Consider the following 72,089-nt stretch of genomic DNA (forward strand, 5'->3'; position numbering starts at 1 on the left):
GTAATGGGTATATTCATCTATCTTTATATGAATTCTTGAGTTACAAACCTGGGCTACAGCATAGACTTACACTCACAAAAATGTTTATAGCTTAAAAGTTGATACTCCTGGAGAAATAAAACCTAAGAATGTAAAGGAGTCTGCATAGTTCAGTTTGCATCCAGCTAGGGTAGAGCAGACTTTGCAACAGTACCTATAATTGAGGAGCCAAAAGCTGGATTGGAAGAATGGCTCAGGTGATGGAATACCAGTCATGAGCAAGATTGATGAATAAGAGATTGAGGCTTTTGCATACATACATACAAACATACACATACACACTGAGGCACTTATATGTGCACACACAAAACACAAATGAAATGATTCATAATATGTAGAAAAGCTTGAAAACAATAGAAAATATGTCCTGAGTAAGACTAAAATCATGTGATAATTTTTAATTTTAGAAAGTCCTCAAGTTACTTTTTTCAAAAATGTTTGAGAATATTACATAGGTAGGGACCAGAGATAGTAAGAGAGTCAAGTAATCATTATTAAAGGTATCGGACACATTGAGGAATGAATCAGAGACCCCGCAGGTGCATCTGAAAATGTTCATATCCTGTGTCAAATGTTAGAAAATGTTTGAAAATAGTACAGGAACAGTCTGAGCAGTGTAGTGGGTAATATCACTGGAGAAATTCAGAATTTCTAATCTGTATCTAGATTAAATAAAACAAGAAACTATGGCAGGGCAATGTAATATAAGCCTAGAATTCTAGCACTCAGACTAAAACAGAAGATTAGAGAGTGGAATTACATAGTGATACCTTCCCTGGACTAGTTAGTATAATTTTGTCTAAATAAAACAAACCAAACAAGAAAGGAATACACTGTTGGAAGGTTGGGATAATTTTGTCATTTTTTGAGAAGTCAGGTTACCTATTGAAATGCAACTCATATATAATCCTCACTTGTGTTTTAAATTCTCTCTCCATTACAGAATACTCTTAGATGCAAAATGACTCATGAATACCTTCCAAAATTTGACAAAGTAAGTAATCATCATTCTGTTGGATTCCAAAGAAATTATGAAGGATTATAAAAGCTTAAGCCGGAGAAATAGCAAAGTTTGTCTAATGTAGGACTTTGTAAATGTTGCTAAATTAGAATTGAGATTTAAAATAAATATTTTGGTTTTGTTTGTAATTTCATATTCTATTGGATACTACAAAATTCTTTTCTTTTTTTGTCATTCGTGTGGCCTGAACTCTGGGGCTGCACACTGTCCCTCAGCTATTCAGCTCAAGGCTAGTGCTCTACCACTTGAGCCACAGCACCACTTGCGGGTTTTTTTCTTATGTGGTGCCGAGGAATCAAACCCAGGGCCTCATGCATGTAAGGCAAGCAGTCTACCACTGAGCCACCTTCCCAGCGCCAAAATTATTTTTAAGTAGAGGGTTTAATTGACAAATTCACAAATGATTCTTGCAGTCTACTTGCCTAGAATATTCTTTCAAGAGAGATAAAATTAGAAATTAGTTAATAGATAATTCCAACAATTCATGTATAAAATGATAATGTGAATAATGTAGACAGAGTTGCCAAGAAATGGATGATATTAATTTATAAATTTAGAAAAAGCAATTTTTGAGGCTTTGGTATAACATAGTATGAGGAGAATAATTGTGTGACATCTTCTTTCTTCCACCTATGTAACACAGGAAGCAATTTCCTTAATTATGTGCCTCTGTATACAATGAGAAAAATGCTAGGTTTGGGGTTTGTTTTCATTTTTGTTTTTGTTTTATTGGTTTGTCCTAGTGCTTGAACTCTGGGCCTGAACACTGTCTCTGAGCCTGTTTATGCTCAAGGCTTGTGCCCTATCACTTCAATCTCAGTGCCACTTCGGTCTGGCTTTTGCTGAGAAGTTTATTGGAGATAAACATCTAAGGAACCTTCCTGCCTGGGTGGGCTTTGAACTGTAACATTGCGCTTTTAGCATCCTGAATATCTATGATAGTTAAAAAAGTATAAATATGAATAATATTTGCAAATGTTCTCATCTCAAGAATACCAGTGGGGGAAAATGATGCAACCCAGTTTATTGTGGTATTCTTTCAAGAACATGGAAGGCATCACATTAGCAGAAGTGTAGTATTTTTTCACAATAGAGATAAGCTATTCGTGATGTAAGTTAAGGGAAATTTGAGGTGCACTCTACACCTTGGAAACTGTTGGGCTAGGATGACTTTATGGCATGAATCTTCGGATTAATGGTCATAGAAATAATAGCTTACTCTGATAAACAATTGTTTACTCTTGAAGAATGAATTATTACAGATGCCTCATAGTTTTATCCTTTACCAGAATATGGCTATTTTTCTGTTTACTTCTCAATCTGTAGCAACCCATTGGAATATGAATCTATTGCAGAATTACATAACATGCAAACAGGTACTGTTTTGAAGCTCTCAGCTAGGAATGCTCAGAATTTGAAAATGAGTAGTTATTAGTCATAGGAATTTTGAAGAACACATATATTCTGTCTTATTAACAACTTATTTACTTTTAAAAGTTATGGGTTTCCATAGACTGAAACTGTTTTCTGTTTTAGTATGAGAAAGTTTAAATTTATTCTTTTTTCAAAATATTGGCAAGTATATTGTGAAAATATTGTCTAGTTAGATAACATTCAAGTTGATGGCCCTCTGATAAAAAAGGGTAATTAATTCATATTTAATGCCAAATAGTATTGATTTTTAAAAGTTACTAAAATAATAATATCTACTATACCAATACAGTGAAATTTTATTTCATGTAGCTTATTTATTTAATTTAATTTTCTTGTCAAAGTTATTTACAGTGGAGTTACAAAAATTGTAAGGTAGTGAATACATAATGTTTCAAACTTGTTATCCCCTTTCTCATTTTTCTCACAGTTTTCCTTCACCACAATACCCCTTACAAGTTGTAATGTACATTTCCATCATATTGTCTTGTGAGCATTTCTATTGCATTGGTTTGCCCTTTGTCCTGTTTCTTGCCATTTTGTTGTTCCTATTCCCTTCCCTAATTAAGGTAAATGTATACCAATACACAGGGTATCAAAATCAAATACAGCAGGGAATAAACCATAGGGAAAAATGCCAAAAGAAAATAGAAATCACATAGTACATTAAAAACAACAACCACAAATAAAAATCTCTGTTTCCATATCTTGGATTTCATTTTGCTTAGCATCAGCATATATGCTCATATATATAGCATAACAAAGGCCCTGGAAAATAATAGTTGCATGGACACGATATCATGAAAACAACATATTAACTGTTTTTGATGGTAAAGGTGGAATTAGGATTCTGTTAAAGGAATTTCAAAAGAGTTTTAAAGTTATGACAGGTAAATTTTAATTGTTCAAACTTTTTAACAAGTTAGCCTATTAAAATTTTTTTTTAAATTGCCTGGGAGAATAGGCTTTCATGCAAAGAAATCCATGGAGACTTAGCTCAGAGGGAGCAATGTGGGTGAAGATGGCTCTTTTTCACACTAAACAAACAAACCTCACAAACCTTGCTGTAAATCCTGTAGGTAACCTTGAGAATTGTCCTTACCCAAGAAATATACTCTTACTGTGTGAAACAAGGTTGTAGTGGAATTTAAATTCAAAGTACTTTAAAAAAAGACATTAAAATTGTGATTTGACCTTTACTTACCAAACAGTAATTCTCTGAAAAAGATAATTGGGGTCAAAGTATTTAGGGAGAAAGTTCCCTCCACAATGAAAGAAGGTATTGGGTTTACACATTTCTGTTTATAATACTTTCTACAATGTCTTTGCACATAAAACACTGAAACAGAAAAAAATCTGGATACTTCAAACCAATGATTTCACATTTCTAAGTGGCTCAAAAATATAATATCATTATTAACATGAGACAGTGAAGACTTCTCTTATTACATAAGCCAAAAAGTTTTGGGATCAGAAAAGAAGAGCAAATGGAAAAAGTAAGAAAACAGTGTTCTTAGAAGCCCTAGCTAAGCGTATTGGCTTCAGCAGTGGAGGGAGGCCAAAACTTTTTTAAATAGATTGTCTTAATATTTTTGCTACCTAAAGTGGTTTTACAGAGCCTATTTGGCTCACTTCAATGCACACTAGATCGAATGAAGACATAAAAATAAATTCCACATCCAAATAAAACAGTTTTAAAAGAGAAACCATGAAGACGTAGCAGTGGGGGAGGCCTTATAATCCTTCCACTTCACTAGACTTTAAGCCAAGAAGCTGTGATTAATTGGAAATCAGGTAAGAGCTAAGAGGAGGACATAGAAATAGGACATAGAAGTATTGTCCTTTGTAACAGACACTGTCATCCATGGTATGGGTGATTTAACTCTATTCTTCTCCATACACCTTGTTTTGTTGTTTTTTGTTTTTTGGGGGGTCTGGTCGTGGGCCTGAACTCTGGGCCTGGGCGCTGCCCCTCAGCTCTTCAGCTCAAGGCTAGCACTCTACCACTTGAGCCACAGCGCCACTTCCGGCTTTTTTTCTTATGTGGTGCTGAGGAATAGAACCCAGGGCCTAGAGCATGCAAGGCAAGTACTCTACCACTGAGCTAACTTCCCAGCCCCTCCATACATCTTGTTAAGCAAATGCAAGACCAAGAGAAAAATAATCTATTGAAGTAATTTTGCAAAGAATAACTTCACTGTTCTTGATATGGTATCTAAGAGAGTCTTAAGTGAGAATATAAAAGTGGAGTATTCTTCGGTTTCCTCTAAGCATCTTGTTAGCAAACTATCTTTAAGGTTAGAAGTAATTGAACCAAAAAGTGGTGGAGTACTTATTTTTGCGGGCACTTTAGACACAAGAAGACTTTCAAGGTAAAAGAACAAAAAAGTATAGCTAAATATTTGTGATCACAGCTTCTTGGATTGGTTTTTTGGAGACAATGTTTTACATGAGAGTTGTTTTCATTATCATAGATGTTGGGTTTTCGTGGCAACCAAATGCAAGAGGGAAGTTTAATGGACTTGCTTGGACAAGTAAACAGCATAATAGAAAAAATGGCAAATAATCTTTAGTGAATTACATTGACCGATTACTTTGCCAGAACAAAGAAGGAAAGACATAATTCAAAATCACTTGACTGAAAAGTACGAAAAATAGTAGTAAAGAGAGATGAGAGAAAACATAGAGGACTGTTTTCTCTCCAATGGAGTAATGGGTTTTGATCTTGTTTCTTCCATTCTATATTCACCAGCTATCAAGTGTATCTCAGGACTGGAATATCCAGTTCAGACAAAGCGATCTCCCATTAGAAAATATTTGCTGCAGATGTAGGTGATTTATAACCTTAGACAATCTATTTAAATCTGTTCAAAATTCTCCCCTACCCCAAACTGCCCTCTTTGAACAGTTGGTTTGCTTTTCCCATACTGCCTTTGATTAAATATTTAAAATTTTGAGAGGTCATATTCATACTCTCTAGAGATTGCTGTTTGGTTGTGACATTTGTGTGTTTGGTTTTTGTTGTGTTTTTAACTGAATTTCAAAAGGTTGTGGTAGTGTGTTACAATTAAATATGTCCATGTAATTGTCCAGTGCTCCTGGATCAGAGTCACTCCTATCATTCTCAACCAACTCCTTCTCCAAGATTTATTTCAGATTTACCACTTCCTTTATCACATGTGTACATTGAGTATTCTAGTTGTACTTGCCACTTTTTAATTTTTCATTCATTCTATGTTTTTACTAATATTCTTCTCTGGTTTCAACTTCTTGATAGTCATTCTGTTAAACTGTCTGTTCATACTTTGACAGGTTTATATACATTCCATGGCATTTCAAACCTGCATATACTTGAACTGATATCAGCTTATATTTCCATAATTAATTTATCTGCATTAACAATTTGAAAGACTGGAGACATGAAGGACCTAGACATGATTTTATTCTTATCCATTTGGAAGATTAATCTTTAGTCAACAAGAAAGTTTAAAAATGGCTTAGAATGTTTTGCTAACTAGCAGTTTTTATAAATGGCTTTGTACAAAGGTTTGTGATTATTTTATTTTACATGGGATAATATTTTCTACTACCTATAACTTTTGGGAAAAGAAGAAAACTAAAATTTATTACTGTGGAGGAATATGATAGAAATAGAAGACAGATTTTATGTTTGTCACATCTCTGATGAGTACCCATATTCAAGACTTGAAGTCATATTTCTTAAGGAAAACATCAAACAACATGATAAGGCAAATATTCTTGATCTTTTAAAATCAAAAAGAAAAAAACAAAAAGAAAAAAAATCTGGAAGTTGTGCTGTGGCTCAAGTGGTAGAGTGCTAGCCTTAAGCTGAAGAGCTGAGGGACAGCGCCTAGGCCAAGAGATCAGGCCCCACGCCCGGACGCCCTAAAAACATTATTTTAAAAGGAATATATTTTCAGAAGATTAAATATAGTTTACCATTGATTTGAGAATGACAACCTTTTTATACTACATAACCAAGTTTTACTGAAGTACCAGTGTTTTGAAGCACTAAGGATCTTCTCAATTAATGTTTTTCTGAATTCTATTTGACTTCTAATTCAAGTTTTCCGAGCCTTGGTAGACAAATTATGGATCTTATCCTTCCAGGAACTATTTTTTGGCCTACTTATACTGGACTAAAATCTTTCATTAATCATTAGGAGAGGGGTATTAAAGATATTCTTGTGACATTTGTGATCTTGTTCACTCGTATGGGCTGGTCATCTGTAAATTGAAAGTGTGAATTACAGTAGTTTCTCTCAGATTTTGTGATCTCATCTTTCATTTTAAGTTGCCTTGCATTTCACAATTGCTTACTGCTAAACCCTGTGTAATTGGGGCCCTAAATTATTATAAGAAATGAGAAGTTAAGATGAGTCTTCAATTACTTTCTGTTGGCATGTTGCATGGGCCTAGGTGAGAAGACTTGCCCTTGTTATCTGATGATGCAGATAACTGGGACCTGGGATCCTAGGACGCGTGGGTCCTGTAGAATAATAATACCTTTTGGATATCATATCAGCAAAATTTGGGTATGATCAGAAATATGGAGAAATCCATTCTGGGTCCAGGGAGTTAAAACAATATACAGAGCAGCAGAGTAAAATTCCTTGCAGATTATAGGAAAACAACATTTTTTTTTACCATGTGAATTCAGTAGACTAAGAACACTTAGAAGGTATCACAAGTTTATACCGAAGACATTGCATTGATACTTCTTATATTCTAATATATATTCTAAACCTAATTATTTATATTCCAATCTATTTATTGCAATAAATATCAATTTATTTGTCAAATTATCGATTAATTCTAGTAAGTTTCATTGTGTGAAACATAAAATTAGCACATATAAATACAAAATATATAACTATATGTAATATAAGGAAATGTTTTTCATTGTTCTGTTGTGGTTAGGGTATCAAAGGCAACTCTGTTTTACAGTATTATTCCATTATCTCTACCTCAGAGTTTGGTAGAGTTAGACCTAAAGCTTTACCATTTGTAGATTTACAGCCTAGAGGCAAGAGGAAACACTGTGATTAAAACATTACCAATTTAAGGCCTAATATCAAGGAGAAAAATATGGACTTCTTCTGGATCTATGGAAATATTTGGTGATATAAATTCAGTAGTTTATGTTCCTGCCTGGTTGGATGGTAGACAGGTCAGGACATTAGGTAATCATGCATAAGAACAATTTTTTTCACCTTCTTGGCTTTAGCTATTTTTGAAATGGTAGGTATAATAAACAATTACATTTTGATAAAATACTTTCTAGTCAGAACTGTTTATTTCTCTATGATCCCTTGTAACTAAGATAGTTTTGTTCCAGTAAGATAATCTTTGCTGTCAGGGTAAGATATTCTGTTTGGTCTGTTACTACATGGAAGAAGGGTAAAGGGTCATTAGACATTTGTGCCAGTAAGACCTCATTTGGGAAATTTTAAGCTGCAAAAGTTTAGAAGTAGCTCTTCAGCAAGGCTTACTTTGAATCCATTAGCTCCACAAAGCTAACTCAGTTGATAAATAAGTACTTGAAAAGCCATCTCTTTGAGCCTAGCTATAAAGGCTTCAAAGTATGATCAAATTTAAAATGAAAAAGACTTAAAATAGTCATTGGCAAAAAAATGCAAGTGTGAGCAATCTACCGAACAATATGTTTTTTCCACTATACACAGAACTTCAGAGAAATAAGATCAGTAGCATTGTTAGTAACAATAAGGTTTCCTTGTTACAAATAGACAACCAAGGATATATGCCTGTATAGAGATTGCATCATTAACTACTTAAATATACAGGATACTACATGCTTCGGCAGCACGTATACATAAATTACAATAATATGGAGATTAACATGCCACTTGGACAAGGATGATATGAAAATATGAGAATTTTTCCATATTTTTCATTCTTCAGTTGCTAGAAATTACAAACAGTTATTAAAAAGTTGATTACAAAAATACAAGTGTAACAACATATGTGATTCATATAATTAAAAGTTAGTTTGATATCAGTGTATTAAATCTTCACCTTAGAAAGGTCTTTACATAGCATAACCTTTACAAAACTTTTACATTAGATTACATTTTAATTTTATCCCAAAGAAATAAAATAGTATAAGGACCTTGGAGAAAAAAGAATCTTAAACTGTTTTTATATGGAATGCAATCTGTAAGGACACATTTATTAATGAATTTATACAATATATAACAATGTAGTATTCAAAGTATTATATCTAGGAGAGAATGAAATAGATTATGGACATTTTACAAACAGAATACAGAATATGTTAAAATATACTTTCTTCAGACAAGCACTGGAAATATATTCAGGTTCTGTACTACTCATTTCAACAAATATGGTAAAATTATTTCTGATTTAAAAAATCACAAGCTCTACAGAAATCATTATAGATGTATACAAACAACTCTTGAACATATTTTGACATCAAAGTCAGGCAATTCATTTGGAAGAATACCATGGAATCCATGAATTTTTAAAGTAAGATATTGCTGTTGCTTTGTATTGTGAAAATATTTTGTACAGAGACAAAGGATGGACTCGCATTTTTGAAATTTAAGTAACTTAACCAAATCATTAAGACATAGGAGAACAATTTGTACAGCCTTTCACAACTTCAAAGAGGTAGTCATACATAGTTATCTTTTGGCAGTATCAAATGCAGTTTCTTCCAAGTTGTTCTTCAGACCTGGTTTAAAATAATGGTTCAAAAGAAGGAGATCAAACAAATCTTTGCTGTTTCTATTCCCAGCAGCAAGATGCAAGGAGGTCAAGAGGCCTTTCGTTTAGACATTGGTATCTGCATCATGATGAAGTAAGAAAGAAGCCACACTGGTATTATTCCACGTATAAGCACTGTGCAGGTGTGTCCAGCCATTCACAGTTATTGCATGAATATCTGCCTCGAGCCACCAACTCATGGACAATGTCTCAGTGTCAACTGTAGGTTTCTTGATGAAGAGCAGTATACTCATCGTCATCCCTAGTATTCACACGAGTGGCCTTTTTGGAAAGTTTTCGCCACACTGTAGAAAGTCGATTAATTTCAGCAGGCCAAAGAAGAAATTTGCTTGGATCCTTCTCCATTTTTTTCTTACAAATGATACCATTCCTCACTTTTTCATCTTCTTCCTTGTCTTCATCAGAATTCCCTAACCAGAGACTTTGAGTACCAGTCGGAATGAGGTGTCCACGTATTTCCCCAGTAGTTGACGTTGGTTTAATAATTAAACTTCAGTAGAGAAGCAAAAAGTTTAAAAACTGTTACAAAGTAAAGTAATTAATCAGAATATGTTACTATTCATAATAATCATAAGCTGAATTTATAGTGATAGTCAAATATGTAAGAAATGAGACAATTTGCCATACATTTGCACTTAATAAGTGAGAAAGAATTTTCTAGGTCTTTTAAAATATATCTTAAGTTTAATAAAGAACCTATTCTGTGACATCATATGATAATCAGATAAAGCTGATATTAGAGCAAAGAACAGATTCTACTAAGTTTTTGTATGTTAATGTATATACTTATTTTGGTTGTGGGAAACTGTGGGGATTTCGCTTGAGTTATTGCTCTTGCTAGGCAGGCGTCATATCCGTGGTTAATTTTAGGATAGGGGTTCCCTTTCCACAAGAACATGCACCTGATCTGTCATTTTAGCCTTCCTATCATCAATGGCATCAGAGTTGCAGACCAACTTGTCTAGCTTCCTACCTTGGCTGGCCTGGATTCCGCAGTCCTTCCAATCTTAGCCTGTAGATAGTGCAGTGTGGTAGAAATGATCCAATGCACCCAGCTATAGATTGAGAAGGAGGTCCACTAAGCTTTCAGTCTGGTTCTATTCTTAAGCCTCCTCAGTAGTTACGAGTAGAGGTGGGAGCCCCTGGTGCCAAGTAGTAAGAGTATTTTTTAAAGTAACTAGACATATATATGACTTGTGATTACCTCAGGAAAAAAATTCAAAGAATAATTTTTAAATATTCACATTATAAATATTTTAAAAACAAAATATATGTGTCTGAATAATTTACATGTGTAAAAATCATGCAAAATTATATTAACTAGTCCTACAACTCTGAAAAAAGAATTACCCTAAAGAAACAGAAGAAAATATTTAAGTTCAAAATTTGAAATTTAGAAAATTAAATGAAGTGTACTCTAGATGACTTAAGTAACTGTAAACCCTCTGCATATAAATTTTCTTATAAAAATGCATGAACAAAGAAAACAAAAGTACCCATTGATCAATAGCAACAGCAAAAGCATCAGTAGTTCTTTTTTTGAGCATACAAAAAAAATTGATGGAAGAGATAACAATGTTCCTTCCATAAGAAATGTACTTATTTATGTAACTGTAACCCCTCTGTACATTACCTTTACAATAAAATTAAATTGAAATTAAAAATAAACCAAACAAGGGATCTTCAATCATATTATGACAAATTTCTAATCAGACACTAGATTAAATATTAGACAGCAAGGGCAACACATTTAAGGTGTTAAAAGGACATATCTAATACCAACCTTTCTAACAAATGTATATACTTCCCCCAAATGTGAGAGATGAGCTAAGTATCTAATGATGGCTCAGGCATATAACCTTAACTACTCAGGAAGGTGAATTGTGAGGATTGTGGCTCAAAGACAGCCTTGGCCTTGTCCCCTCAGAAGCAGATTGTAGGAGAGCTGTCCTTGAGAAGGACGGAGGTCTTCTTGCTATGTCATTGCTGGAACAAATATAGGATAAGGTGGCCATCAAGCATGGAGGCTATTGGCCAGTGTCTCCACAGAAGCAATTTATGAGATTCAGGAGTCCTCTACAAGATCAGAGGACTTTGACCACTGTCCTAGTAGTTTCAGGAATGGCATAACAATGACCAGAGCAACCTCAAGCCCACATGGAGTCCTTAGCAACAGTCTTTGAAGCTTATGGGCTAGAGTATCAATGCTGGCAAGCTATTATTGGTCCACTTTTTCTCTGACTTCACTGGCCCAGACTCTGATTGGTCCATTTCTTCTATGATGTCACTATGATGGGCTGTGATAGCTCCGTTTTGAGAGGTCATGCAGTCTATATAGGAAGCCACTGTGCTCCAACCTATGTCAGTTAACACCTCTAGGAACTCTTGATTGGTGACACACTGGACTGACTCAAAGCAAAATTCATGATTTTTCTGATTTTTTTGGGGGGCGTATGAGTTGTCGTTGGGTTTTGGTATTTCTTTTTATTTTTTCTGTGTTTCCATTATTTTATTTAGTTAATTTTAGGTAGACTTGCTACCTGCCATCATAGCAGAAGGATGGAAGAATACAAAGAATCATCCTCCATATCCTTGAATGAAGAGATCATCAATCAATACCAGATGAAAGAGCTCATTGACCATGGTACCAATGGACAAGTGAAGCTGGCTATCCACACCTCACCCACATGGAAGTGGCAATTAAAATACTCCTGAAGGGATGAAAGGATAAGGTTTGAGGCAGTGACCACTTGTTGCTAGACCACTTCTGTCTAGCAAAGCAACACGTGGTGGTAATCCAAACACCTGGTGGATTGTGTGCCTTTATAAGACCTGCAAATCCTTAGCTCAGGGCTCTCCTTCTAGGCTCCGCTGTACCGAAGTGTAGGAAGAGGCCCAAGCTGTAGCACGTTTAAATAAAACAACTGTAGAGTCTGACTTTCGGTGGTCTTTTTGCGGGGGGGGGGGTTCCTGCAACCATGGCATAACATATTAGTAGGGGCTGGTCTGGGATATCTCCCAAAGACCCCGGAGACCTCTGACTCCAAAGGTAAAACAGCACTGTCATTCTTCATTTGTCTTGTCCTCTCGTTTGTCTGTTTCACTTTCATTTTCCCTTGTGAGGATGGCCCCTCCAATTTGTAAAGGATTGTCAAAGTGGACCCACTTGCACGACAACACTGGAGGAACTGGGAGACGTCCCATATCCTCTTGTGGGGAGGGGATAACCCTGCTGTGTGGAGCTGGGGTTCTTGGAACCCCACCATGTGGAGGGGGGGTCCTTGGAACCCTGCCATCTGGGGCGGGGGTACTTGGAATCCTGCTGTTTGGGGCAGGAGTCCTTGGAACCCTGCTGTGTGAGGCGGGGGGGGGGGTCCTTGGAACCCCCCCCGTGTGAATTGTGGGGTGAGGGTTGGTTTGGTATTGGGCCGGAACTGACTAAGAGAGCCTTCTAACTGAGGCCCAACTCGCCCACTTCCTTCTGCTGTGGGGCATGGGTATGGAAGCCACCATGACAGGAGTCAGTGGACCAATTTGGGAGATCTCCACTTTGTAAGCATTTTTTTTTGTAACTGTCAGGCCTGCATGTGTTTTGTTTGTACTGTTTATTGTTTTTTGGACTGTATGACTGACAGGACTGTAAACCATGGGCAACACTCCATCTAGCCCCCTAGACTTACAAAAAGAAACTAAGAAAGAGGAAAAGAAAGTGTACCCCTGGTTTTTCAGGGAGATAACTTGGAAGAAGAAATGTTTCCTTCCCCATACTCCCCTTCCCAGGTTCCTTTTGCAGAACCTGAGAATGATCAAGAGGAGGAGGGAGCTATAGAACACTTGGCACCTGCCCTTCAAGTTTCTGAGGGGCCAGTCACTCAACCCCGCAGTGGGATCAACCCCTCATCTAATGCAGCTGTTTTTATCCCTACATGCCATAGGTACTGTGGATGTGGATGGTCAACAGCAACCCAATAGTGCCCATTTTCTACCAGTGCTCTATACAATTGGGGCATACAAAACGCCCCCTTTTCTGAGAAACCCCAGGATTTAATTCATTTGCTTGAAACTATTCTCTTTACTCATCAGCCCACTTGGGATGATTGCAGTCAGCTTTTACAAGTTCTTTTTACCACTGAAGAGAGAGACCATAACTGAGAGGCGGCCCACAAACATATCCGTGGCCCCACAGGAGTGCCCATCATGGATCCTGCCCTGATCGCTGCCTATTTTCCTGAGATCCAACCAACATGGGACTACAAGACAGTTGAAGGTAGGGAGCGTCTCCTCATGTACCGCCAGGCTTTGTTGGCAGGTCTCAAGGCGATGGCTTGCCGACCTACTAATATGGCCAAGGTTTATGATGTAAGACAGGGAGTAAGTGAAAGTCCAGCAACGTATCTTGAGCGGCTCTTGGAAGCTTTTAGTCAATATACTCCATATGATCTTGAGACCCAGAAGTCGGCTCAGATGATTATGTTTGCCTATATAAATCAAGCTGCACCAGACATAAAGTTACAGGCTCTAGACAGCCTTGGTGAAAAGTCTATAATTAGGGATCTAGTAGCCACGGCAGGAAAGGTTTACAATAAGAGAGACAGAGGAGCAAAGACAGGAAAGGAAGGAAAGAGAACGTAAAATGGTGCATGAAAAGAAAAACCAGACCAAGGAAAAGAGGCCAGATTTGTTGGACTCACCACTATCTCATGCTGAGCATACCTGGTTCACAGATGGCAGCAGTTTCATTCGAGATGGAAAAAGGTACACGGGCCCAGCAGTCACCATGGACACTGTGATAGTGTGGGTAGAAGCACTCCACCAGAGAACATCTGCACAAAGAGCAGAGCTAGTGGCACTAACAAAAGCCCTACATATGGGAAAAGGGAAGAGACTAAACATTTACATAGACAGTCGGTATGCTTTTGCCACCGTGCATGTCCATGGAGCCATTTACCAAGAGAGGGGGATGCTGACAGCTGAGGGAAAGACTATTAAAAACAAACAAGAAATTTTAAGCCTCATCCAGGCCTTATGGGAAACAGCAAATATTGCCATTATGCACTGCCCTGGCTATCAAAAGGGAACTGATTCAATAACCAAAGGAAATAACTTGGCTGATCAGGCAGCTAAGGAGGCCGCCCTCCAGCCCAGAGCATAAGTACTGACTCTAGTAGACCCAGGGCCACGAGCTTTGCCTCCTGAGCCTCAGTACTCCCAAGAAGTCTTGGAGTGGATAAAGAAAATTCCCAAGGCCTATAAACCCCCTGGCAGAGACGGAAACAAAGACTGGTGGAAAACTGGTGAGGGAAAACTTACTTTGCCACAAAGATTGGGCAAGGGGATTCTTAAGAGAATCCATCGGGTCTCTCACATGGGAACCTGAAGAATGCAGGACTTGCTCTGACACTCAGAAGTAAAAATTAGGCAAGGGAATCAACTCTTGAGGACATTGTTAAAAATTGTAAAGCCTGTCAGCTCACCAATGCCCCCAATCAGCCGGTTACAAAAGGAGCTCACTTCTATGGAGATAGGCCAGGTGTGTATTGGGAAATAGACTTCACAGAAATTAAAACTGGAAAATTTGGATATAAAAATTTGCTAGTTTTTGTAGAAACCTTTTCAGTATGGCTTGAAGCCTACCCAACAAAGCATGAGACCACAAATGTCGTGGCTATGAAGATCCTGGAAGAAATTCTACCCAGGTATGGCTTCCCATCCCCCAATGGGTCAGAAAATGGACTGGCCTTTGTCTCAAAAGTAAGTCAGCGAATAGCTCTGGCATTGGGGATGGATTGGAAATTGCACTGTGCTTATAGACCCCAGAGTTCAGGGCAGGTATGAATCAGAATCTATAAGAGACCTTAACTAAATTGGCCTTGGAGACTGGTGTAGACTGGGTATCGCTCCTTCCTTTTGCCTTGTTTAGAATAAGAAATTCACCCTATCGGCTTGTCCTTAATTGCTTGCTGATTTGGATGATACTGAATTTCTGTGTAAGCTTGACTATTTACAGCTGGTGCATAAGAGTATGTGGCTCCAACTTAGAGCATTATATGATTCTGCTTCTATTCCTATCCCACATTTGTTTAAACCAGGGGACTGGGTGTTTGTTCGAAGGCACAATTTGCGATCTCAGGAAACACGATTGAAGGGACCTTACATGGTGCTACTGGCTATACCCACTGCCCTTAAGGTGAACGGCATTGCTGCTTGGATCCACTGCTCCCATGCCAGACCAGCTGACCCCTTTGCCCTGGATGACCATCAGGAAACATGGGAAGTCTCCAAGCATCCTACCCAACCACTCCGCATACGCCTCAAGAAAAGATAAATGGACTGATTGTTATTGGTATACTCGTTCAAGATCAAGAGCTGTTGAAGTTTAGTTTTGGGCCAGAGCCACAAGATTGTGGCTCAGGACCATAAATCAAGTGCGGGGGGGGAGGAGGGGGGCTGAAAGGCTAAAGTTTGAGACAGTGACCACTTGTTGCTAGTTTCTGTCTAGCAAAGCAACACGTGGTGCTAATCCAAACACTTGGTTGATTGTGTGCCTTTATAAGACCTGCAAATCCTTAGCTCAGGGCTCTCCTCCTAGGCTCCGCTGTGTCAGAGTGTAGGATGAGGCCCAAGCTGCAGCCCATTTAAATAAAAAAGCTGTAGAGTCTGAATCTCGGTGGTCTTCTTGGGGGGCGGGTGGGAGGTCCTGCAACCATGGCATTACAGCGAGAGTCCTCCAGTCATCAGTTAAAGAATGAAGTGGACATTTTTAAGAAGGTATGACACAAACACACCATCAGGTTGTACCAGGTGATGGAGAAGGAAGAGTATATGTATCTCATCAATGGAACTGGCCAGTAGGGGATACCTTCTGGGGTGGATCTCAAAATCCTGCCGCCTATAAAAGGATGAAACCAAGAGGCTCTTCACACAAATTGTAAGTGCTGTTCACTACCCACACCAGAACAGAAACACACTGAGACCTTAATTCCGACAATATCCTGTTGGATACCAAAGGCAATATCAAAGTCTGTGGTTTTATCTGAGCATCTGGTTCACCCTGGGGCAGTTGCTATCAAATGTATGTGCTGCTGTGCTATTCCACCCTCCTAAATTTTCCTGGAAGAAAGAAATGATGGCCGGGTGCCAGTCGCTCACTCCTGTGATCCTAGCTATTCAAGAGGCTGAGGTCTGAGGATCATGGTTCAAAGCCAGCCCAGAATGGCTCTATCCTCTGACCAGACTCATACTGATACCAAAGACTAATTTGAGGTGGAGATGGCAATGGATAGAGATGGCTAGCATATAGTTACAACTCTTCTCAGAATAAGCTGCTGAATGTGGATCCAGGAACAGAGCAGTTCCAGACAAAGTGGAGGAGAACCCTAAGAGATATCAAAGATAACTTCACTTGAAAGCCAGAAGGCCCTGTTATTGAGATGGGAGAGATTTGTAGGTGGTGTACTAAAAAAAAGAGTTGTAAGTGGGATCCACGAATTGAGATCAAAACACTGTTTGCCTAGCAAAACCCTCAGTCCAGCCAAGAATACAAGTGCATCAACTGCCATAGATTTCTTCAGGAGGGATTCCAGCCACTGAGCACCTTGTACTGCAGTGTAAACTGAAAGTTGTAGTTATCAAAGCATGTAATTTTTGTGCATACAAAACTACTTTAATTACACTTAAACTACACCCTAGTCATTAAAATTTTTGTTTGATTTATTTTATTCTGTGTTATTTAAGATGCAGTCTCATTATGTAGCCAAGTCTGATCTTAATTTCATAATTCTACTGCTTAGTCTCCCAAGTGTTGTGATTACAGGTGTGTCCCTCTTTGTTGTCCATCATATTTTATCTGCATGTTTCCTTAACTTTATTTTATCCCTTGGCAATACTGCGGTTTTGATTCAGAGGCTGGTGCTGGGCAACCTAGTGCTCTACCACTTGACCTCTGCGCCTGGCCTTACTCTTCATTTTACTTTAGATGAGCTCTTATTGTATTATTTTTTGTATTGTATTTTATGTGCTTGGGTCAGAATCAGACTGTGATTGTAATGTAATTTCCTGCTGAGAAGCTTTTTTGTCCTTTATAAATATAAATATAAAATATATATATATATATAAATATAATTTTTCTTCTTAATAAAAAGAAGGTACACAGAGGCGTTACATTTATGTAAGTCATTTTAAAATTCAAAACCTTATTTTAGAAGAGTAAAAATGCATATAATCACTAAATTTTATCTCTAGAGAAAATGGCTACTAGATTAAATGTTTTTGGAGGCTAGGTCAGTGTCATTTGGAATTGTTCTCACTTCAGCTCTGGACAAGGCTACATAGCTCCAGGCCTGCATGGCCTAAATAAAAGCAAGTAAAAAGCAAAAAAAAAAAAAAAAAGATTTTTTAGGGCACATCTGTGGAAGGTTTGAAATACATTTGAAATACATTTTTATTGACCTTTTGTACATTTCTGTGCTCATGAAAAGTGATATAGCAATTATTGTACAATATGACACATTCTTCTAACATAACATAGCATTACCACATTACCCAGCAATTCCATTGCTCATTGCGTAACCAAAAGAACTGAAAAGAAAAAACTAATAGCTCATATGCCAATAATAACAGCAAAGTTCACAATAGTCAGAAGCTGGAATTACCTGGATTGTCTATCAGATATACAGGTTTACAAAATATGAGGTAAGCATTAATGGATTATGACATCCACAAAAATGCTGCAATTAATATATATCTGTCACGGATGGACATAAAAAATAATCTACTATTTATGTGAAACATTGACTAAACCATTTTATAAGAGAAAATGGAAGATTAAAATTTCTGGGGCAGGTCATTGGGGTGATTATTACTCAATGATTGTGTGGATTCCATCAGTATCAACAAGATAGTTCACAAATAGAGGTAATGGTGTGGATATAATTAATGTCACTGAATTTTATACGTGCCTAGCAAGCATGAGGCCCTGCGTTCATCCCCAGCACATCCAAAAAATGCTAAATCTTCTTTCTGTTACCTACCTTGAGTGGTAGGTGCTTTTCTAATGTTTTGATTGTATCCCTCAGAGGATCTCTGGTGGATCTCTCATGTTTAGTCATGCTTTACAGACAATCCATTATTTTAATATTAATTTTAAATTTTAAAGGAAACCTCATATATTAAAATGAGGGCAATGCCTGCAGATCTAATTCAAGAGGCTAAAACAGGAAGACCCTTACACAGTATAGGCTGCATAGAGAGATTATGTCTAAATTTCCATGGTTGCTGCTGAAACTGGAGGGACAATTATTTGTAAGTAATTGCAAGTGATAGATAACTGAGAGATAAGTTTCTGATCACATTATATTTTGGTCATGTCAGCTTGTATTTAATATTTACATGAATTTTTAAATTTTTCCTTTTTCCCTTACTCTCAGCATGTCATTTTGAAACTTTATGCTTTATATATGTTCTCATTTGCTACATTTAAAAAGAAACATAGTTTTCCTTTGTATCATATTAAACATGGTTTTTGATTTTTTTCTATATTATACAACTACTATTATTTACTTTTGAAAATGTTAGGGAAATGAACACGAAGATATGTATTCAAATGTTTTTTTCATGCGATTGTTTCTAACACATTTATAAGATTATTTCTTTGTTGCTTTGTATGTCCCTCCCCCCCTCAGTATAACTCCTGCTTTCACTGTATTTGATGTCGGTATAATTTGTGGAGGGGCAGGGGAAAAACAAATCGTTTAAATAGGGATATAGGTGGACCCATTGCAACAATGAGATGTACAAGTCGTTATATCGAAAAATGAACTTTACAACTTTGGTGCGGGGCAGGGGGGGTAGCGGGGAGGATTAGGTAGGGGAGTGGGAGAGGATGGGAAGGGATAGGAAGGGGAAACAAAGGAGGAGACTACAATGTTTGATAAGAAATGTACTCATTATCTTGCCCATGTAATTGTAACCACTCTGTACAGTATGTTCACAATAAAAAATAAAAATTAAAAAAAAGAAAAATTTTATATGTAAGGACTGGCCACTGTCTCAGAGATTTTTCTCAGTTCTGCCAATTGAGCCACAGATAAACTTCCAGCTTCATTCTTTTGAAAAGTCTCATGCAAAGCCCAGCACATCTAAGGAGGCTGAAATCTGATCTTGATTTGAAGCCAGTCTGAGCAGTAAAATCTGAGATTCTTATCTCCAATTAATCACCAAAAAGCTGCGGGTAGTAGAACGGTATCTAGCCTTGTGTAAAACAGGGCAAGTTCAAGCCCTAGTATTGTAATTACATTAACAAGTCTCATGGATTTTCTTGCTTGGGTTGGATTTGAACTACAACCCTTAGATTTCAGCCTACTGGGTAGTTAGGATTTAAAGGCATGAGAAATCAACAGCAGACATTTTAATTTTTGTTTTTTTTTGGTAATTTGTGGGGCTTAAATTCTGGGTTAGTTGCTGTCTCTGTGCTCTTCAGCTCAAGGCAAACAGTCTACCACTTGAGCCATAGAACCACTTCCAGTTTTCTGGTGCTTTATTAAAGATAAGAGTTTCACAGAATTTGCTGCCTGGGCTGGCTTGGAATTGTGATCCTCAGATCTCAGCCGCCTGAGTAGCTAGGATTACAGGCATGAGCCACTGGTGTCCAGATTATTTTAATATTTTTAACCAGCTCTTTCTTGCCTTCAACCTCAGTACATTTTATTTTGTCCAGTAGACCTGACCTTTGGGCCACATTGCTGTTCCTTAGTTATTTTGAAGGGGGTAGGGGTTGAACACTCGGCATGGGTGCTGTCTTTGAGGTCTTCAACTTAAGGCAAATGCTCTAACAGTTGACCTACAGAGCCACTTCAGGTTATCTGGTGGTTAATTGGAGTACAAGAGTCTCATGAACTTTCCTGACAAGGCTGGATTTGAACCATGGTCTTCATATCTCAACCTCCTGAGATTACAGTGTAGAGCCAGCAGTGCCCTTCTGTTTCTTAGCTTTTTGACTGAAGGACAATGTTTTACAAATTCAACCACAGCTTCACTTCTAGCTTTTTTTGTTTATTTGACATAAGTTTCTAATGTACTTTTCTGGGTATTCTGGCTTCAAACCGTGATCCTCAGATTTCAGCTTCCTGAGGTGCTCTGATTACACACATGAACCACAAACCCATTGGTCATTTAAAAATATTAATATGTTTTTTTCCACTTTATCTTGTTAAAATTTTCCTTGTTTTTTTTTTTTTTTTTTTTACTTTTGTATATGTTTTGGTCCTGGGGCTATATATCAGGGCGCGGATGCAATGCCAGAGCTTTTTCTTCAAGAGTAGTGGCTTTGCACATAAGCCAAAGTATAGCTCGTGGCAATATTTGTTTTGTCTTTGTGCTTGAACTAAAACCCTGGGTGCTGTCCTAGAATGTGACTGCCCAGTTTGCATCTTGGGCCACAGCTCAACTCCAGGTTTTTTTTTAACTCTTGGTAGTTAATAGGAGATGAGTCTTATGCAAAGCCCAGCATGAATCAGTTGGCTGAAATCTGAGGATCACGGTTCAAAGCCAACAAAAGCAGGAAATCCCATGAGACTCTTTGCTCCAATTAATCACTGAAAAAGTCGGAGTGGTAAAGCTCTATCCTTGAAAAAAACAGCATAAATTCAAGCCAAACCTAGCACACAGATGCATACACAGAGAAAGCCTCATGGACTTTCTTGCATGGGGTAGCTTTGAACAATGATTCTCAGATTTCAGCCTATCTTCATCCTCTGTCCTTTGAAAATTTTATGGGTCCTGTGGCTTGACATCTGTCATTGGGGCCTATATCTTAGCTTTTACACTCAAGATTGGTGCTTTACCACCTCAGCCACAGCTCAAGGCTTTGTGTTGTGTAGCTGGGGATAAGAATCTCAAGCATGTTCCTTCCTAGACTGACTTGACTCTGCAATTGTCAGTTGTCAGCCTCTTGTGTAAAAAGGATTACACATATAACCATCAACATTTGGGTCATTTTAAAACATTAATATGTGCTTGCTTCCACCTTTTTTCTTTTTTTTTTTTCTTTTTTACTTTTCCTTGGAGTGGAAATTGAAGCTCAGATGTTGTCTCAGGGCATACATGGGACCAACCAGAACATTTGGTTTTTGTGGGGAGGTTAATTGGAGAGAAAATAATCATGTATAGCTAAGCCAGATTCAGGAGGTTGAAAATTGAGGAGAGTCCATGACACTCTTTTCTCCAATGAACCACTAAAATCTGAGAGTTGTAGATTATTGAGCAAAATAGTGCAAGTTCAAGCACCAGGACTGCCAAACACACACACACACACACACACACACACACACACACACACACCACACACACACACACACACACACACACACACACACACACACACACACACACACACACACACACACACACACACATCTTATGAACACCTATACTTGAGCTGAGCTTTAAACAGTATCCTCAAATTTTAGCCTAAGTAGCTAGAATTACAAATATGAGTCCCCAATGAAACTTCTGTTACTTGGTCTTTCTTGTCTTCTTCCACCCTTCTTTTCATTTATTTCATTCTTTTTGTTTGTGTTGGGCCTGGAGCTCGAACTCATGCAAGTATTGGCCTGACTCAGGAAGCTGAAATTTGGCCATCATGGTTTGAAAGCAGCCTGGACAGGAAAATCCATGAAATTCTTATCTCCAATCAATCAACAAAAACCTATCCCCAGTGTGGCCACCACACACAAAACAGTCTCCTGGAATTTCTTGATTGGGTGTGCCTTTACATAAGATCTTATATTTCAGCCTCCTGCATTTCTAGAATTACAGACATGAATCAAGAGTCCTGGGTTCTCTACTTCCAACCATTTAATTTTCTTATTGTGATGCTGAGGCTGGATCTCTGAGCCAGGGCATTGTTTCAATTGGCTTTTCATTCAAGGCTGTTGCTTTACAACTACAACCACAGTTTTATTTCTGGTGTTTTTTGCTGGTTAGTTGCAGACTTATGCACTTCCCTGTCCAGGCTGGCTATGAACAACAACCTTCAGATTTCAGCCTTCTGACTCACTAGGATTACATATATTGACCAAAATTTCATGCATTGCTCATTTTGAAACTTTAACTGGATTTTCTCACAACATTTTTATTCTTTTTCATAATCCTGAGGCTTGAATTCAGGGCTTGAGCACTGTCCCTGAACTTCTGTTACTCAAGGTGAGAACTCTACTACTTGGGCCACAGTGCCACTTTCAGTCTTTTTTATTTATGAGATACTGAGGAAACAAACCCAGGGATTCAATCATGGTAGGCAAGCACTCTGTTACTAAGCCACATTCCCCGCCATTCTTATACCTATTTATTTGTATTTTTATTTCCTTGTGTATGCTGGTCCTGGGTCTAAAAATCAAGTGCAGGCCCAGAAGTTTTTATTCAAGATTAGAACACTAGGACACGAACCACCACATAACTTGTGGCTATTACTTTTTGTTTTCTTTTAAGTAGCTACTTACATTTGAGGGCTGGCTTTCAAATGTGATCCTCAGATTTTAATCTCCCAAGTGGCTACCATTAGAGGTGTGTGCCACCTATGCTTAGCTCATTTTAATCTCTGAAATTGTCTTTTTCTTATCCTACCTTCTCTACATTTATTTATTTTATACTTTGTGTGTGTGTGTGTCGGTGTATATCAAGGTCTGGATGCTGTCCCAAAAAATATTTTCTCATTTCTGCCATTGGATCCACAGTTCAATCACCAGGTTTTATTTTTCTTCCTTTTGGTGGTTAATTGGACATAAGAGTCTCATGTAAAGCCCAGCAAGACATAGGAGGCTGAAATCTGAGGATTGTAGTTGAAGCCATCCTTGGCAGGAAAGTCCATGAGACTATTTTCATCAACTAAATACCAAGACGTTGGGAGTGGTAGTGCTCCTACATGAATTCAAGCACAAGGTTGGCACACACAGATAAAAAGCCCCATAGACTTTCCTGTTTAGACTGGCTTTTAACTGGTATCTTCAGACTTCAGCCTCCTGAATAGCTAAAATTATAAGCAAGAATCACCAGTCTCAGGCTTAAATCTCAAATGGTAATTTCTTCTCTTCTTTCAGTTTTGTTTTTGGTCGACTTAGGGCTGAATTGGGAATTGTTTCCCAGGTTTTTCATGGAATTTCAGTACTTTACAACTAATATCACACCTTCATTTCCAGCTTTTACTGGGTACTTAGAGATAAAAATTTCAGTCACTGCCCTGCCCAGGCTGGCTTTGAGCTATGATCCTCAATTTCAACATTCTTAGTAGCTAGAAATACACACATAAACCAAAAACCCATGGCTAATTTTGAAATTATAATTTCCGCTTTTTCCCATATTTTATAATTTGTGGTCTTTTTTCTTTCTTTTTGTAAGTGTCTTTTTGAAAGTGAATAACTAGGAATAATCATGCACCAAAACCCATGATCATTTTGAAACTTTATGTTTCTCTTTACCCATCATTTTTAGTTTCTGCTTTTTTGTTTCTGTTTTTGTTTTTGTTTTGAAATGTGTGTCTAGGATTTCAACTTAGGGCTTAGGTGCTGTTCCAAGCTTTCTGTTTAAGACTACCACTCAACTGAATGAACCAAAGCACAGCTTGTAACTTATTTTTGGTGCAAATTAGATACATGAGTCTCATGGACTTTCCTGCCAGGGCTGGTCATGAACCGTGATCCTTAGATTTCATCCTCCTGACTACCTCATATAACATGTGTGAACAACAAATGTTTGACTCATTTCAACTACTCTCACTGACTCTTCCTTCTGTACTTCTGTTCTCCTTTTATTTCTTCTGTGTTTGTCCTGTGGCTTGAACTCAGGGTCTGGGTGCTGTCCCAGAACCATTTTCCCAGTTTTGCCAGGAGAACTACAGCTCAATTCCTGTTTTTTTTTTCTGTTTTAATGGTTAATTAGAAATGATTATCATGTAGAGCCAGACCTGATTCATGAGGATGCAATCTGAGGATCAAATTTTGTACCAGCATGGGTAGGAAAGTCCATGATATCTCCAATTATAACCACTAAAAAGCTGAGATTAGTAGAGCCTTAAGCAAAACAGTACAAGTTCAAGCAACAGGTCTCACACACAGACATACACACACATACATACACACACACACACACACACACACACACACACATGTCTTATGAACTTTCCTACTTGGTCTGGCCTTTAAATATTATCCTCAGATTTTAGCTTCCTTTGTAACTAGAATTAGAGTTATTATGAGCCATCAATGATTGGCTGATTGGCTCATTGAAGCCTCGGTTATTGGTTCTTTTCTTCTTCTACCCTTCTTTACATTTATTAATTTCATTGTTTTGGGTGTGCTGCTCCTGGAGCAGGAACTCATGCAATTCCTGGACTGTTTCAGGAGGCTGTGGTCTGACCTTCATGGTTCAAAGCCATGTTGAGCAGGAAAGTCTAAAATCCTTACCTCCAATTAACTTCCAAAAACCTCGGAGTAGTACAGTACTAGCCTCAGGATGGCCCACAAACAACTGTCTTCTGGACTATCCTGCTTGGATTGGCCTTTATACTGGATTCCCATATTTCTGCCTCCTGAGGTTTTAGAATTACAGGCATGAGTCACCAGCACCAGGTTCTCTTCTTATGACTATTTTTGTGATCTTGAGGCTGGATCTCTGCGCCAGGGCACTGTTTCATAGCTTTCTCACTCAAGACTGGTGCTTTACAACTCCAATCACAGCTTCACTTCTGTTTTCTTTTTTGTTTGTTTTGCTGGTGATTTGATGATGAGACGCAATAACCCTTAGATTTTATCTATCTTTGTATCTAGGATTACACACATGAAACAAAAACTCATTCTCATTTTGAAAATTTAGTTGGATTTTCCAACACATATTTTAATTTCTATCTTTTTTATTTCCACATGTATGCTGGGCTTGGGGCTATAAATCAGAGCCTATGTATTGTCCCAGTAATTTTTTTCTCATCTATTTTTTCATTTATTTATTTTTCTTTTTATTGTGGAAATGCCATACAGAGGGTTTACAATTACATGAGCAAGGTAATGAGTACATTTCTTATCAAGCATTGTTGCCTCCCCCTTTGTTTCCCCCTTCCCATCCCTAGCCATCTTCCTACCACACCCCCATCGCCCTGACAACCACCCTCCTGAGCCAATGTTGTAAATTTGTTTTTAAACATAACATCTTGTACATCTCATTGTTGCAATGGGTCCACCTATTTTTTTTGCCCATGATGGGGCCTGAACTCTGGTCCTGGGCACTGTCCTTCAGCTCTTCAACTTGAGGCTAGAGCCCTACCATTTGTGCTACAGTGCCACTTCTGGATTTTTCTGCTTATGTGTTGCTGAGGAATTGAACCCAGGGCATCATGCATGCAAGGCAAGCACTCGACCACTGAGTCAGCTTCCCAGTTCAGTCCCACTATATTTTTAATGCTAGACCTCTAATATGTGAGCCACAGCTCAATTCGGGGCTTTGTTTTTAAACCATATTTGCCTAATTGGAGTTGAGTCCATGGACTCCCCTGCCTTGGCTGGCCTTGAACACTGATCCTCAGATGTGAGACCCTTGAGTAACTACAAGAACAAGTGTAACCTATTTCAGTTTTGCTCATTTTAACCTCTGAAATTGGTTCTCTCTTTTCTTCTTCCACCTTTCTTTTCATTTATTTATTTTATTCTTGTGTATACTGTTCCTGGAGATTGATCTAAAGGTGTTGGTAATGTCCCCAAAATCATTGACTCATTTCTGCCATTGGAGCCACACGTCAAGCTCCAGCTGTTTTCTTTCTTCTTTTGGGGGGATCATTGGACATAGCAGTCTAATGGAAATTACAGAATGATTTAAGGAGCTGAAATCTGAGGATCAAAGTTTGAAGCCAGGCTGCATAGGAAATTCCATGATACTCTTTATCTCCAATTAGCTGGTAGTGATTCCACTAATGAGACTGATAAAACTCCAGCCTAGAGTAAAGTAGAACAAGTTCAACCCCCATGACTAGCACACACAGAAAAATGGCCAATGGAATTTCCTGTTTGGGCTTACCTTTAATTGTTATTTTCTGACTTTATCCTCCTATGTAGTTAATACAACATGTGTAAGCCACCAATGATTGATTAATTTATTTTTTTAATTTTAATTTTAATTTTTGTGAACATACTGTACAGAGTGGTTACAATTACATTGGCAAGATGTCAAGCATTGCAGCCTCCTCCTTTGTTTACCCTTCACATACATTCCTGGCCTCCCCCAGCCACCGCAACCAATCCCCCCTACTCCCTGTACTGAAGTTGTAAAGTTCGTTTTCGACATGACAACTTGTACTTCTCATAGTTGCAACGGGTCCTTAAACGACTTGTTTTTCCCCATCTCCTCCACAAATTATACCGACATCAAATATAGTGAAGGAAGGGGTTATACTGTGGGGGAGGGACATACAAAGCAACGAAGAAATAATCTTATAAATGCGTTAGAAACAAATGCATGAAAGAAAAAACATTAAAATACATATCTAAGGGTTCATTTTCATAACATCACATTATCTGACCTTTTCTGCTTGACTCATACATATACTAGATATTGCAAATAAGGGAAATCATGGGACCTATGTTGCTTTGGGCTTGGGTTACTTCACTTAATAAAATTTTTTCCAAGCCTTTCCATTTCCTAACAACTGGAGCAATGTCATTCTTTCTGATGGAGGCATAGAATTCCATTGTGTATATATACCACATTTTCTTGATCCATTCATCCACTGAGGGGCATCTGGGTTGGTTCCATATCTTAGCTATGATAAATAACGCTGGAATAAACATAGTTGTGCTGGTAGCTTTAGTGTGGTCTTGTTTGTAAACATTTGGGTAAATGCCCAAAAGTGGGATTGCTAGGTCATAGGGGAGCTCTATGTGAAGTCTTTTGAGGAACATCCATACTGCTATCCAAAGTGATTGAACAAGTTTACACTCCCACCAACAATGAAGTAAGTTTCCCTTCTGTCCACATCCCCTCCAGCATCTGTTGTAGTTAGAGTTCTTGATTATAGCCATTCTAACTGGGGTGAGGTGGTTTCTCAATGTTGTTTTGATTTGCATTTCTTTTATGGTTAGGGAGGTTGAGCATTTCTTCATGTGTCTATTGGCAATCCTTCTTTCTTCTTCAGAGAAGTTTCTCTTTAAATCTTTAGCCCACTTATTTATTGGGCAGTTGTTTCTTTGAGGATTTGTTGTTGGGGGATTTAATTTTTTGAGTTCCAAGTATATTTTAGATATGAGACCCTTGTCCGTTCTATGGCTAGTGAAGAACTTCTCCCAATCCGTAAGCTTTCTATAATTCTTGCTAGCTATGTCCTTTGCCATGCAGAAGCTCTGCAACTCCTTGCAATCCCATTTGTCCAACCTTTCTTTGATTTGTTGTGTTTCCAGCTCTCTATTCAGAAAATTTCGGCCTGAGCCAAGGAGATCTAGGGTTTCATCTATTCCATCCTGTAATGTTTTCAGAGTGTCTCTTTGACTCTGAGGTCTTTGATCCATTTGGAGTTGATTCTGGTGCAGGGTGATATATAAGGATCTAGCTTTAGTTTTCTACAAGCAGTTAACCTATTTTGCCAGCATCAATTACTGAAGATGCTGTCTTTCTTCCATTCTATTATTTTAGCTCCCTTATCGAAGATTAGTTGGCTATAGGTCTGTAGGTTCATTTCTGGGTTTTCAAATCTATTCCATTGGTCCTGAGGTCTGTTCTTTTGCCAGTACCAAGCTGTTTTGAATACTATGTCTTTATAGTAGAGTTTGAAATTTGGTATTGATATTCCTCCAGCAGTGTTCTTTCAGTTGAGGAGCATTTTTTATATTGGGGGTCTTTTATTGTCCCATATGAATTTTTGGATTTCCTCATATATTTCCTTGAAGAATGACGTTGGAATTTTGATAGGTATCGCATTGAATTTGTAGATAGCCCTGGGAAGTATTGCCATTTTCAGGATTTTAATCTTTCCAGTCCAGGATCATGGGAGGTTTTGCCATTTTCTAAGTTATGTTTTGATTTCCTTTTTCAAGATTTTAAAGTTTTCATCATAGAGTTCCTTCACTTCTTTGGTTAAGTTAATTCCTAGGTATTTTATTTTTTGTGGGGCTATTACAAATGGAGTTGCTTTCCTAATTTCAGCCACACTTTTCTCATTATTGGCGTACAGAAAAGCCATTGATTTTTGAGGGTTAATTTTATACCCTGCTACTTTGCAAAATTTTGTGATTGATTAATTTAAAAGTCTGTCACTGACTATTTCTTCTCTTCTTCTACACTTCTTTATTTCTTTTGTGCTGTTCCTGAAGCTTGAAGTCGGGGCCTTCGTGTTTGTCTTTTTATATCTTTTATATAACTTGTTTCAGTTTTGTTGTTCTAATGTTTTTTTTGTTTATGTTGCTTTATATATCTTATTTTTATATTTCACAAAAGTAACTTTTAGCTTGGTACTGGTGGCTCATGCCTGTAATCCTCCTCAGGAGGCTGACATCGAGGATCACAGTTTGAAGCCAGCACAGGCAGAAAAATGTGGGAAATACTTATTACCACTACACTACCAAATATACAAGAAGTGGAGCTATGACTCAAGTAGTAAATTGTTGGCCTTGAGCAAGAGAACTCAGAGCTCTGAGTGCAAGTTCAAACCCCTGGACTGGCACAAAAATAAAACTTTCATTACCTTATATTATATTAGGATTACTGGTGTCAGAATCCAGTCCTAGTTTTAAGGACCAACTTTTGTAGCAGATGCAACTTTTGATTTTTTCCCTAGGAAATTTTATGCTTGTTTTATTCCTTGCCTTGTATTTACATTCCACTAATGGCATTCTTATTTTTTTGTTTGGAGGGACATTTCCATAATTCAGTGACATAAAAAACATGTCTTGAATTTTTCTTTATTTTAAATAGGAGGCTGAGTCTGAATCCAGCAGAGAGCGAATGATGGTTTGATTGCAGAGCTGTTAAATCTACCCCTGGATGTGGAAGGCTACGATTTGCAGTGCTTTGGTAGATGAGTCTTCATGCAGCTTCACAATAAACTTCTATGATGTCACAGTCAATTTTGCCATTACAACAGATAGGTGTCAGCCACTGATCTCACCCTTACATGGACTTTAGATACACAAAGAAGAAAAAAATAATTAGAAGAATTAACTATTAACCACAAGATCACAGCTTGATGAGCTTTCCTGACTGAATTCTGATATTACATGAGCAGGGCAGTTTCATCTACACAAGGCTACTAAGCACTAAGGACCAAGCAATGTTGTAGGCAACTGGAGAAACAGATGTGAATACAGCTGCAAGTGGCCTGCTCCATGAACCTTTCATGCTGAAGGAGAAAACCAGAAATTACAATGATAATGTCAATATTTCAGGAGGATGGTAATGTGGGGAGACAGCTTCACATTGAGGATGGGAGGAAGGCACATATGATCTAACAGCAGGGGACATCATCCATGCAATTATTGCTTTTCCATGCTGGCTCCAATCTCAATCCCAGATCTCATCCTTCTGAGTAACAAATTATAGGTATGAGGCACCTGCAGTGAGCTCTTTGATATAAATACCTATAACCAATTTTTGCTAAGTTTATTGGAAGTTTCTTGAGAGGAAGGTTCAAAATTAAATATATTATTTGTCTTAAACATTCTTTTCATTATCTTCGAATTATTTGAATATGAGCTGTCTTCCTCACTTTTGGGAAAATTTTTTTCATTGTTCAAATCCTGGGGAGGGAAGGAAAACCACAGTTACTTTGCCAAACTTGGGAAAAAAATAGTCATTTCAACTTACCAGTTTTGCCAAATAGTATGTCATGTCCTTGATGGATTTTTCATCTTCAACAATGTTAGATGAATGAAATTATAAATGGGAGAAAATCAACCACATAGTAACAATTTTATCACAATTTCAGATATAAGCTGTCCACTTTCTACTGGATAAATCATTTGCCACAAGCATTAAAAAATCTTGAATAAAAACTTGGAGATTCTTCCTCTTCCTATAAAGTTGGATTTTTGTTTTGTATTGTTTTGTTTTTGGTTGGTCATGGGGCTTGATCTTGTGGCCTGGGGGAAGTCCCTCAGCTATTCAGCTCAAGGAAAGCACTCTACCACTTGAGCCACAGCACTACTTCTATTTTTCTGGTGGTTATTTAGAGATAAGCCTCACAGAGTTTGCTGCTCAGGCTGACTTTGAACTGCAATCCTCAGATGTCAGCCTCCTGAGTAGCTAGAAATACAGACATGAGCCACCACCACCTGGCCAAAGCTGTATTTTATCAGTTTTGTTGGCTTGAATGATTACCAAGGAAAAAATAGAAACTAAAATTGTTAGCTTATGCTAAAATTTGCAATAGTTTTACCATGAATAATAATGAAATATTTAGAATTACATATTTTGAGAGTATATAACTGATTATTTTAAAATAATAAAATATATCTCTTTTTTTATAGACCTTGAAGTCTGAGTTCAGAACTTGTAGTTGTTGGCAGGCACTCTCCTGTGCAAGCCACATCCTTCTGATCATTTTTAATCCATCATCTATTAAATAATTTGAAGCTCACAAGTCATCTTTGCTAAGATTAAGTAAAATAAGCCTAAACTCCTGCCTTTTGAGTAACAGAAGAAATCCTAAAATCTAGATGTATAGACTCAAAAAAATGAAACAACCTAAGAACAATCTTATCAATAAATAGGCAAGTGAATTGATTAGATCATTCCCCAAAACAGATATAGGTGTCTAAGGAATACATGAAAATATTCAACATCTTTAATAATCAAGGAAATGCAAAGCAGAATGCCTATTAATCCTACATATACACCTGAAGAAACGTAAGTCAGCCTTATAGTAGAGCTATATGCACACACATATTTTATAGCAGGATTCAAATAATCACATTCCAGAATCGGCCTCCACAGGCAGAAAAGTGTGTAAAACTGTTATCTCCAAATAAGAATTAAAAAGATCTGGGCGTAGAGCTGTGGACCATGTGGCAGAGTACCAGCCTTAATGGAAAAAAATCCAATCAAGAGATTAAGGACCCAGGTTCTAGCCTTAGGACTGGCAAACACAAACACACACACACACACACACACACACACACACACATACACACAATGCTGCCTATATTTTTAGCTAAGTTTCTTAATACCCTAAAATTCATGTACCTATGACAGAGCTTAATATAATGGGAAAGTGATATTTATAATGAAAAACTCTTACTGAAGAACCCAGGTTTTTTTCTTGATTTGTTTCGTTTTTGTGCTCATTGGACTTGAACTCATGGCCTAAGTGCTGTCCCTGAGCGTTTTTGTTCAAGGTTGGTGCTCTACCACTTAGTTACAGTCCCACTTTTCGGGTTTGTGGTAGTTCGTTGGAGATAAAGAGTCTCAAGGACTCTGTCCTCCACACACTGATTTCAAACTGCAATTCTCAGATTTCACATTCCTGAATCTGTAGAATTAGAGGCCTGATCCACCAATGCCAGGCTAGAACCTGAGTATTTTCACCACTGCTCATTTGAAGAGTTCAAATCTTTTTACTCCAGAACACTTACTAAGCACAATTCTCTCTGGATGGCAATCAAGCAGAGGCGCCCATAGTTCACACCTGTAAATCCTAGCTACTGAAAAGTCTGAGATCCCAGGATAATGTTCAAAGCTAGTCCAGACAGGAAAATCTGGGAGAATTTTAGTCCCAATTAACCACAAAAATGCAATATGTTGAGCTGTGGCTCAAGCAGTAGAGCTCTACCTTAATCAAATATCTCAGATTCACTTCAGACCCTGAGTTCAAGGCCCAAGACCAGTGCACATGCGCACACACATGCACAATTTTATAACATAGTTCTTAAACCTAGCATGGTGCCATCTTAATCCCTTAATGTCATGCTTTGCTATGAGAATTGGAAAAGTCTAACCTCTGGCATGGGCTGCAGTCCATGATGGTAAACAGCATCTGGAGAGAGTAATTACTTCAGAGCTAATCAGACTGACCCAGACTGGAAGTACGAGTTAGGTGGTGCAGACACATGGCCCCTACTCCCCTATTCACCTAGACCAAAAGCAGGAGTATGGTAACACAGGCACACAACCCCCACTCACTCAGACCTGAAGCAGGAGTGAGGAAACATAGGTACATGGCCCCCACTCACCCAGAAATGAAGCGGGAGTGAGGTGAAAAGGGCATTAGCCCAGACTCATCCAGCCAGGAAGCAGCAGTGAGGTGGTGCAAGCACATGGCTCCTATCCACCCAGACCAGAATCAGCAGTGTGGTGACACAGGCACCATGATCCCTACTCCCCTACTCATGCACACCAGAAGCAGGAGTGTGGTGACACAAGCACACTACCCCCCACTCACCTAGACTGGAAGTAGGAGTGAGGTGACACGGGCACGGGCCCCCAAGCAGCCAGACCAGAAGTGAGAGTGAGTTGGTACAGGCACACGGCACCTACCCACCCAGACCAGAATCAGGAGTGAAGTGACACAGGCATGCAGCCCCAACTTATCCAGCCAGGAAACAGAAGTGAGGTGATGGTCTCATGACATACCATAAGAGCCTAGCATTCTATGGTGGCCCCCTTCTCTCTCGGCCTTTGTGAAGGGTGGCTGGGTTTCATGATGCACTCCAGAGGTCAAGGGGCTGGAGCTAAGGATGCTGCTGCCATCCCCAAACTGGTACTGCACCTGCTGTAGCTATGGTAGCAAACTTAATTAGTTCTAATTCACAGAACATATACTATGAACTATGAGTTTCTTCAGGTACTGTGTGCCACTTGCTAGTCACTTAATATTATAGTTGCCAATGTCTAAGTGCTCACTGACCTGTAAATATGCTGGAATGGAAATCCTACTATCACTGCTGTCTTCTCATTTCTAGGAATGATGATTTTGAAATGGCTCTTCTGGAGAGAAGAAGAGGGGACATAGACCCAACTATTCAATAGTGCCTTTGGGTGACACTTTATTGGCCCAAGAATGAGTCGACACAACTGGTATCCAGGTGTTTTGGGTTAGTCTTTTGGGTCATGCTTTCTGTTTGGCCTTGGAGAGTCTTAAGCTTCTCATTGTAGACACGGAAGATGGGAAAGTAACTGCCAAGGCTTATATATTCAGGAGCCATTTACTTTCTGCCCTTCTGAGATGGCATCTTACTACATAGCCAAAATGGTCTTGAACTTACCAGGCTTCTGCTTAAGCCTCCCAAGTGATGGAATTACAGGCTTACCATACCACACCCAACTTTGTGTCATGGGCCATTTGAAATAGAAAATTCATGACATTTGTGCTGTATCTACTAACAAACCTGTGCAAAGATCAAATAACTTACAACCCAGTTGTTAAGAATATAGACTCAGATTCAACTGAATTTCAAATTCAATTTTGGTTATTTACCTGCTTTTGGTTAAAGAGGAAGACACTTTATCACTGAGCTTTATTCACTTGTACAAAAATGTGGATGGAGCCATGGACAGATGGCTCATGCCTATAATCTTACTCAGGAAGTTGAGATGGAAAGATTATGTTTTAAACCCAGCCCGGGCAGAAAAGTCCCTATGAGATACTTAGGTCCAGTGAATCACTCAAAAACCGGAAGTGGGGGGCTAAGAAGTTGGCTCAGTGGTAGAGTGCTTGCTTTGCAAGCATGAGGCCCTGAGTTCAATTCCTCAGCACCACATAAGCAGAAAAAGCTGGAAGTGGTGCTAAGGCTCAATTGGTAGAGTGCTAGCTATAAGCTGAAGAGCTGAGAGACAGCGCCCAGACCCAGATATCAGGCCCCATGAACAATAACAACAAAAAATCAACACAGAAGTGGGGTTGTGGCTCAAGTGGTAGAGTGCTAGAAAATGGATCAGGGACTGTACCCAGACCCTGAGTTCAAGTACCACAATGAACAAAAAAAATATGTGATTGGATAGTGGTATTTTCCATCTCCTAGGTTTATGATTATTCAATAATCAGAATTTATTGAGCATTTCCTATGGAAAAGAGGTATTTTTCCTCACCAGCAAGTGATTTATGATGCTGCAGAGCATGCAATGGAAACCCTCTACTTCAGTGGAGAATTGAATGTGAATTTTGTGGGGTCCTATTAGAATAGCAGGTCAGGAGCAAAACTGATAAGGATTCAAGCTCTCTGTTAAACCATACTGTAGCCATTTTGATTTTTGTTAAAGGAATAATTGATTTAGACATTGGTGGCTCATGCCTATAATCCTCACAGCTTAGGAGTCTGAGATCTGAGAAGCATGATTTCAGGCCAGCCCAAGCAGGAAAGTCCATGAGACTTGTCTCCAATTAATCAGTGATAAACCCAGAAAAAGAGGTATGGCTTAATAGAGTATTATTCCTAAGGAAAAAGCTCTATTTAAGCTGCCCTAACCCTTCAAGTCCTATGTTGGGACATTACCACCTACAATGCTGCTGGGCCATGCCTTCTCTTTTATGTGTACCTACAGCCAATAGACTGTTTAGCCCTCGACTTTGGTGGTGGCGTGATTCGTGTATGGAATATACTGCCCAGAAAAAAACAACTATGATATAAGCAATGTTTGACAAGGTGTTAAATCCAAAGTTGTAATGGTAAGGATGTTTTCTGTTTAACTTTATTCTTTAGTTAATTGCTTTTAAAAGTTTGGGCTGGGAAGGTAGCTCAGTGGTAGAGTGCTTGCCTTGCATGCCTGAGGGCCTGGGTTCAATTCCTCAGCACCACATAAGCAAAAAGAAAAAATCCAGAAGTGGTGCTGTGGCTCAAGTGGTAGAGAGCACTAGACTTGAGCTGAAGAGCTGAGGGACAGCACCCAGGCCCAGAGCTCAGGCCCCACAACCGGACCCAAAAAAAGAAAAAATAAAATAAAATAAAAGTTTATCTTCTTATTTGATTTACTCCAGGAAATCAAAAGTTAATATTTGGGACTTTTGGTGAAATTTGAAACTAGGCAAGTAAGAGCACCCATTGTCCCCAAATTCATCATTTGAAATTATTAAAATTTTATTCATATGTTTTAGTCGTCAGAAATTTGAGCCAAGCATGGGAGCTCACATTTGTAATGCTATCTGCTGTGTGTTGACTAATGCAGAGAGGACTATGATTTGATGCTAGCCCAGGCAAAACATTCACAATATTGGATCTCAATCAATATCTGAAACCAATGCATTGTGCTTTTTATTTCATCTACTCAGAAAGGGTAAAAAGAAGGATTGTGGTCCATGATGGCCTGGTCATAAACATAAAATCATACCACAAAAATGTCTCAAGCAGAGCTGGGTGCAGGTGACTCATGCCTGTAGTCTTAGCTACTCAGGAGGCTGAGATCTGTAGATCACAGTTCAAAGCCATCCCAGGCAGGAAAGTCCGTGAGACTCATCTCCAATAAACAATTAGAAAACCAGAAGTGGTGCTGTGGCTCAAGCAGTAAAGCATTAGCCTTGAGCTGAAGAGCTCAGGGACAGCACCCAGGCACAGAGTTTAAGACACATGACCAACAAAAACAAAAATGACTAATGCAAAAAAAGCAGGTGTATGGCTGAACTGGTAGAGCACCTACCTAAAGTACATGAGGCCCTGAGTTTAAGTTCTAGGATAAAACCGAGGGAAGGATGTGAACATATGGAAGGAAGAAAAGAAGGAAGGGAGGAATTATTCTGTATATTGTACTTGTCTAGTTATTTCATTAAGGTAGCTTCTCATTCCTTTTTCTTTTTTTTCTGTCAGTTGTGGGGCTTGAACTCAGGTCCTGGATCTTGCCCCTGAACTTTTGTGCTCAAAGCTAGTGCTCTACCACTTTGAGTTACATGGTCACTTATGGGTTTCAGTGGTTAAATGAAAATAAGAATCTCATAGATTTTCCTGACCAAGCTGGTGTTGAACCTTGATCCTTAGATCTCAGCCTTCTGACTAACTAGACTTACAGGTATGAGCCACTGGCTCTGGGTACTCACTTGTTTTCTTTCTTTCTATTTTTTATCAGTCATGGGACTTGAACTCTCGGTGCTGTCCCTGAGCTCTTCAACTGAAGTGAAGCACTCCACCAGAGTCCACTTCTAGTTTTCTGATTGCTAATTGGAGATAAGAATCTCATTAGCGATGTTCAGAGGCAGATGGCAAAGGAGAAGCTGGAGGCTAAACAAGCTCCAGCATAGAAAGCAGTTTTAGTGTTCCAAAACACTGTTTAGTGAACAGTCCTAGGCTACAGAATCACCCCAAGTGTGCCATCAGGTACAGAGAGTTTGGCCAGAGAGGGAAAATCCACACAAGGAGGCAAAACTGAGCTCTTGCCGGTAGCCAAGGCTGCAACGGATGTGGCGGCAGTGACAGTGGCCGTAGTGGCCATACCTATAACAGAGAGAAACAGCACCAGACACAGAGGGTGAGCAGATTCTACTCATCACCAGCAAGAACTGACAAAGAGCAGATATCTTCATCCTGCAGATCACACACCAGAGACAACTCAGGAAACAACACTCTGGAATGAGTATAAACCTGACATCCTCACTCCTTCTCAGGGAGCAGAGGAGGGAAAGCCATCCCTCCCCAACCACCAGAGATCTCCATCTTCCATACTGACAAAGGCCCCTCTGAGCAACTAGCTACAACTCAGGCCTTGGAAGAAAAGAAAAGAGTCATTTAGCAGGTCACAAGAACCTGACCTAACCTGCCAGGCTCAGCTCCACCCAGGGGAAAATCACCCAGCCCAGACAGAGGAAGATCCGCCTCCCACCTTAGGAGAGACTTTCTTCACTGTGTAAACAGAACCAGAGGCTGCCCCTCCCTACAGCAGCCTAGAAAATCAACTAAAATTCAGTAAACACAAACCCTGAGAATGGATCCAGGCTGGGCTCTTGGAGTGTCTCTGGAGCTAGCCCCTCAGGGAAAAGCTAGTTTGCTGAAAAACCTCAACCCTACCCAGAACCTATCCTCATCACAGCATCTCGAAACTAGAGGAAACAGCCATCTCCCTGTTTTGTGATACTCAAAGCAGATCTCCCTCCCATTGAACTAGCCTGGAAAGAGGATCACAAAATCCTGGGTAAATCACAGCATTTTTCTGCCTGCTCAAACAAACTGACTTAAGAATCCAATCAAGCCACAGGAAAACCAAACACCACAAGCAGACCTGAGACTGCACCAAGAGACTGGTTATGGACACAGTGGAGATAAAGGATCTTCTCATCCCCTCTCCAAAAAATAACTCTTTTTGTACCTTTTTAAAAATTGTTTTCTATTAATCTTTCTTTTCCTCTCATAATTTTTATTTTAGGTGTATGTGTGTGTGTGCTTTTTTTTATATCTTCTGATCTTTTGGTACTTTTTTATTTTCTGTTTTTTACTCTTTCTTTCTTTTTTGAGTGACTTAATTGATATTCTGCTCATCCCCATATATATACCCATCATCAATTATTAGACCTTATACCCCATGGTATATACACTTAATCCAGAAATTTATTACTCAATTCATAAGCTCTTAGGCATAATTCTTTAGTAGCAATATTATATCTTTATACCTATATAATTTCCTGTTTGTCTGTTTGTTTTTTGCTGGGCATGGGGCCTGAACTCTGGGCCTGGGCACTGTCCCTCAGCTCTTCACCTCAAGACTAGTGCTCTACCACTTTGAGCCACAGCGCTACTTCCAGCTTTTTCTGCTTATGTGATGCTGAGGAATCGAACCCAGAGCCTCATGCATGCAAGGCAAGCACTCTACCACTGAGCCACTTTCCCAGCCTTAATTTTTTAATAACTAATTTTAAGCACTTTTATTTTTTAGTTTTTCATGTCTCCTATCCCTCACCTCCTCTGATTCTATCCTTCTCTCAATACCATTTCTTTAAACTTACATAATTTTTAAGTGTTTCACTGTTTAAATTTAAATTTTTATTTCCATTTTTCTTCTTTTCTTTTAAATCATTCTCCTATCATTCTGTCTAATCTATTTCTCTCTCTCTGGGATAAGAACTTGGTTAAATTCACTCTCCTTTTACCTCTCCATAGCCCTCTAATCAGTGGTATTGCTCTGAGGAATTACTGTCAATGTTGCCACAGTGCCTAGTCCAAGGCCTCTCACAAAGGCTCCTAAACCAACCTGGCTGAGCCTCTGTGTGAGTTAACATCATTGAACAACTGCATTCCATGGTTTGTGAGACATTCGCTTCTGTGATCATATGCACATGAGGGCCCAAGAAGAGAGTTCCCTGGAAGGAATGTCCTAAAATGCAAAACATCTACTAGGGCAATGGAAACCCATGGTTGGGCATGCTTAATTTTTTAACCTGTGCACTGAACTAACAGGAACACATTAAGACACACTAAGAAACCCTGATGTAAAGGATCAGAAGGGCTGAGGGGAAGGGAGCCGCATGCTCAGGAATATAAATGGAGCTTACAAACCATTGCAGGCTCTGACTTTCTATGTTGAAGTTAAGATTAACAGGCAGCCCAAGTTTCTAAGAACTCATTGTCTAAGCTATATGCCTCTTTCAGAACTTCTTTCCCTCCTCTTGTGTTTTGAGAACAACAGTTAGTACTGTGTTTCTGTCTCCTAGGGGCAATTTTTCTCTTCACACAATGCTTAAAGTAGATAATAGGAAGCTGAAGTTCCCAATACTGAGCACAAAGTAATCATGGGTGTTTCCTAACAACCTCCACTGAATGGAAAAATTTGAACAATTTTCCCAAGGCAGGTATTGTCCAGTACAGTAGTTACCACCTATAACCCTTGTTATTAGGATGGTTGTGATCTACTAGAACAATGAACTTGAAACTGGGCCAAGACGAGACAACTTATTGTTCCTAGAAACGGGGGAAGACAACTAGGAGAATGTTTCTCTGGCACAGACATGGATATAATTACAACAAAGTTCTAAATTGTGGCTCATCAGCAAAGACTATCAAGTCATATCTCAATAAAGGTAATAACTAAACATAAAAATTAAAAAAACTATTTGGGTTTCAGTACTAACATCTTTTTAAAGGTGTGTGTGTGGTGTCTCAGATTTTTGTATGGGCAGCATTGGTTCTTAAAAATCATCCTATTGGCACTATCTTTAGGTTTCCCATTCAAGTCTGGTGGCATTCTAGCTGTACCACTTGAATCACACAATTTCTTGACTTCTGCTGGTTAACGAGATAAACATGTAAGGTATATGTCAACCTTGGTTGGTTTCAAATTATGATCTTCAGATCTCACTCTCTGGAGTAGGTAAGGCTATAGGAGTGAGCCACTATGCTCAGCCCAGTATTTCCAGTAAGTTACTTAATCTTTCTGAATCTCAGCTTCTTCTTGTGTGGAAAGTGAACAGAATTATTTTGTGGATCTTAGAATCTGGTGGGAGTTATGACTGGGAATAGGAAGTATAAGTGTTCGGGATGTGCAGACAGAGCCTGACAATCTCATAAAACTACTGATATTTATATTGAAATGAATTAAAGGAATTGGAAACGATGGATTTTTCTTTTTTTGTTTATCCATTTCTGGGCAGTGAGGGAGCCACAGAAATTCAAGGAGAACGAGGAAACAAATGCAGCAGTGATACACTGTAGATATTATGTTGACAATCAACTATACCACTTGTGGGCAGGGAAAGGAGGGAAAAACAGAGAGAGAGCAAAGAAGTGATGAGATTATGGAACATGAAATGAACTCATTATCTAAATTACAAAATGGTGACCCGCATGTCCACTACATTAACAATAAAAATTTTTAAAAGTCCAGGTTGATGATTCTCTCCTCCAGTTTTAGTTAGAGGCCCTTGAGATACAGGCCCACCTATAGAGTTTTCAAAGGTCAATTGATATGATAATTAATATAGAGCCAAAATCTCTTAACAAATGTTATAAAAAGTATTTCATTCATAGTACTTCTTTCTGTTTGAATGGAGATTCTATATGTTATTAGCAGAGCTATATTTTTTACTTTTTGTTTTCAATATTTGTCAACTGTTGAAATCCTTCTGGAAGCTTTGGGACAGAGGTCTGCTATATCTTGGCACCCTGCCCCTAACTAAAATAGTAATCAACCTTTGAAATTAATTTACTTGTGTATGAGTTCGTTTTATTTTTTTATTCATTTATATATTTATTTGTTTATTTATTTATTTTTGTCGCTGGTGGTGAACTCTGGGCCTGGTCGCTGCCCTCAGCTCTTCAGCTCAAGACTAGTACTGTACCACTCAAGCCACAGTACCACTTCTGGCTTTTTCTGCTTACCTGGTGAGGAGGAATCAAACCCAGGGCCTCATGCATGCAAGGTAATCTGTCTACCACTGATCTACCTTCTCAGCACCTATGAGGGGTATTTTTGTGCACGGGTCTATCAAGGAAATTTATTCAGCAAATGTATTCATTTGCCACTAGACATTAATTATGAATTATCTGATAGTTAAAGGATAAATTGTTAGCATTTTTACTAGGAATTGTTTGTCTTCCCATGCTAAAAACATGGAGGAGGGTATTTTAAACTAAAACTACAAAAGAAATTTAAGATCTTTGTGCTAACAAATGTGTGCAGTTATTACATTAAACAGAAAATTCAAACTTCATGAATACAGAGCTCAAACTTCTTATACTACTTATTTCAAAATGTAAATTAAAGGGAAAATCAGACAGGGGATAAAATTTATATTGTATGTTAATTTTTAAAGAGGAAAACAAGATCCTAGCTGGCAGATTAAAGGCAAAGCAATATCAGAGCCCTATCTGATCAATAAGAAATAAGAAGCTTATTTGAAAAAAAAAACCTGCAAAGTGCACATCCGGCAAAGGCAAGCAGTCAGAGCCTACCACAAACACAGAAATACCATATATCTCAGAAAAAGGAAACAAGTTCAGACCAGTGCTCATCCTTATCCCTGATTTCAATAATACATATACACCCCCTACACACACACACACACACACACACACACACAATGAATGTATGCAACAGCTCAACCTACTCACATAGACTCAACATGAATCAAAGATCTTCCTGTAATATTTGAAACTTTAAGTTTCAAGTCATGTAAATAATTGATAATAGATGCATAAATAATTATTTTCCGAATAGTGCTCTGCTATGAAAATGAGAATTCATGATGATTATAACTACTTAAAACATCTCTGAATCTCAAAAAAAAACTAAACAATACACAATCGGAATTTTGGGACTGCATTTCTACCAGCTATTCTGCAAAGGCTTAATAAGAAGATACTTATGAGATTTTGTGTACCAAAAATTAAATACTAAATTCAATTAATACCTGAGTAAGTGAAGAAAAGATGATCAGAGAGACCTATGCTGCCTCCCGTTCTCAGCCAGCTGTACACTGTGGCATCTATGCTGCTGCTGGACCTTAGTTGTCTTCTCCAGTGCAGTGGCCACACTGGGGTTGGATTGGGCATGGTAGGGAGATGAGTGTAGGCCACATGGGAGGCCACACTGGGGTTGGGGTTTGGTGCAGTGTGGAGGGGAGAGGAGGCCTTGGCAGAAACTGGTGAAGCGAGGAAAGAGGCAGGAAGCCAGAGGCTCAGAAAGCAGCGTGCCCAAAGGCTGCCTGATTGTGGAGAGTGTCTGTGAGGAGGGGTTGTTGGGGCGGATCCCATGGGGCCTGGTGGCCTGGTGAGAAGAGGAAGGAGTCTCAAGTACTGCAAAGGAGGACAATGAAAATTAAGATCACAGTGGCTGAACAATTTCAACAACAAAGGTGGGGACATGGAGGTAAACTCTGGGGATGGAGAGGACGGCAGCACTGGGCCAGTGGCGTTCAATCCTTTCTGGACACACCTGGAAGTGTGTGAGGACTGGCTCCACCACAGCTTTGGCCTCACTTGACTTGAACGGGCACCCGGAATGGTCACCTCAGCCTCAGCCTGCCCCAGAGAGCCAGACTGGCATAGATGCTGAAGACCAGGCAGTGGCTGGGAGGCTATGCGCAACAGGGTGGAGGAAGCATGGCTGGTGGGTGCAGCTCCAGCCCAGCCAGGTCCAGGGCCACCGGGGAAGTTCAGACTGTAGATCTAGAACAGGCAGTGTGCCCCAGACCAGTGGGACTTCCAGGGACTTGCGTGGTGGCCAACACGTGCATGTTGGGAACTTCATAAGCATGGCCCAGGCATCTCCACGGAAAGGTGCATTCATTCCTGTGCCTCTCCTGTCTTCTGGACTCTCGCTGTCCTCCTGCTTCCTGCTGATGTACCAGGACACAGACCCCTCCAAAGGCCAGCAGAGAGCCGTTGCCAATGTAAATGCAGGAGGGTCGTTTATTATGGCTCGAGCTGGACTCACAAATCTTCCCTGACACAGCAGGTCAGAAATTGTGAGCCCCAATCTCTTGTTCAGCATGGTTTTTTTATTGTGTATGAAGCAGGTGGAAGGATCATTACAACACTGATTTTGTGATAGGTCGGTGGTTCGGAGTAAATCTAGTCTTAAGTTTATTGGTTGGGGAATGATCATTTCCAGTAAGGGCAGGGACTTTCTAACTTAGCAGTTACAGGATAGGTTAAATCATACATAGCAAGCATATTATAAGTTGGGGTAGGTGGGGCCAATCACAGGAATGATGAGGGCGCTATTCCTGGATTATTTCCCGACCTACATTGCTTCCTGATAGAGTTGGGAGATAATCGGTCACGGCAGTCTGAGATTCCTGGACAGATCAGGGCTGTCTGATTTCTTAGTTATTTTTACTGTTACATTTTCTTAGAACATGAACTGACACTCTTTTTCAAGTAGCAGATATTTTCCTTAGAGTTTCTGAAATCACTGCCAACTTATTTGTCCTCTCACTGACACGTCCAACTACAGGAGTCAACTTCTCCACGCTGATGACAGGCCATCTCAGAGGTATTCACAGGGCTGTTTCCTCTCTCCATCTCAGGCCTTTCTACTGAAAGAACATCCTTACTAAAAACTTTTTAGTTGTTTCTAGTGAGGAAGAAAAGTAAGGCCTAGTTGCAGCCATGGAACCAAGAATTGAGGACCATGGCTAGAGCAAAACGCCCTGAGAAAAGATGGATTCATTTTTGTCAAAGACATAAGTCTCTATGGGAACTCTCATTCTAACTGATTTTCTTCCCAGTAATATATTCACAGAATATGTAGACTATGTAATGAATGAACAATGACATATGCATAATATTTGCGAATATGGAGGGAATTAAGAAAAAACTGCAATGGCCAGAAGTAACTGGTTCCTTGAAAGAGAGCTGGTAGGTTCTTTGTTTGGCCTCTAAGCCTTTTAGCACAGTATTTTGTATTGCATTCAAACATATGAAGTTCTTAAAATGTAAAATCAGGACAAATAGTTAAAAATAAGGAAATTTTCCTAATAAAGTATTACAAACTGCATCTTTCAATTCAGAAGTACTTAACTTGAAATTTTTCTCACGTTAAATTGCCTTTTGTTCTACCTAAGAGTTGATATTCGAAAATTCCTAAAGAGAATTTTTTTTTCTTTTCTTCCTTTTTAAGGAACCATAGTGAGGTCCATCTGTTTCTGCTGTGAGCTCTTTCTTCCACTTACTGCCCAGTTGCTGTCAATACTCATCCCCATACGAGACAAGCACCTCACATCCTGCCTTGATGATATGACAGGTTTGGTAGAAGATCTACCTGTCGTACAGAAAGGCCCTCGGATTCTGATTCTCAGCTTACCTGCCACAGTTCATATACCTAAAGTTGAAGCAGGCACAGGAAGGAAACATAAGAGGGTAAGTTTCTGCTCCCTTTGGATCTACTCCTAATACTCATCCACTCTAGAACTCTAAGTGCACTGTTTTCAAAGCCCAGTTCCAGACTTCTCTTAATCCTTATTTGTCAAAAATAGATTGATTTCCAGATTCTCTAAATTGAGTTAAAGTTTATGTCATAGATTTGGTTGGGGACGTGTACTCTGTTTCTAGATTAGCACACATCATTTGACATTTGGCCCAAGTAATTTTCCTTAGATTGGACTCACTCATGCACCTGTCGCCACTATGTTCCCATAGAAATTCAGAGAACCCTTTGTCTTATAAAGACAATAGAGGGAAATTTGTTTATTCATGATGTCGTTTCATGATAAGACAATGGTTCCCCATGGCACAGGGCTGCAGGACATATCACAGACCCACTGCTTTCTGAACCTCACCACTGCTCCAACTCTACTTCTACGTGTTTGAGTGTACCCTAATAGACTAAAGTTCTTTCCTGTAGGTTGTTAGGGCACTATGTAATTTGCAAAAACTAGGAAGAAAAATTATAGTTAAATACTCCTACAATGAAATTGTCATTTCTGTCTCCACATGTGTTTCGCAATTACTCAGGGAATATGATTTATTCAACTACTGAGGGTAATTCTTTGACTCGTATACAGTATGTGCTTTATAGATGCAGGATCTATGAATGAAGTTAGGCCCTTTGCTTTTTCTTCTGATGTCTTAATTTTGTCTCTCATGGAAATCTTTATTTTGATACAGTACACATATATATGCATACATACATGCATACATACATACATACATAGCAGAGCTAATGATTGAACTCAGTAACTAAACTTAACTCTTGCAATACAATACTCTACCACTTGAACCACTAGCCCTTTTTGTGTTGTTTATTTTTGAGGTATTTTTTGTCTGTCCAGGGGCTTAAACTCTGTGCCTGAATGTCCTTCAGCTCTTCAACTCAAGGCAAGCGCTCTACCACTTGAGCCACAGCGCCGCTTTTGATTTTCTGGTGGATTATTGGAGATAAGAGTTTCACAGCCTTTCTTCCATGGGCTGGATTTGAACCATGATACTCATATCTGAGCTTTCTGAGTAGCTACTTCCAGGTTTGAGCCACCAATGCGCAGTTTATTTTTGAGGTATTATTTCCCCTGCTGTCCTGGGTTGCCATCCTGCTTGTGCTGGCCTGGGTTGCCATCCTGCTTGTGCTTGCCTGGGTTGCTGGAGATACTTCACTTTATCCAGCCATTGTACTTCCACTGTAGCTGGGATAACAAATGTGCACCAACGTGCTCAGCCATTGGAAGTAATTGGGGTCTTATAATCTTTTATGCTAGGACTGGCATCAGACTGAGATCTCATCATCTCTATCTGAAAAGTCCAAATTAAAGGTTGAGCTATGGAACCCAGCTATACTATTCATATTTTTATTTCTTTTCCCTCAAATATTCATAATTTTGAAAGCACCAAGTACAGCAAAAGAAAAATGGAGATATGGGAATCCATTGAGAAAGGTGTGATGATCACAGTGCAAGTCTTGTGAGGAGAATATCTTCTTAGGAACCATGAAAATGACTGCTGGACTCACTCCAGATGGCCGGGGATTTATCTTTTGCATCTACACATAGCGGTTTCTCCTTTTTGTGATCTGAGTTTCAGAAAGACAAGCTAAAGGCTTTTGAGTAATAATCAGCAAAATCACATTACTTGAGTCCAGTGATGCTCTTTGAGCCTGCATGGATTCAGCAGTTGTGAACACATAGGATGCCGTCTACACATCTGAGGGGATTTATCATAGTCCTAAATGAGGCTCCTTAAGCATGGATGCACTTTGCCTCTAACACACTCTGTTTATATGCACTATACTTTGATCCTAAATCAGAATGTCCATGTTTATGCAGATTCCACAAACACATACAACTATTTTGTCCATGTCCTAGCAATGTTTCATTGGAGGCACAGCGGGACACATGGAGTTAGAGAAAGTGGGGAAAGGGAGGGCATTTCTTACCATCCAGGAGTACCTATTGTCTGCATCTTCATCTTCTATGATCTAGCCCTCATAGGGGCTAAACTGCAAACCCAATGGCAGATCAGATTCCTCATTCCATACTCTAAGCCCAGCCTCAGGAATACTGTACTGACGAATTCTCAGCCCAGTGGGCAGACTGAGGACTGAATGGTCATAATGCCCCTTGTCCACCACATTGTCTCTTACAAATATAGGTGGCCCATGAACAGTGTAGCTGTTGATGAAGAAGTTCTGACACTGCTCACAATCTCAGACAAGAGCAGCAAAAATTAGTAAAGAAATATGTACATTCAGGGGCTTGGAAGGTGGCTCAGTGGTAGAGCACATGCCTTGCATGCCAGAGGCCCTGCGTTCGATTCCTCAGCACCACATAAGAAAAAAGAAAAAAAGCTGGAAGTGGTGCTGTGGCTCAAGTGGTAGAGCGCTAGCCTTGAGCTGAAGAGCTGAGGGACAGTGCCCAGGCCCAGAGTTCAGGCCCCATGACCAGACCCCCAAAAAATAAAGAAATATGTACATTCTCAGATTTAACAATCATGAGAAAGAGCACAGAATGCATATCATTGTCACTTAGTTCTTCATGTGAAGTTACTAGAGTAAACTAGTAATTGGGGGCCGAATGACCTGATGAATTATTATAAAAGCACATTTGCCTTCTGTTTGACCAAGCACAGAGGGTTACTTACACAGGTAATCATCATCCTGGGGTTTACGGATATCTCCATAAGCATAACTCTTTCTTTCCTGTAGGCTGTATATGCTCATTTTTACCTCCTTTTTCCTACATCCATGTTAAAAATCAATGGTTAGTTAAGTTGGGGATCAACAATGTTTGTCCCTATTTCTTCAGAAAAGTAAAATCTCTTACTACCAAATTATCATCTATTCTTCTCACATACTCTGGTCCCCCATTAACCTTTGACTCAGAGATACAAAGACTTCACTTTAACATTAACTACAGGTTTCTAATTCAATTTTAAGTTTTGACCATTCCCATTTTCAGGTTTAATTTCTACTTCATTAAATTTCTTATAAAGTGGTCATTGATGAATTTATTCATTCAGAATATTTGTTGAGGTTATGTTAAGTATTGAGCAAAGACCTGGACATACAGGATTGAAAATGTGTGGTCACAGATTTATTAGACACTTTGCGTGTATCTATTATTTTACCTTTTACTTATCGTTTTCAGACAACATGCAGGCTGTACATATTTTTCTTGCCAGTCCTGGGGCTTGAACTCATGGCCTGGGCACTCTCCCTGTGCTTCTTTTGCTCAAGGCTAGCACTCAACAACTTGAGCCACATTGCCACCTCTGGCCTTTTCTGTTCATGTGGTTCTAAGGAATAGAACCAAGGGCTTCATTCATACAAGACACATACGCTACAACAAGCCACATTCCCAGTGCAGTCTGTGCATCTTTATCCATGTTCTTCAGATTAACATTCAGAAGTTCAGGGAGATTGTAAAATGTGTCATGGCGTAAGTGCCTCCATGTGGATAATAACCCAAGTGTGTAACTTCATTGTCAAATTCTTATGTGCTGCTCATTGGAAACCTAATTACTAGTTCCACAGCTTAGTTCAGCCTATGTTTGAACTTTCCAAAGTCCACCTCACATAGTCAGATTACCCTCATCAACCTTGCTAGAATTTCCAAAATTAGTAAATTTCCCAAGTTATTTTCTCTTACCCAAGTTTTGTTTGCAGTATTGTCCTTGTGTATTTGCTTCTCCAGGAGTGAACACTGGTTTCTGTGCCTCTTCTAATCCACTTGACTTTGAGAAATTTATAATTCCTGAGAACTTCTTCAAACTAGGTTCCTTACCTAAGGTTGTCTTGGGCATTCCCTTCAATGAAAGTCACATATAGAATTAGAATCTAATTCCTAAGGCTTTCATCTCCTATCAGTTTTCTCTCAAATCCATATAAGTTAGACTGAGGGAGGGAGAGCAATTGAGAATACAAACCGAAGAGCAAACAAGGTCTGTGAATGAAGGAAATGAAGCTTGGAAGAAGACATGTCTAATGGAGACATTTAATGAAAGAGGACACGGGGAAAGTGGAGAATTACAAAACTTGGCTGGAAAAAGATATGACAGAGCAGTGAGAATAGGAAGAAATTATTGGCAGAAATCTATATGGACAATTAAGTACATTCAAATTGCAACTAGGTATAACAGATGACTTTGAAATTAGTTTGACTTTTTTCTATGTAATTTTGCCTGAAAAAGTATGTACCATCTAATAATTGTATAAATTGGTATACATGTCTGTTTTTGATGTGATAAGGTAAAAAAAATGTGATACGGTAAAAAAAGAAAATGTTCATCAGGCAGACTATAGTGACTCGTGATTGTAATCCTAGCTATTCAGTAGGCTGAGATTTGAGGATTAAGGTTGGAAGCCAGCCCAAGCAGTAGTAAGACTCATATCCACTTAACCACCATAAAAGCCAGGAGTGGTATTGTGGTTTAAGTTGTTGAGTGCTAGCCTTGCTAGCACAAAAGGAAGGATCTGGAACAGTGATTAGGTGCTGATTGTAAGTCTCAGGCCCAGCACCAAAAAAATTTCACCAAAGAATCTTGTGAATTATTAAAATACAGCATCAATGGGACTAAGCATTTCTTTCTGCTTTTTTTTTTCCAGTCCACGGCCTGGGCCCTTTCCCTGAGCATCTTTGGCTTGAGGCTAGCACTTTACCACTTGAGCCACAGCGCCATTTTCAGCTTGCTTTTCCTGTTTATGTGGTACTAAGTAATCAAACTGAGGGCTTCATGCAACCATGCAACCATGCAACTATTAAGCTACATTCCAAGGCCCTAATCATTTGTTTTTGAGCTCTGATATAAATTTACTTTCTGTGACATCTCTAGTTGAAATAAATTAGTTGAAATTGAATTTGAAGATGTTAACTTCAGTATTTCTCGAGCCTGTTACTTTTACTTAAATTTCCAAACTGATTAATTATTTCATATATTGATTATAACTTATTGTTTATCCTGAAAATATTGAGGGGGGTTCAGTTGAAACCTCAGACATCTGAAGAAAGATCAGTTATTGTCCAACCACTCAAAAGACTCACATGTAAAGGCTACAGCTAAACAAACAACTATGGAAAGTTCCAGAATCAGCTAAGTAAAGCTCAGAAGAGGGGACCAATCCTCCTCTTCCTCACAGAATTGAGATTTGAAATTAGCCTCAGAAGGATATGTATCTATGTGAAATATTAAGTCACTTTTTTTAGTTGTCACTTCTAAGCCATCAAATTTGAAACTCCTTAGGGCTGGGGGCTGCTTCTTAACAGAAGTGTCCTTTTACAATAGAAGGAATTTTCTGGGTATCGGTAAACTTTCCTTAAAACTTACAAATAGTGTGGATTTATTGGTGCATCTATCAGTTTGGTAAAACAAAATGAAGAGAGGTTGGAACAGAGATTGGAACAATCATTCAGTGAATGGTGTGAAGGTGTATGGCTAAGATAGCTAAGACTTATAATGCTGTGTAAGTATTTATGAACTTGTAAGTGCCTTTAGAGAAAATGTATTGGTAGACTTCACCACCACTAGGTGTTATCTCAGACACAATACATTTTTAGGTTTCAGTTTTCTCATCACATAAGTGATTATAGTTTACTATTTGCCTCATTATGTTGTTGTAGTATTCAAATATATTTGTTCATGGGACATTTAAAATAAAGTCTAAAATATTGTGAAAATAAAATAAGTGGTAGTGATTATTGTGGATATGAATTGAATCTTAGAATGAATATGATAAGAACAGAAGAGATCAGGAAAAGGAAGCAGATGTTCCTAGGGCTTCTTCTCTTACTTGGAACCATGAAGAAAGTTTACTCATCAATAGAATTTGGGAGACATTTATCTTCTGACGCTTACTCTGTTCAGTTCTGAAGGTCACCCAAGAAGGTTTGACTAAAAGTGATGAGAAATCGGAATTTTGGTTACAAAATATCTCCAAACTGTGGATTCTCATTTTTGATAGCAAATCTCAGTCAGAGAGAAAAGACTATTTTAGGAAAATGTTTTCTGAATTATCATTAAGGCTTGTCCTTATATTTTTTCTTAAATTTCTTCAAACCTAGACAAAACCCATCTTTGTTTCACTCTGTGTTCATAAGCTATCTGTTATAATTTAATTGACATTTGGTGACAAGAAACACTAAGCAAATTAGAAACAAGAGGGAAAGATTATTTAGTTAAATAGCATACATCATGGTCAACTTAGTTTCATTTCAGTGATGAAGGATTGTTTAACACACATAAATCTTTAAGCACAATGCAGCACATAAGCAGATCAAGGACAAAATTCACACAGTCATTTCTCTGGATGCAGAAAAAGCCTTTGACAAAAGTAAACATTCTTTTTTTATTTGGTCAGTTGTGGGGCATGATCTGTGGGCCTGGATGCTATCCCTCAGCTCTTCAGCTCAAGGCAAGCATTCAATCATTGAGGCACAGCACTACTTCCAGTTTTCTGGTCATTTATTGGAGGTAAGAGCTTCACGGACTTTCCTGCCTGGGCTGGCTTTGAACTGTGATCCTCAGAGCTCAGTCTACTGAGAAGTCAAGATTACAGGTGTGAGCCACCAATGCCCAACTAAAGTCAGCATTCTTTTATCATAAAAGCCTTGAAGAAACTAGTGATACTGGGTATATATCTCGATAGGATTATGGGTATATGTGAAAAATTAAATCATTTCTGCTAATAGCAGGAATGACACAAATGTCTATTTTTTCACTTTTTTCCCATATTGAATGCAATCAAGCCACAGAAATAAGCAAAGAGAAAGAAATAAATAGGACAAAAGGGAAGAAAACATTTTAATTATGCTTGTTCACAGATAACATGATCCTGTATTTAAAAGATCCTAAAAATTTCCACAGAAAAATTCTAGATCTTATAAATGCTATTGGAAATGTGCCAGAATATATGATCAAAATGTAAAAATCATTAGCTTGTCTGCCAACAATGAACAGTCTGGAAAAGAAATCAGAAAAATCACAATAGTCTCAAAAAATTAGCTTAAGATTGTGCTTAACTAATGAAGTAAAAGACTTCTATAATGAAAAGTATAAAACCTCAAATAGAACTGAAAGCCAACCTGGGCAAGTAAGTTTGTGAGACTCTTATTTCCAATTAAGCACCAGAAAATAGGAAGTGGTGCTGTGGTTCAAGTGGTAGAGTGCTCACCTTGAGTTGAAGAGGTCAGAGAAACACTCAAGGCAACTGTCAGGACTGACAATGATGATGATGATGATGATGATGATGATGATAATGATAAACTTAAAAATGGGCACTATGGATTGCATTTCATTCTTTCAAAATTATAAGATGAATTCCCAATCCTCAAAATATTATTTGGAGATGGAGCCTTTGGTAGGTAATTAGGGTAAGATGACATCATGGAGGTGAGGCCCCAGATGGATTTAACTTTCACAGAAAAAGAAAAGAAAGATCCTTTCCATCTCAACTGTTCCTCCTTTCGCAGTCATGAACATACCAAGATTTCATGTAGATACACAATGAGATATAGGCCATCTATAAACCTAAAATAGATCCTTCACCAGAACCCAGGCACACTAGCATACTGGTTTGAGCTTTCAAGCTTTCAGAAATATGAGAAATAAATTTTTATTTAATTAACTCACTGTATACTATTTTGTTATGGCAGACTAAGTTGAACACACAATGAGAAAAACACTGGAATTCACCGTTTTTACAAAGAAGATACATAAATCTTTGTATGTGGCTAACAAATGTATGAAAAGATGCTCAATATTACTAAACAGTAGGGAAATGTAAGTAAAATGTCAATGACTCCTTAGGATGCCTAATATAAAAATAAATAAAAGGATGCTGGATGCTGGGCACTGGTGGCTTTCGCCTGTAATCCTAGCTATTCAGGAGGCTGAGGTCTGATCATGGAGCAAAGCCAGCCTAGTCAGGAAAGTCTGTAAAACTCTTATCTCCAATAAACCATCAAAACACCAAAAGTGTCGCTATGGCTAAAGTGGTAGAGCACTAGCTTTCAGCTAAAGAACTGAGGGACAGCACCGAGGCCCAGAGTTCAAGCCCCATGACCAACAAAATAATGGGACCTTTGTTCGCTTCTAGTAGAGATATAAAATAGTGCAGTTGCCTTGGGAAACAGTATGAAAAGCACTCTAAAAATTAAAAGCATAACTAGCTTATTATCTAGCAATCCAATTCCTGATATACATAGAGACAGGAAGGAAGGAGGAATGGAAAGAAGTAAGGAAACAAGGAATGTAAATAGATCCTAAATAGATATTGGCACATTCAGCATAACTGCAGCATTATTAATACTATTGACAGTTGTAAAGAGGTTGCATAGGAAAACATAGACATTATATATGAGTTCCAAATTACATAACCATATAAAGGAAGAACAGTTAAGGTTCACTTGTCTTTTCCCAGGTTTATCTAATGTGAATAACATAGACAGGGGTAACATTTCCACAGTCTATCATGGATATCATGTCTGGTCTGTTCTTTCTATGTGAACTCTCCAAATGAGGGCATTTGACCACATAACTCCTCTGTGATATATAAGTGCATACCACACTGGAAACCCTTCAAAAGCACAATCTTACTTGGGTCAATTTGACCAACAGAAGAATAATACCAAAATCTTGAACAGAGAATCAAGTAGAAATGGATCAATATCGCCATGACTCCATCTCTCAACTTCATTAGGAAATTGGTTCTATTTTTGACAGTTTCCATTTTTGTTGAGATTGTTCAATGTCTTTCTCTGCGTGGCTATTTCACTAAATGGACTACCTTCCATGGTCTTTCATGAGATTGCAAATGACTGCAAATAAGTCAATAAATATATGTGTTCCAGGTGTTAGATAGAAAATCAATGCATCAAGAAAACATGGAATATAATAATGTATCAAATTGCTGTATGTACTTATCTACGCAATAGAAAGTGATGAGAATCACTTTTTACTTGAATTTTACCCTACTAAACATCTAGCAGAGTCCTACCTCTATCTATATCTCTCTCATCCCTTGGATTTTTGCAACCATCATCTAACAAGCTTCTCTTTTGCCAAGTTTCTAATTTTTACATTGCTATCAGAATTTTTACCAAAACTATTTTTAATAGTGATTTGATAAGTTATCGGAAGAGAGCGAGGTTAAGGGACAGCAGTGGTGATAGAGAGATACTCATCTTCCTAACAACTCCACTTTCATCCTCCAGAAGAGTGAGAAAAATCAGGCTCTTACCATCATCCATACTGATATTTTATTATAACTCACTCAACAGAACAGCAGAATAAGTTAAGAGTGAGTCAATTACAAGTGGCTCATCTCCAGTGGTTAATTAAGCACTGAAATAATTTTGGTGTTACTCATCCATAACCAAATGCAGAATTATCTTCTTTTTATTCACCATCCAAAGAAACCCAAAGTGGATCTATGGCTCAAGTGGTAGAGCAATAGCCTTGAGCAAAAATGTTTAAGGGCAGTTCCTAGACTCTGAGTTTAAATTGTAAGATATATGTCCGCACACAAAGAAAATGTGTTCCCAAATATCTGTCCTTCCATGTTCTTTGAATGTTATATGAATGATCTAGGGATAAATGGTGTCCAGACAGATTTTAGGCTCGTGCACATTTTGTAATAAACAAGATCTTCCATTCAAAAACTGAACTGGAAGAAGTGTCATCTGTGTTATGAGGAATGGACCACACATACAGTGGAGACTTTAGGGGAGGAGTGGAGAAATCTTTGCTCTCATGTCCTGGGCTTAACTCAGGACAGTTTTCACATCTATTGTTCCCCAAAGCACTTGGTGATCATCTGACTCCAGTCTCAAAGGGCTGGAACTCTTATTTATGAGAAGAGTTTATAAAATTAACATGAGAAGTCATTGCTTATTATAGAGACACAAGTCAACAACTTTATGCTTTTAATCACTCTGCATGCCTGAAAGTAATAATGCTCATCACTTGTGTCCAAATCCTTTGAATAATATTCAAGTATATATATCCTACTCAAAACAATGAAAGGATAGGAATTCTTGGTTCAGTGAATGCTTAAGAGTAAAGAAAGATTTCCCATTACACCTAGGTTACCTCTGCAATGATGGATTTCTCTTTATAAATTACGGAGATCTGTGACAACAATTCTCCCATATTGGGTTTCTTTTCTGTGTTAATGTTCCAATGCTTGCTGAAGGTTGACATCCAGTTGATAGACTTCCTCTAATGCTTACTTTTACGGAGATTCTGTTGTGTGTCCAAGTCTTTGATACCTGTTGAGATATAACTTTTTGCTGAATGTGTTTCTATATTTGTTGGATTTACAGTTTCTGTCGTGGATTTTCTCAATTTCACTGAGGACTGACTTCAGATTAAATGTCATTGAACATTTGTTCCATTCATTATATTTCGTTTCTCCTATATGTCAGTTCTCTGATCAACAATGAGGTATGCTTCCCAGATGAAAGTCTCTACACACTGGTAATGTTCATCAGGTTTCTCTCCTGTCTGTGTTCTATAAATTAAGGAGAATGTGTTTTCTCCTGTGTGTTTCTGATGCAAACAGAGGGATGAACTTTAAAAAAAAAACACATTTGTTGCATTGATAGAATTTCTCTCATTTGAATGTTCAGTGAAGAACGCTCAGCTGAGCCTTCTGGGTAAAAGGCTGTAAAGTTGCTGCATTCATGAGACTTCTCTCCTGTGTTGGTGCTCTGATGCAAACTGAGTTTTCTTCCAGGAGAAAGACTTTCCAAATTTATTACACTCCTAAAATTTCTCACCTGTGTGAATTCCATTATGCTTACTGAGGTCTGGACTCTGGTTGAAGGATATTTCACACCTGTTACATTCACAAAATTTCTCTGCTGTGTGTCTTCTCTGATGATCAGTAAGTTCTGCTTCCGGGTACAGACTTTCCACACTTAATACATTCAGAAGCTTTCTTTCCTGTGTGTGTGTTTTTGATGGACGTTAAGGTCTGCCTTCTCAGTAAAAGATTTTCCACACAGGACACATTCATAAGGTTTCTCTCCTGTGTTTCTTCTGTTTTTATTAAGTAAATTTTGCCTTATGGGTGAAAGATTTTCCACACTGGACACATTCATATGGTTTCTATCCTGTATGTGTTCTCTGATGTTTGTTAAGGTGTACCTTCCAAGTGAAAGAATTTCCACACGTTACAATCATAAGGTTTCTGTCCAGTTTGTCATCTCTGATGGACAGTAAGTGGTGCCATCTGGGTGACAGACGTTACATATTTTTCATATTCATAAACTTTTTCTCCTGTGTGTTCTCTGATGGAGTGTAATGTGTGCCTTCTGGGTGAGAAACATTCCTAAGGTTTTTCTTATGTGTGTCTTTTCTGATGATCAGTAAAAGTTGCCTTCCAGGTGAAAAAAGTTGCAACCTTGATACATATATAAGATGTCTATCCTGTATTTTTTCTCTGATGATTAGTAACAGCTTCCTTCCAGGTGAAGGATGTTACATACTCGATACATTCATAAGGTGTCTCTACTGTGTGGATTCTCTGATGGATGTGAAGGTCTGTCTTTTGGATGAAAGACTTTACATACCTGATATAATCATAAGGTCTTTCTCCTGTGTGTCTTCTCTGATGATCGGTAAGGACTGCCTTCTTGGTAAAGGATTCTCCACACCTGTTAAAATCATCGGATTTCTCCACTGTGTGTTTTCTCTGATGGACAGTAAGTAGTGCCTTCTGGTGAAAGATTTTTCCACATTTGTTGCATTCATAAGGTTTTTCTCCTATATGTATTATCTGATGCAAAGTGAGGTATGACTTTAGCCAGAAAGACATGCCACATTTATTGCATTCATAAGTTCTCTCTTTTTTTAATTTAATTTTATTTTATTTGTGAACATACTGTACACAGGGGTTAGAATTACATGGGCAGGATAATGCATACATTTCTTATCAAGCATTGCAGCCTCCTCTTTGTTTACCCTTCACATCCCTTCCCAGCATCCCCCCTCCCCCCAATCCCAGTCCTTCTCCTCCCCCCACCAACCGACGTTGTAAAGCTCTTTTTGGACATGACAACTTGTACTTCTCATTCTTGAAACAGGTCCACCTGTATCCTTAAACGACTTGTTTTTCCCCATCTCCTCCAAAAGTTATACAGACATCAAATATAGTGAAAGCAGGGGTTATACTGTGGGGAGAGACATACAAAGCAACAAAGAAATAATCTTATAAATGCGTTAGAAACACATGCATGAAAGAAAAAAAAACATTAAAATACATATCTAAGGGTTCATTTTCCTAACATCACATTATCTGACCATTTCGGCTTGACTCATACATATACTAGATATTGCAAATAAGGGAAATCATGGGACATATGTTTCTTTGGGCCTGGCTTACTTCACTAAATATAATTTTTTCCAAGTTTTTCAATTTCCAAACAAATGAGGCAATGTTATTCTTTCTGATGGAGGCATAGAATTCCATTGTGTATATATACCATATTTTCTTGATCCATTCATCTACTGAGGGGCATCTGGGTTGGTTCCATATCTTAGCTATGGTAAATAATGCTGCAATAAACATAGTTGTGCTTGTAGCTTTAGTGTGGTCTTGTTTGTAAACATTTGGGTAAATGCCCAAAAGTGGGATTGCTGGGTCATAGGGGAGCTCTACGTGAAGTTTTTTGAAGAACCTCTATACTGCTTTCCAAAGTGGTTGAACAAGTTACATTCCCACTAACAATGAAGTAAGGTTCCCTTCTGTCCACATCCCCTCCAGCATCTGTTGTTGTTAGAGTTCTTGATTTTTGAAATTTTAACTGAAGTGAGGTGGTATCTCAATGTTGTTTTGATTTGCATTTCTTTTATGGCTAGGGATGTTGAACATTTTTTCATGTGTCTATTGCCCATCCTGCTTTCTTCTTCAGAGAAGTTTCTCTTTAAGTCTTTCGCCCACTTATTTATTGGGCAGTTGCTTCGTTGAGGATTTGTTGTTGGGGGATTTAATTTTTTGAGTTCCAAGTATATTTTAGATATGAGACCCTTGTCCGTTGTATGGCTAGTAAAGATTTTCTCCCAATCCCTGGGCTTTCTATTGATCTTGCCAGCTATGTCCTTTGCCATGCAGAAGCTCTGCAACTTTATGCAATCACATTTGTCCAACCATTCTTTGATTTGTTGTGTTTCTGGGTCTCTATTCAGAAATTTTCGGCCTGAGCCAAGGAGACCTAGGGTTTCTCCTATTCCATCCTGTAATGTTTTCAGAGTGTCTGCTTTGAATTCGAGGTCTTTAATCCATTTGGAATTGATTCAGGTGCAGGGTGATATATAAGGATCTAGCTTTAGTTTTCTACAAGTAGTTAACCAATTTTGCCAGTACCATTTACTGAAGAGGCTGTCTTTCTTCCATTCTATTGTTTTAGCCCCCTTATCGAAGATTAGATGGCTGTAGGTGTGTAGGTTCATTTCTGGCTTTTCAATTCTATTCCATTGGTCCTGAGGTCTGTTCTTATGCCGATACCAAGCTGTTTTGATTACTATGGCTTTATAGTAGAGTTTGAAATTTGGTATTGATATTCCTCCAGCAGTGTTCTTTCCGTTGAGGAGCGTTTTTCCTATTCGGTGTCTTTTATTGCTAGACATGAATTTTTGGGTTGCCTCTTCTATTTCCTTGAAGAATGAGGTTGGAATTTTGATAGGTATTGTGTTGAATTTGTAGATAGCCTTGGGAAGTATTGACATTTTCACGATGTTAATCTTTCCAATCCAGGAGCATGGGAGGTTTTGCCATTTTTTAAGTTCTGTGTTGATTTCCTTTTCCAAGATTTTAAAGTGTTCATCATAGAGGTCCTTCACTTCTTTAGTTAAGTTAATTCCTAGGTATTTTATTTTTTGTGGGGCTATTACAAATGGAGTTGCTTTCCTAACTTCAGCCACACTTTTCTCATTGTTGGCATACAGAAAAGCCATTGATTTTGGGAGGTTAATTTTATACCCTACTAATTTGCCAAAGTTTTGGATCAGCTTGAGTAATTTGGGCCTGGAGTCTATGGGATTCTTTAAATACAAGATCATGTCGTCTGCAAAGAGGGAGAGATTTATTTCTTCATTCCCTATTTGGATCCCCTTTATGTCTGCATCTTGTCTTATGGCTGTAGCTAGGCATTCTAATACTAGATTGAAGAGAAGTGGAGAGAGTGGACATCCTTGTCTTGTTCCTGAGTTAAGAGGAAATGGCTTTAGTTTTTCACCATTAAGTATAATGCTGGCTGTAGGTTTGTCATATACAGCCAGCATTATACTTAATGATCCATGGATTCCTAACTTTTCCAAAACCTTCATCATAAAGGGGTGTTGGATCTTGTCGAATGCTTTTTCTGCATCTATTGAGATAACCATGTGGTTCTTATTCTTGCTCCTGTTGATGTGATGAATAATATTAATTGATTTGCATATATTGACCCAGCTTTGCATCACTGAAATGAATCATGTTTGATCTTGGTGTATGATTTTTTGGATCAATTGTTGAAGTTGATTGGCCAAAATTTTGTTGAGAAGTTTTGCATCAATGTTCATCAAAGAAATGGGTCTATAGTTCTTTTTCTTTGATGAGTCCGGGCCTGGTTTTGGGATGAGGGTTTTGATGGTTTCATAGAATGTGTTCAGTAGTGAACTTTCTCTATCAATTTCATTGAAGATTTGGAGGAGTATTCGTGTGAGTTCTGCTTTGATGGCCTTGAAGAATTCTGCTGTAAAACCATCTGGTCTTGGACTTTTCTTAGCTGACCAATTAGAAGGAAAAGAAATAAAAAACAAAGTAGAAAGTCTTGAAAGCAGGTTAGACCATGCAGAAGATCAAATCTCGGGGATTGAAGACAGCCTAGATATTATAGAGAAAGAACATACAAGCATCCAAGACAAGTCCAAGAAATATGATAGATCTATCCAACACTTGGAAGACACCATGACAAGGCCTAATCTAAGGATAATGGGTGTAGAGGTGCACCTAGAATCAGAAGGTAACGGTCTAGGAAATTTGTTTAACAGGATCCTAGCAGAGAACTTCCCAAACATGCAAAAAGATAGGCCTATTCAAATACAAGAAGCTTTTAGAACTCCAAATCGACCAGACCAGAATAGGACATCCCACCATCACATTATAATCCACACAGGATCAACTCAGACCATGGAAAAGATCCTTAAAGCTGTCAAGGAGAAAAGATTAATCATCTATAAAGCAAAACCAATTAGAATCACCTCAGATTTCTCAGCAGAGACAATGAGAGCAAGAAGAGCCTGGAATGATGTATGCCAAGCTGTAAACACAAACAAATATCAACCAAGAATACTGTAATCAGCTAAACTCTCCTTCATAACTGAAGGCCAAATGAAAACCTTCCATAGCAAAGAAAAATTGAAACAATACATCTCCACCAAACCAGCCTTACAAAAGATTCTTAAGGATGCCCTACACATAGAAAACCAACAAGACCACAATAAAGGCCAAGAAAGTGCACCCAAACTGAGAATACAAGAACCATAGGAAGAACCCAGTTTTTGCAGGCCCCAAGAAGGTGGATAAAATGGCAGGAACTCCCAAATACCTCTCCGTCCTATCTCTTAACATTAACGGACTTAACTCTCCAATTAAGCGGCATAAACTGTCTAGTTGGATTAAAAAACAAGATCCTTCTATCTGCTGCCTTCAGGAGTCACAACTTGCCCATAAAAACAAACACGTTCTCAATGTTAAAGGTTGGAGCAAAATCTACCAAGCACACGGCCCCCCAAAACAGACGGGAGTTGCAATCCTAATATCAGATAAAATAGGCTTCAAATTAAAATTGGCGAGAAAAGATAACGCTACATACTAATTAAGGGATCTCTCCTGCAGGAGGATATTACAATTCTAAATATCTATTCGCCAAACAATGGAGCACCCAAATTTATCCAAGAAACACTACTTTCCTTCAAATTCCACATAGATCCAAAGACATTAATAGTTGGGGATTTTAACACACCACTCTCCCCACTAGATAGATCAACTTGGCAAAAACTCAACAGAGAAACTGCAGATCTAAACAGCTGCATAGATCAACTAGATTTAAGAGACATCTACCAAATATTTCACCCAGCAGCATAAGAATACACGTTTTTCTCAGCAGCACATGACTACTTTTTCTCAAACAATTACTAACTGATTTATATTTTTTTATCATGGAATTTTATTTGATATATTTTTATTGATTAAGTTAAATAATTGGCCAATGGCAATATGAATTATGCATGAACAAAGTTTATTTCACACAAGTATTTTATTCCCAAGACATATTATGGCTCTCTTAAAGAACACTAGATGGCAGTGTGTTATTTACTTATTAATTTTTAGTTATTTTGTTAATGGTTATTAATTATCAGAAGTGGCAGTTTCCTTATGCTCTTTCCAAAATATATTTAAAGCATTTGATTATATTCCCTCTATTTCCTTTTCATTACTCCTTCCTCCAAAGATTTCTGTTTTTCACATAAAATTACATCTTTAAATATGCACATATAATCTAAATTGGAAGATTTAAGGTGAACTGCAACTTAATTCAATATGTACAGTGAATCAACAGGATGAATAAAAACTTTAATATTTTTTCTTATGTTCTGAATTGGGCTATTGTTATTACTATGGTTAGGGTTAGGATACCACACAGAATTAGAATTAGGGTTAGAGAAAAAGAAAATTTAGGTTCAACACATGATGACCCATTGCAACAATGATACTCAACACACTATATTGAAAATGAACTTTACACCATTGGGAAAGAGGAGTGAGAGAGGTGGGAGAGAGAAGTTATAGTGGGAGAACAAAAAAGAAGAGAGTAACAATGTTCAACAAGAAGTGTACTCATTACTTTACACATATAACCATAATCCCTATGTCAGCCTCTTTTACAATAACTAAAATTTCAAAAAATGTAAAATAAAACCTGACAGGAAATAGGAAAACACTTTTAAACTTTAGGTTCAAAATGGAAGTAAAATTTAGACCTACATACTTAGCAAGAGTTGGGATAAATGTGAAATAGAGGCTTGCTATTAACATTTTGATTCAGTTATCTGTAGGTTTAGGATTCAACAAGGTGTTCTTGGTAGAGATGGGGTTTGGATGAGAAAAAGATGTAAGGTATTCTGTAAAACTGCAATATATTTTAAGAAGAATGAATGATATCAAAGTTAGAATGAATGAAAACCAACGTCTGTGTTGCTTTTAACATTCAGATATGATTTGGTTTAAATTGTGAATTGCTGTTTTAGTTCTTGTTAGGGTTAGCGAAGGATAGCATCAGGGTAAAATTTAGTTTTTCACTAAGAAGCAGAAGCAATAAAATGTGTGATTGAATAGAATCCAGACAATTTTCCTTACATTAACCATTTGGTGTTAATTCAGATTGTGATTAGGATTAGGTTTCTGGTTAAAGGTGGTTGAGGATAGAGTAAAGAATTTGGTTAAACTGGTGGCTTCCACCTATTATCAGAGCTGCTCAGGAATCTGATTTCTGAGGACTGCAGTTCAAAGCCAGCCCTGGCAGGAAAGTCTGAGACTCATGTCCAATTAACCACCAGAAAACCTGAAAGTGGTGCTGTGGCTCAAGTGGTAAAGTGCACACCTTGAGCTAAAGAACACAGGGATCTTGCCCTTGCCTAGTGCTCAGGGATCCTGCCCAGGCCCAGAAACCAATCTGCACGCCCAACAAAAAGAAAAAAAAAGGAATGGGTTAAATGTTAAGTAAATCTGAACTTATTTTAGGTTCTAGGAATTCAGGAATAGCTGGGATAATGGAAATACAATGTATTTCATAATATTAGGATTTGAGATCAATGGGTATAATGATTCCTCTTATGGAACAAGATAGGTTCAAAGTTAAGAGTGAGAAAATCTATAGGGTTTAGGACAACCTGCAATTTATTTCAAGAATTACAAGTGGAATTTCAGTTAGGATGACACAAACAAGCATTTTTCATAAATTTTAGATTTGAGATAACATTAGTGTCAAGGTTATGGTTAGGATTCTATCCATGGTTAGGGTTAGAGTGTAAGAGAAAAAAATGAGGGTCAAATTGAAGGTAAATTTCTTTTTGGGGGGGGGCGGTCCGTGGAGCCTGAACTCTGGGCCTGGGTGCTGTCCCTTAGCTCTTCAGCTCAAGGCTAGCACTCTACCACTTGAGCCACAGCACCACTTCCGGCTTTTTTCTTTTTGCTTATGTGGTGCTGAGGAATCGAACCCAGGGCCTCGAGCATGCAAGGCAAGCACTCTACCACTGAGCCACCTTCCCAGCCCCTGAAGGTAAATTTCATATTAAGCCAGGTAAGAATTAGAATGAATGTGAATTAGAGTATTGCTATTAATTTTAGAATCTACTTACACTTAGGCTTATGGTTAGTTTCAATGTTCCAGTTAAAATTAATAATGGTTAGTAACCAGTGTGGTCAAAAACATTTCCTGAATTCTAACTTTTAAATCTACTCAGTTTTAGCCTTTGATTATATCATTTGTTGTCTCTTCAAGGCAATTAAGCTAAACTAAATACTACTTTTTAAACATTTTGCTCACATTGTAAATAATATCAACACAGGTCACAAAGAGACTGATTATTTCAGACTCATCATATTTGGTAGAGTTAGTCTGAAGAATGTAGAGAGCAGAAGGTTCTTATACTCAATAAATATTTTTGGCTAATTTGAATTAAATATCTGAATTTCTAATTTGGAGGTTAATCACATGGAAACGGGAAAAAATTTTAAAAAATAATTACTTTGAGACGATTTTTCATCTTAAAATATGAAGCAAAATATCTCTAAGAAATATATATTTTTCAATAAAATGTTTCAACCCTTAGTAAATTGCTTTATACTTTAATATAAAGTCTGTCTCAAAATAGAAATTCTGCAACTAATTTAATGTATGTTTTCATGCACAAAATTCTGTGACTTCTAGTCTTATGTGATTTTAATTATATTTTATAGTTGTGACATGATCCCTACTTATATTTATTACAAACTTCTGTAATCATACAAATCATGCCGGTACACACTAACTTACGTGAGATAATATTCAAACAAAATTTTTTTTCCTGTCTCCAACAGGGAAGGATGATGTGCTAACGTATATTAAATGAAAGCATTCTAACAAAGACTCTTTATGGAATGGAAATTTGCCACAAGAGGATGGGAACATAAGCACTTTCTTCTTGGCTGAACAGGAATTTTTGTTTCTACAGTACTTTCTTGCCATTTAATCACACAAGGAAAGCCAGGAAATTTGAAATTCATATGAAGGAATTGCATTGCTAATAGATGTGGCAACCCTGCTCAAAAGTTCGATCTTATCACTAGTTTTTTGTGCTTGCTGGCTGATCTATTTCTCTATCATATGTTTCATATTATTAAACATATTAATAATTCAGCAGTAAGTACATTACAGGAGATTCCTGAAAATCACAGCTATTGTGGTTTAATAATCAGAAGACAGGGAAAAGATTATATTAATCTCCAATTTCTCCCTTTGGCCTTCAATTTGCCAATTAATTTTCAAAAGAATCATCTAAGATGTTAGTTTATTTTTCCCTTTTTAATTAGAGATTAAGTAAGTGGTTTTTTTGCAGTAAAAAGTGATGACAGTGGTATCGGAGCTCTGGTAAAGGCACCTTCTCCTTAGCAAGTAATGCTCTATGGACTGTAAATATAGAAGCCACACTAAAATTCTCTACACACACACACACACACACACACACACACACACACACACAAACACATACACACAAACACGCACACACACACACAGCTGCCAACCAGACATCAGAGATAAGTTCCATTCCCTTTTAATGATAGTTGATTGTTGTTTGGTGCATTGCTTTATCTCAGCTTCAAGATCTTGCCTGGACCTTTATCTTTCCCCGAGATCAAGTCCCTAATTCTTAGTATCCCGTGTGTCTGTGTATTCACAATAAGTTCCTGGCTGCTACAGGCCAATTAATACCCTGAATACATTATCCTCAAACTTCACATCCAAGTCAAACTCCATGACTTTAGACGCCGTTGCAAAATACTAAAATTTATTGGATGTGGAAACCAAGGGAACACCCACCTTGTTACTTTAGTAGCAATTGACATCATAAAAGTAGAATAATATTGATCAAGAACTTAGGGAAGACAATGGGAGTATGTCTAAAATGTAGAATACTGGATGTGTGTTACAGATACAAAATCATCATCTATAGGCTTATTTATTGAAAACGTCATCATATATTGAAAGCACTATTTACAAATACTGTTTTCCAGTTACTTTGCTTACTTATCACTTCTGATCACAAATCCGCTCATGAATTTCTATAGTATCTTTGAATAAATGACACGATTTGCATGTATGTATCATCTTAAGGAAAGACAGTATGCTTTACATCTTTCTTTCTATATGACAAGCCCTTATATTTTTGTTTCCCTGTTTGCTGGATAAATGTATTCCTGGAAACAGGATATTCACATGAAATCTGGGTGTAATTTTTATTTTTAAATTTGAAATATAAACTTTGTTGTGACTAGTCATTTTCTAAAAATGAGTGATATTCATGAACAATGTGCCTTTAAGTAAATTGAGACTTGATGTGGTATGATAGTTCTTGTGTTTAATTGACTTAACCATTAGATGATTCATGTATAAACATGTGCATTGTACTTTTTTATTTTTATATATAAAATAGTCCCCAAGGATATACTTTAAAGTGATAAGGGGGGGGTTGTCTCCATGTGACATACTTTATATTTATTTCAGTAAAAGTACTAGAAATAAATGATGTTTACTGGAACAATACAAAAGAACATACTTTCTTTAGAATATATTTCTAAAGATAATAGATTTATTGTTTAAAGAACAGAAAAGAGTAAAATAGGTTTCTTGCTTGAAACTGCGTAAATTACATATGAATGTAGCTCAAGATGAAACTCAGAGATAAATTCATATTAATATTACTGAGATTTATATCACAATATAAGCAATATAGGTATTTTAAGGAACGGGTCATTCCAAGCCCTAGATACCTAATGTATGAAGAATGGTATTGAAAATAGCAGAGGAAAACAATTCAACATGCAGATGTTATGATTTTATGATACTAATATGAAAAAAATGGAGCATTTGCCTTTCTGAAGAAGAATGTTTAGCCAGTAATTTCTGTGAAAGGCATAAATTGTAATCTGTCTAAAGTCTTTTCCTCCAATATATCCAAGAGTACTATACTCAACCTCTGAAGAGTAAATAAGAGTTAATTAGCCTTGTTTAATGTTAATTTACTTGTAGCAAATAGGTTAAAATGTCTGCTCTCTTTCTTTCAATGTAATAACTTACATTTGTCTTACCTAGACTCAAGACCACCCGAAGACCACCAGAGACCTCGACCAATGCAAATAACAAAGGAGTCTTTTATTTGCAAGCTCCAGGCTGGTACTCTGTGCAATTGGTAACCCATGACACTAAGAGACCCAAAGCATAGAATCAGCACAGCTTTTAGAGTATTGAACAAGTAACTTTGAGGAAGATTTACATGAGAAATTACTTGATTGATTAACATTTTAAGCAAACTAAGCTATACATATGTGATTGGCTAATATTATTGAGGTGTGATTGACAGGAAGTGTCTGGCCACTGGGTCACTGTGTCCTGCATGGCCACCCAATGTTTGCTAAATGCATTTCGAGAAAATTCCTGTGGCTTTCCCAAGGATTGTTTATGTCTCAGTTGTCCAGGAATTGATTTCCTTTTTGTGTCATTTCTGGGTCCAACCCATGGTTATTTTCATAATTCATACCTCACAAAATGGTTGCTAGCCTGTAATGGAGTTACTTAGGCCTTCATTGTGCCTCTTTAAGCTTTAAGCTCTTCACATTTCATATTATTACTGACTCTTCATACAAGCCTGAAATCACTATTTCAAAGTAACACAAACAGAAAAACAAAAATAACTTGATACAACCATCACAAATCCTAAATCATGTGACAAAAATCCACAATATCATAAATAAACCAGAGGAAGAGGATAAACAGTGGCAGAATAACAACAGAAAATTACCCTAGATTTCTCTATTGAAACAGAGATTTAGAATCCTAGAAGGTACTCCATTTCTAGAGTGTCACACTAAGTTAGGTATAATTATATATGGATACACAATTCAAAAGAATATTTTATACTGTCTTCACAAGAAAACAGAAATCTATGAAAAGTTACCCAGCCAGGAAGGTGACTGCTGTGACTGTGTTGGCCAACATATTAAAAAACACAACTGCAGTGTGGAAATGAAAGGGCCATGTGAGAAATAAAATCATGAACAGAGACACTCACATATAAACACACATAATTCACCTTACCACTGGATAGTCGGAACTTTCGTTGGAACCATTAGTATTCATTTGACAACATCTCTCCCTACTGATCTCTTCTCCTACACTTAATGGTCTAGACAAAAACCTAATTCCAGAAAAGCAAATCACAACAGAAAACCAAAGCAACACTTGGCATATCAACCAAGAAAATAGATAGTCACCTATTAAGATCATAGATCCCCCAAATTGAAGCCAAGAAATACTTCAAATGGACAGAACAAATCAGAAAAATATGACAAAAGTCATGCCAAGGGAACATAATTCACACAGTAAATAAACAGGCATTAGAACACTCAATTACCTAGAAGATAGTTTTCAAAATACATTACAAATACTGCTGGAAATTGTGATTAATGAAAAGATACAAAACCTCTACAAGGAAATTTGTGAACAAGATGAGACCAAGCAAAGATCAGCAAAATAATTCATGGAGACTCCAAACACAAAGAAAAATAAATTCTGAGAAGGCAAGAGAGTCCAAGGGAAAAATGGATGCCTAGTTAAAAGATATGAGAGAAGACACAGCTAAAACACATACCTCCCAAGTCCCCACCCAATAAAAAGTTGTAAAGAAAATCCATACAAGACCTAAAATAAAGCTTTAATAAAGAGATAGAAGCCCTAAAACAATAACCAATTGTAACACAGAGAAATCAAAGAGATAGGCTCATTCAGATAAGAGAAGCCTTTAGAACACCAAACAGAGTGTACCAAAACAGAACAAACCACCATCACGTCATAATCCATTAGAGGATCATTAGACATCAGTGAATGGATTCTTAAATCTGTCAGGAGAAAAGACTGATTATTTATGAAGGATATACAGTCAGAATAAATACAAATTTCTTAGCTGATATGGTAAAAAGGGGAGCCTCGCCTGATATATGACAAACATTAAAGGCAAACAACTACCAACCGTGAATATGGTCCTAAGCCAAACTCTCCTTTACATTAAAAGGATATATAAAAATATTTCATGACAAAGAAAACTTGAAACAATGTATCTCCACCAAATCAGCAGGATAGAAGTTAATCAAATATATCCTACACAGAGAAGATCATGAAGAACAGAAATTGGTTATATAAAATGCTCCCTACCAGTGAACAAGGTAAATATATTAAGAGTAGATTAGACACAGAGCCTAACAACAGGTGAATAACATGGCAGGACTTATGAGATATTTCACAGTCTTAACTCTCAATATCAATGGAATTAACTTTCCAAATAAAAAACAGACTATATAGTAGTATAATAAAACAAGACGCACGCATGTAGTATCTACAAGAGACACATTTTATTGACAAAAACAAACACATACTCAAACTGAAAGGCTGGAAGGAAAATTTTCAAGCAAATGAACACCATAAACAGGCCACAGTACTAACATAAGATAAATAGAATTCAAAATATAATTACTAGGAAGAGACATTATATATTGATAAAGGCACATCTGCATTAGGTGTATATATCAATTCTAAGAATCAATGTCCTGAATCCTGGAGTACCCCACTTCATCAACCAAATACTACTTAACCTAAAAACACATCGCAACACATCATTGAAATGCATGGATAGGTTATCCAGGAAAAACACAACCAAGAAACTGAAGACCTAAATAACTACATTGAACGCTACGCCTTAACAGACATCTACAGAATATACATTCAGCATCAGTATACACATTCTTCCCAGCAGCTCATGGAAGAATCTCCAAAATAGAACATATCCTATGTCACATAGAAATTCTATCCGAATTGAAAGAAAAATTATTTGAATTCCCATATCTTGTCAGACCACAACAGAATAAACTTAGAATTAAAAAGCTAAAGCAAAAAAAAATATCCCTAACCCATGAAGACTAAACAACACTTTGCTGAATGACCAGTGGGGCACTGAATACATTAGAATGAAAATCTGAAAGTTTCTGAAAATTAACAAATTGAACACACAAAATACCAACTCCTCTTCGAAACAGTAAGTGCAGTACTTAGAGGAAAATTTATAGCTCTAAGTGCCTACATCAAGCAATTGGGGAAATCTGAAGTCTGTATTTTAATTATATACCACAAAATTCTTGAAAACAGGAACAAGACTTAACCCAAAGCAGAAGACAGAAACAAATAAAAAAAATCAGAAATAACTAAACAAAGACGAACTAAAACATAAAAAGATCAGCAAAACAGAATTGGTTGTTTCAATAAATTAACAGACACCAAATCTAAGAAGAGAACTTACATAGATAGAAAGATAAATAGAAAGCCCACAGATTGGGAGAAGTTAGTTACTTGCTCTGCAACAGGCAATGGCCTTACATCTCAAATATATTTAGAGCCCCAAATGTTAACTCCCCCCAAAAACAAATCTTCAAAGAAACAACCCTCTTAATAAGTTTGCTAAAGATTTAAAGAGAGACCTCTCTGAAGAAGAAATATGAATGGTGAATTGAAACGTGAAGAAATATGCCACATTTCTGGCCATAGAAATACAAATAAAAGCAACATTGAGATTCCACCTTCCCCCAGTTTGATGACCATTATGAAGAAAACTAATAATAACAGATGCTGGTCTGGTGGAAATATAGGCAAAAGGGAATGTTACTGCACTATTGGTTGAAAAGTATACTTGTTCAAATACTCCATAAAGAAGTATACAGGTTCCTCAGAAGATCTCGCCTATGACCCAGCAATCCCACTCCTGGACATTTACCCAAATGACCACAGACAAGGCCACACTAAAGTTACTATCACAACTATGTCAATTGTAGCATTATTTACCATAGCTAAGATATGGAACCAACACAGATGCCCCTCAGTAGATGAATCAATCAAGAAAATGTCATATATACTCATAACAAAATTCTATGCTTCCATCAGAAAGAATGACATTGCCCCATTTGTAAGGAAATGGAAAGACTTGGAAAACATAATACGTCAAACAAGCCACACCTAAAGAATCATAGGCTACATGTTTTCACTCATTTAAAAAAAACTAGAATATGTCTAGGATATTCTTATAAAAGATCACAACAGCTCAATAGCTATATGCATGTCACCATAGAAAATGATGCTTATTGAAATGAGCTCCAAGAAATGGATACAAGATGATTGTATAGTGAACTGCTTTTATGTATTTCTATTTACTGTTTCCATTTTGGTTTATTCCCTGTAGTCACTGTTTTTTTATTGGGTACCCCTTGTCTTATATACAAGTTTATCTGATTTGGGGAAGGGAAGGGAAATCACAGAAACGTTCGGACAAAGATTAACCAAAGCAATAGCGATATACACTAAACACTATGTTAGAAATGAACTTACAACTTTGGGGAAATGGGATATCAGGGTTGGGGGAAGCAGGAAAAAATGAGGAAGTGGTAACACTGTAAAAAAGTACTTATTACTTATGTAACTGTGACCCACCCCTTGGAATATCATCTTCATAATAAAAAAAAAAAGAGAGAGCTGACAGGAAGCTCGGCCTGACTTCTCTGCCATGCTCCCTAGGACAATGGGTGCTATTCAGTCCACTTCTTGTGGTGGGAAGTCCACTTCTTGTCAGTCGTGGGGCTTGAACTCTGGGCCTGTGCACTGTCCCTGAGCTCCTCAGCTCAAGGTTAGCTCTCTACTACGTGAGTCATAGCACCACTTCCGGTTTTCTGGTGGTTCTGTGGAGATAAGAGTCTCACAGATGTTCCTGCCCAGGCTGTCTATAAACCATGGTCCTCATATATCAGTCCCCTGTGTACTTAGGATTATAGGCCTGACTTAAGTGTAATTCTGATGCTCTCTCTCTCTCTCTCTCTCTGTCTCTCTCTCTCTCTCTCTCCTTCTCTCTCTCTCTCTCTCTCTCTCTCAAGAACTTATTGAATGGGTGCTGGAGGAGGTGGCCCAGCATCCCCATGTGGCTGGAACCAATGTGGCCCTCTCATTCTGGTGGTGGGCTGTGGGTCAGGAGTTGTCTCGCTCAGTCTGTTGTTCCAGCTCCATGAGGTAAGCCTCTCTGTGCTCTGGCTAGACCGTGACGGTTATTCATTGTCCATCTAGACTTACTGGACTCAGTATTGTGTTCAATGACCTTTTCTAGCAAAAATTTCGGGCTAAAATTATGATACATATTTACGGAATGAAAAACTAATGCCATCTTAAGAAAGTCATTTAGGGCTCTGGGAATGTGGCTTCACAGTACGGTGATTGATTAGCATGCATGAAAACTTCGGTTCAATTCATCAGTACTACATAAACAGAAAAAGAATCACTGGAAATGGTGCTGTGTCTCAAGTGGTAGAGGGTTAGCCTTGAACAACAACAACAACAACAACAAAAAAGCTGAGGAATAATTCCCTATCACTGAGTTTAAGCCCCAGGACTGGCAAAACAACAACAACAACAACAAACATTTAGTTAGTAAATGCAAAATAAACAACTCATACTTGAAATATACCATTGCTCCTTCCATACTGATACCTGACAATAGTCCCTAATTCACGTACTTTACCTATATTAGTATACAATTTTGAAAAAAAAAAAACAAAACAAAAACTTTTGTTCATTAAATCATGGCAATTAATGCCAAGAATGTGCTTAGATGTCAGGTGAAGATTAATTCTGGAAATTCAAAGATTCCAGGCTTTTGGGTGGTCATTGCTAATCACAATCAGAAGGGTAGTATAAGTGAGATTTGGAAATCTTTTTGGTAAGTCATGGCACCAAAAAGGCAGAGGCTAATTAATAGTTTTTACAGAAGAGAAAGAATAACTCCAGATGGAAGGAATAAATGATAATAACTAAGTTATACCACAAAATGTTCTAGTGAACCATTTTTGGTTATTAAAGAACTAGTCATCAACTAGGATTATTCCTCATTGCCTTTAGCATTCCAGTAATTAGGATAATTCTTAATCTCTGTGTGATAGGTTGTATATCCTTCTATGCTGTACTTTCATACCTGAACTCCTTTGCTTTCTAAAAATCTCAGTCTTTTATATTTCTCTACGAACAATTTCTGATACTAAGTTGACAAATGCAGACAGCAAAGGATGCTAATGTAAGAGTCCCATGACACATGAATCATTAATGTAACAACATGGAAAAGGATATAAATTTATTGCTACCTCAATTTTTCTGAAAACTTGCAATGTCATCATTTGATTCAAATTTCCATTCTTTGTCTACATAGTGTCAATAAGTGCACATAAATGCAAATATAAGATGGATGCTGGTGACTCAGACCTGTAATCCTAGCTACTCAGAAATTTGAGACCACCGGATTGTGGTTCAAAACCAGCCTGGTCAGGAAAGTCCATGAGACTCTTATCTTTAATTAACCAAATGAAACCCAGAAGTGGTGCTGTACCAAAAGTGGCAGAGTGTTCAACTTGAGCTGAAGAACTGAAGGACAGGGTCCAGTATCAGAGTTAAAGACCCACGACCAACAAAAAAAGTGCAAATTTGACTTTAAGTTTCCCCAAAAGGAACCACAAAGTCAATAGTAATCTTTCCAAGTAGAAAAAATAATTCCAAAATGATTAAGTGCACCTATTATTGTTGAGTTATTTAAGTTATGGTTTCTTTTCTGGACATATTCTCTTCTTTTAAAAATTGTCAAAT

At 38.0% G+C, this 72,089-nt stretch overlaps 2 pseudogenes; one reads left to right on the forward strand and one right to left on the reverse strand.

Annotated features, from left to right (window-relative positions):
• Positions 1 to 8,324: 8,324 nt before the first annotated feature.
• On the forward strand, positions 8,325 to 8,424 carry LOC122098291 (annotated as a pseudogene).
• A 23,944-nt stretch (positions 8,425 to 32,368) lies between these two features.
• LOC122098288 lies at positions 32,369 to 47,232 on the reverse strand (annotated as a pseudogene).
• Positions 47,233 to 72,089: the final 24,857 nt, after the last annotated feature.

Source organism: Dipodomys spectabilis, unplaced genomic scaffold (assembly GCF_019054845.1).
Source record: "Dipodomys spectabilis isolate Male_0828 unplaced genomic scaffold, ASM1905484v1 ptg000471l, whole genome shotgun sequence".
Classification (NCBI taxonomy): Eukaryota; Metazoa; Chordata; class Mammalia; order Rodentia; family Heteromyidae; genus Dipodomys; species Dipodomys spectabilis.